This window comes from Mytilus californianus, unplaced genomic scaffold (genome assembly GCF_021869535.1).
Source record: "Mytilus californianus isolate M0D057914Y unplaced genomic scaffold, xbMytCali1.0.p SCAF_11, whole genome shotgun sequence".
Taxonomy (NCBI): Eukaryota; Metazoa; Mollusca; class Bivalvia; order Mytilida; family Mytilidae; genus Mytilus; species Mytilus californianus.
Genome location: NW_026262593.1, coordinates 60,702,180 through 60,774,268, shown reverse-complemented (window position 1 = coordinate 60,774,268; position 72,089 = coordinate 60,702,180). Strand labels below are relative to the sequence as shown.

General features: G+C 35.6%; 1 protein-coding gene and 2 long non-coding RNA genes across 68 annotated transcripts; 2 read left to right on the top strand and 1 right to left on the bottom strand.

The window, feature by feature from the left end:
- Nucleotides 1-27,738: 27,738 nt before the first annotated feature.
- LOC127720454 (uncharacterized) lies at nt 27,739-36,386 on the top strand. Of its 50 annotated transcripts, XR_007990795.1 has the most exons (11): nt 27,739-28,499; nt 28,676-28,713; nt 28,890-28,963; nt 29,140-29,558; nt 29,735-29,948; nt 30,126-30,264; nt 30,441-30,830; nt 31,009-31,146; nt 31,323-31,713; nt 31,890-32,380; nt 33,089-34,889. It is a non-coding gene; the product is annotated as an uncharacterized LOC127720454 (long non-coding RNA). The 50 variants fall into 50 exon arrangements; XR_007990766.1 differs by lacking the exon at nt 28,676-28,713 and adding an exon at nt 34,897-36,386 and having other exon boundaries at nt 27,739-28,359; nt 28,714-29,558; nt 33,089-34,188; XR_007990757.1 differs by lacking the exon at nt 28,676-28,713 and adding an exon at nt 34,897-36,386 and having other exon boundaries at nt 27,739-28,359; nt 28,714-29,558; nt 33,089-34,719.
- A 14,121-nt stretch (nt 36,387-50,507) lies between these two features.
- LOC127720446 (uncharacterized) lies at nt 50,508-57,244 on the bottom strand. Of its 17 annotated transcripts, none has more exons than XR_007990740.1 (5): nt 55,731-57,244; nt 54,809-55,375; nt 54,454-54,631; nt 52,128-52,797; nt 50,508-51,951 (listed from the first exon to the last, which is right to left on the bottom strand). It is a non-coding gene; the product is annotated as an uncharacterized LOC127720446 (long non-coding RNA). The 17 variants fall into 17 exon arrangements; XR_007990742.1 differs by having other exon boundaries at nt 50,508-52,369; nt 52,547-52,797; XR_007990746.1 differs by having other exon boundaries at nt 50,508-52,369; nt 52,722-52,797.
- An 11,648-nt stretch (nt 57,245-68,892) lies between these two features.
- Nucleotides 68,893-71,225, top strand: LOC127719265 (protein yellow-like). The gene is made up of 3 exons (XM_052225280.1): nt 68,893-69,610; nt 69,655-69,783; nt 70,589-71,225. The coding sequence occupies exons 1-3, from the start codon at nt 68,893-68,895 to the stop codon at nt 70,999-71,001; spliced, it is 1,260 nt and encodes a 419-aa protein (XP_052081240.1). The 3' UTR covers nt 71,002-71,225.
- Nucleotides 71,226-72,089: the final 864 nt, after the last annotated feature.

Below are 72,089 nucleotides of genomic sequence, written 5' to 3'. Positions count from 1 at the left end.
AAACTGAAAGTGACAAGCAAAACAAAACTATTTTCTATGTAGTGAAAAGTCTAAAAGTTGGTCATTGTCCTCTTTCATTTTCAGTTTTTAGTTTCAATTTTTGGCTAAAAATGGGAGGGGACATTTTTTGCCCTCCTTTTTGCCCCTGGCTCCTACGTACACGCTAGTAGAAAAACTTTACATAGACAATAGGGTCCAAAGATTATTAACAAAACAAGCCTATCATATTGGAGGAACATTCGCTTGGGGAATGCCCCCTTTTTTATTTTTTTATTTTCAATTCAATTTAAGTAAAATTCTTAATTTCTTCAGTACTTTTGCTTATTTCTCCACTTATTAACGTATTCTTGCTCGTTTGGTTTAACAATAAGAGTATTGTATGACCAATGCCCCTGTATTCCAATTTTAAATATATTTTCAAAAAATGAAATTTCATAAAAAGAGAGTCTAATCCTCTAAGCGCCTGTGATTGGAGATCTTGTAGAATTCGGAAATTATGAGAAAGCACATCAAAGAAGGGAATAACATTGTCTTAAAATGTAATTATTTTTACAATTTCAAAACATTATTTTTTGGTGAAAACATTCTCAAATACGTTTGTCTTATTATATATCACAAGCTGTTCTGGTAATTTTTAACTTTTGACATAGTTTTCATTTTATCAGCTTTATGCGTGAAACAGATTATAACGACATCCACCTTTAACATGTTAAAGATAAGATTTGCCTCCTCAGTAATGGTAATCTGGGTGACTCTTTGAAAACAGGAGAACGATTTTCAACTTTCGAGTGTTCAATAATACCTTGAAATCTTATATGAGGAAATCTATTGTAAATAAAATACATAATCAAATTAAGTATTTTGATACGCACTTGGTTATTGTAATATAGGTGTTTCATGTTTATTTGAAATTTAAATGTGTGGTAGCCCTTTTCTTCGCCCCATAGGTGTTTGTGGATGCAAATGTCCAGTAGGGAGAAATACACACTTTATTACAATCTAGTATTGCTGCTTCTTGGGCATTTTTATTTATATATCATATATTTAGGATATCATATCGATGCACTTGCCATCTTATTGACGACTAAATATTCATATATTTTACATTGTTTATTGTTTGCATAGCTATCTATTTTTAGAAAAGTTTGTACTTGTGACAGTTTTAAAAAACTATTATAAATGAATTGTGTGCTTTGTTTGGACTTTTCTATAATATTCATCCATTCTGGGCGATCCCAAGACTTCATTCGATTTGATATATTTATATATTTATATTCAATTTCAAATATTTTATTGGATAAATCACATTTGATAAATATGACATTGCGTAATACAAGTGTACAACATACATGGGACATATACAACATGAAAATCAATGTATATATATCTTTTCTGAATGCATAAATTGAATTTCATAACTTAATGACAACAGTGTCATCTTTCGTTCAATCATAGACCGTGACTCCAGTCTCCTAAACAACATAAATAAAAATCGTCAAAAACTTGACTCGAATTTTGTTGATATAACAACATAAAATTATCAAAATTTGAAAAAGGATACAAAAAATCTGTCTGTTGTATATACATACCTATTTTAATAACTAGATTTTTCATTTGGAAAACCGGGTTATAATAAGACATTTGGTTGTTTTTTGCTTAACCTCTAGTTGCAAATATTTCATGCATATTTATGACTCGAGATAATTAAAATTAATACAATATGTAGATCCTGTAAAAGGCGGTCGACCAGGATGAAAGGAGACACATTTTGAATGCCACTGGAAATAAGGATATATTGGGTAGGGCAGAAAAATGGCCTTGCCACAAGACCCCTCAAAAGTTGTTGCAAGGTTCTTCGCGTGCAGAGATTGTGCCAATTTCTCTACACGAATCATCGGATTAAACGTTCCCAATATGACCGGGCATGACTGCGAATATATGCATACCGCGCAGCAAAATGGACTTGATTTGACAAGCGTTTTACTGCCGATCGGAAGAAGACCCCAGGGATGACCATATTTCTATGCCTCATTCAAATAGAAAAATAATAAGAGACGTACATGTACCTATATTATTATGAGACAGACTTTAAACAAGAGCTTCTCAATTAAAATGAAAATAACTAGGATTTAATATCTAAACTTTACTTCTGATTCGCTACATCGATGAATAACTCAGCGTTCGTTGACTTAGGTTATTTGAATCTATATTAATGAATCTGAAATAACGATACCACATGTCCAGTGGAGTCAGAACATTCAGAAATTGACCACGAGGGTCGGTTGACATCTAAAACTTTACAAAAACGCGATGATTTCAGTTTTTCCACTGTGAACGGCCCATTTCAGTGAAGCGACATTCCAGCTGTGCCTGCAAATTGAATATACGACACGATACGATAGTATAGGGCTTGGGTTTCCTTTGCTATTTTTTTTGAAAGAGGGTTGCTACTTGCAAAGACGCTGTGTTACCAAGGGTTTTTAAATGGTAAAGTTGGATGCATCCATATGAAGGTTTTACAGACCCCGTTGCCTTGTTTTAATGGGTTCATGTCCTTAAAAAAACCTTATCACATAGCTTTCAGTAGTATATTAAAGTGCGATCTGTGTTGTCTTTCGTATGCGCGGGGAAAAATTATAGATTAATGTAGGACTTTTAAGTTTTGAATTTTAAATTTTGAATTTGAAGTTTGAATTTTGAATTTTGAATGATCCTTCTCGGCTTTCGTAGATTTGAAATTAAATTCAAAATCAGATAATAGCATGTAGAGAGATACAGAAAATTATTAACGGGATTCATGATATGAGACATGGCAATAAACATGTAAGCTTTTTGTCCAGTGAAAATCCGACTCTCATTTATCTCTTAACATTGATATCTGTTTGTTTCCACTTATAAGTTAAGATCGTTTTCAAGTTTGATTTGGTAATACTAGAACAATTTTTATCAAGGTCATTCTAGGGGTTTTGAAATATGAAAATTAAATTCTCAATCTTGCTACATGTAATATGAAATATGATAATTAAATGTGAACATGTCCTGTAATACATAATTAATAATGTTTACACTATTTCTTTCATGTAAATTCAGGGAGATAAAACAAATTGATTTTCTCTAATATTTTAAGGATATGGAAAAAGTCATATTCCTTGCTACTTGTAGATATTTTCACCCTCGAAAAGTCACATTTTCCTCTGGCGATATCCTAGGATAATACTATTTTTATTCGAAGAACAACTAGTCATACCTCTCTGAAGGTAAGTAAAAAATATAAATGAGTTAAATTTAACCCGATCATATTGTTTTTTTACTGGGGAAGTAAAATGGACAGGGAGTACTCGAAAGAAAAAAGTCAAGGCTATATCAATTAAATATATGCTATAATTCATTTACTGGATGATTAAAAAAAGGATATGGTGTATGATTTTCAATGAACCAACGACAACCACTGAACTACAGGCTCCTGACTTGGGACATGCACATAAAGAATATGACGGGGTTAAACATGTTTGTGAGCGCTCTACCCTCCCCTAACTTGGGACAGGGGTGTAACAGCACAACATAAGAACAAAGTATAGCAATCAGTTGCAATTGGCTTAACTCAAAAGATCAGTACATGGAACAAAAACATAAAACATAAAAACAATAGACACAAAACAGATTTGTTTAAAAACGAGGTCTTATTGAGTCGGAAAACTATCAAAAAGAATGTACTCGTTTTGAAGCCTTCAAGTACAATTACGGAAAAGCAATGTGTTATCTACTTGAAATCGAATATTTGAATAAATGATTTCGCAACTGACAGCTAACCTATAAAAAGCGGCGAAATTCGACATTGGACATTCTGGAAGACATTTACCAAATACCGTTGTAGCGTGAATTTTGTACAAAAATCGGTTTTGTAATGATACTTCTGTAAGCATCATGTATCAAAACTAAAAAACTTATCACCGTATATAAAAAAAAAACACATAAATTTTGATAACTTAACATTTTCTGAAATCTGACCATGGTAAAAACTATTCATCTTTGCAAAAATCTGCCAGGTCCGTTGAGTCTGCATAAAATCGATAACAAAATCATAAATAAACTAATCCTACAAATCCGCGAATTCCACCTTCGCCTGAGGAGCGCAAACACGCCTGTAAAGATTATTATGCGTATAGTTTGTTACCTTGATCTCTTCCTCAATATTGACACAGATGGACGACTTCACATTAAAATCTATGACAAACGGGATCATTTCAACTCTCAATTATCAATTTCCCATTTCTCAGCAGTAACATACCTTCTGCTCCGTCGTATGGTGTTTACATATCTCAATTGATACGTTATGCTCGTGCATGTTCACACTATACTGACTCCAAAAGAGTTATGAGGAGGAAAGATTAAAAATGACACTCCGTAAATTTTATGGACACCATCACGAATTGGTTGATCTATACGATGTGTCTGTGTCTGTGTCTAAACTAACCAATGACATTTTTACCACGTCTTAGATTTTGGTTTAACATCTATGTCGTCTGTCTGCTAAGTACCGACCATGACATATTGCCGAATATGACTGTTATACCGAGTGTGAATTTGCATTGCTATACGACGTGTCTCAGTATTTTGTACATCCAACATTCATGTATTTATTTTTTATGTTTCTGTTATGGTTTCGGTTTGATAATGTGTTATGTCTTATCGTTTGTAGTCCAAATAATAATAAAATAGCCTTTCAATACCATCATTGTCATAAAAATTGTTTGGACTGGTATTGTGAAAATAATTGTATAAAGTTCGAGATTGCATGTTAGTTACGTAAGTGCGTCACTGTTTGTGATGTCCTGTGGTGTGTGTCGTTGATGGAAGATGTTCGTTGCGGTTTGCATGTTGTGTCGACTATTATATTTTTTGTTTGTGCGTTTCTCTGTGATGAGTGTTCTTGCGAATGTTTGTGCTATATTTCTGTCACGTAGTGTTGTCATTTTTGAGATTTTTTTTTACATTGTCATATAAGCGGGAGGTTTGGCTAGTCATAAAACCAGGTTCAACACATCATTTTTTCTTAAAATGTCCTATACAAAGTCAGGAATATGGCAGTTGTTATCAAATAGTTCGTTTCTATGTATGTTGGCGTTTGTTTTTGTTGCATTTCAGTGTTCCTGTTGTTCCTTTGTTTTCCTCTTATAGTTGATGTGTTTCCCTCGGTATTAGTTTGTAACCCGGATTTGTTTTCTCTCAATCGATTTATGACTTTAGAACACCGGTATACTACTGTTGCCTTTATTTACGCCAGACACGCAAAAATTTGATGTTTTGATAAAACTTCTGTCGGTATTATAAACCGATTATTAATAAAAAAAAAATGAGATCAAGTTTTATAGATCTTTAGAATTGGTACTACCAAATGAGTCTATAAATATAAAGATTATAAAGATTATAAGTTGTGTATTTTTACACGGTTGCTTATCATTGTGTTGTGTATGATTTTGCCTCAATCACACAATTACCTGGGTAACGTCTGTTGGCTTTTCTGACTTACTTATTTTTTCTTATGACCATGGTGTTCTATGATTTTTTTTCCTCTTCACCTTATGGTTTTTATTGCTTTTTTTTGTTTTTCCGCACTTTTTAAAAACTAAAAACACTTAAAAAGACAGCTGATAACCGAAGTCCGAATTGATCCGTACTTCGTAACAAGTAATAAGATATGTCTCTTTTGTAAGTTCTGTATAAACTATGTAGGATTTATTGACATTGTCATTTCGACAACGACCCAAATCTATAACCTTTTCATACTTGTGAGATATTGAATATCCATTCTTTTAAACCAGATGTTAATAGCTCAATTACAAAGGAATGTGTATTACGTAAAACCACCCTTTAAGATGCAGATTTCTTGAAACACCGTTCATATTTTAAAGAACTATGAAACTATTTTTCAGTTTGCGACTCATATCGTGGACCATATTTTGCTTCAGTATTATAATTCTTTATATGTTGGTTGCATATGGGGACAGCGTTTATCCCATTTTAGTTACAAATTTGGATAAATCAGAAAAGTCATACGTAAATGGATCAAATATTTCTACGAAATATTACACCACTCAGAGGATAACATACATACAAACGACGTCTTTTGTGAGCACGGTATCTGTAAGCACGAAATCTAACAGAAATATTGAAAATGTTCTTTCAAACATAAGTGTTCCGAGCCTTACGGAGGACGAATTGAAACAAATCAAAAGAACCTGGTATAATTCTCCAATTGTAGTAGTGAAATATAAATTGATATTCTTTTGGAACGAAAAATCAGGCTGTAGTTACTGGAAAAGTCTCCTTCAATTCATACAGGGACTGAAACATGACGATATGCATAACCCTTCTGTTAATGGATTGCAGTATCTTATTAACTTTCAAGATAGCGATATTGTATCGATGATGTATAATAATGCCTGGACGAAAGCAGTATTTGTGAGAGAACCTAGAGAGCGGATATTATCATCTTATCTAGAAAAAGGTTTGAACGACGGCTTTATGATGGTCAATTTTAAACGTACTGTGAAAACATTTTCGGAATTTTTAAAACTTGCAAAACAATGATACAATTCACATTGGGAATCACAGGTAAGGGCGCCAAAATATTTCTATAAGAACATGATGATTGGAAAAATGACAAATATATCTACCTTTACAGAAAAGTTGTTAACAAAAATCGGAGCATGGAATGATACCGTGAAATATTGGCTCGATTCTAAAGATAGTGAAAAAAAATCAAGGTCTCATGCTCAAAACGCAGGGGACAAATTGTTACAATATTACAACGATACAAAATTTCAAGATGTGATTTTTGAAATGTTCGAAGATGATTATGATGTGTTTAACTTTGAAAGGAAATACTTTGATTTCAACAAAAATGGCGTAAAACGTTAAACACTGAATACTCCTGATTCTTTCTCATGTCGTGAAAGATACAATGTATATACTACAAATGATGTATAAGTAATAAAATTTTAAAAAAAATGATTTATTACTACCACTGGGTAGATGCCTCTGCTGGTGGACTGTTAGTCCCCGAGGGTATCACCCGCCCAGTAGCTAGTACTTCGGTTATTTGTGTTATTAAAAGATGTCGTTACAAAATTTTGAAAATTATATTAAATTAAGGAATACATCTCCCTCACGCAAAGCTCTGATTCCTTGCCCGCAATTGCTTATACTTTTTTGTCATTTTTGGTTTATAAGCTTTTCATATTTTTAATTAGCTTTGGATTTTCAAATATTTTGGCCCCGAGCATCACTGAAGAGACATTTATTGTCGAAATGCGCATCTCGTGTAGAAAAAATGTACCGTTAATGTTATTACTGGTAGAAAAATCATTCCATTATTTCACCTCTCATTTTGTTTAAGATTACATATGTGTTGGTGAATCTTTTCAAAATCACTAGTATGTCCGAAGACGAAAATATGGAACGCAAAACATTATGATCCAGGGATTTTGAAAAAGAACATTCTTGTCAGATAAGAACTGAAAATAAAATAAATAGTCTTGCCGAGAAAGGAATGCAAATGAATATTTTAGAAAAAAAAATGCAGGATAAAAAAAACTTTATAAAGGCCGTTAGTTTTCTCGTTTGAATTGTTTCACATTTTCGTCAAGGCCTTTTACGGTATGAATTTTTCACATTGTTGCGTACGGTGACCTGTAATTGCTTATATTCACGTCATTTGAACCCTGGTGTATTTTTGCGCGAACACCTAAGGGTTCACGCATATTTATTAGTTAGAAATATAGTCTATGGAGGAATATTCGGAACCCTAATTATTGTTCATTCGGAACATTTATATTTCTTATCTGTATTAGCTTCCTGCAATTAAGAGCACCTCCATACGGATCATTTAAGACATATAAAACTTGGCAATAAAGAACTTTACACGGATCGCTTAACCGCACTTATATGCTATATGGTAATAAAAGATATAGTTGATAATCTATATAGAAAAAAAATAGAAATAGATTCCCATACGTATAATTCTTAAAGAATAATAATGATTCAAAACATGGACACAAGTAACTCAGTTTTTCAAAAAATCATTAAATTAATCTAGAAATAATTAATGAGGCATTGAGTAATGGTCAACTAGTCGGCGACATAAATTAATGTTCCTTACAACTGATCATCAACAAGTGTAACTCTACCACGAGACGCATTGAGAGATTAAATGATCTATACAAACATTTTTGTAGAGGCATAACTTTTATAATGCAAACATTTTGATTTTAATTATTCATTAAGTTTTGAATATTTAATAATAAAAAACTATATATAATATTAAATTTACATTTTATGTTTATTATATAATTTGAAAGCAGTGTTTTGTAAATGTCGGCATTTGCATGTCTGTCTGTCATCAAATTTCGGTTGTGATTTAGTTAAGAGAAGAACCATGAACACAAGGCCAAATCATTATAATAAATATGCATAGAAATAAAGGAATACTTGAAGTGCAATTATACACAAATTAATAAATGATTTATGCATCAGAAGATTATATAAATTTAACAAGTAAATAGATATGTTATAGGCAAATTTTGAATAACAGAAAGTGGTAAATTAGATAAGAGCAAAAATAATGTCATAAAATTGTGAAACTATAAGTCAAATAGACAAAATGATCTTTCTGCTTTAAAATTTATTATTCAGAAAAAAACCATTCTTTTTAAATTTTGTTGTAAGAAATCGTTTGTTGAAATCTCAGAATATGATAAAGATTCTTTAAAAAAAGTCATTGAATTTTAATTTCAATCTAGTGAGGTAGCTATTTAAGATGCTTGGATAGCAATTTGAATGTAGAGAACATAATTATAATAAAATAACATCTTCATCTTATACATTTATGGAAAAAGGGTAGCTTGTTTGAATCTAACCAATCTTACACAATGCTTATTTTCTTCGGTATAACTTCAATTTACTCAATTTTCTTTGTAATATATATATATATATATATACATGTATTATCCTGCTCATTATTATCTCATGATGTGTGCTAAACACTCAAGCATTTTACATTGCAATGAGTACAAAGGGTGATAAATTTTAATATATGCAGCCTCCTCTATTTGTAACAGCTGCTTCCTTTGAAACTTAAATAAGAAATAAAATAAAACAAATGTTTGCGTTATTTTGCAAAGGTTTGCGTTATATCGCAAAGATTTGCGTTAAAACGCAAAAGTTTGCGTTATTTCGCAAAGGTTTGCGTTTTCACGTAAAGGTTTGCGTTATAACGCAAAAGGATAACGCAAACAAAGGAAGAAATATAAAAAAAAACGTGTGGCGCTAATACGCTTCCGTAATATCCTTTAAAGATTCCCAACAAAAAATATTAAACTGCATTTGTTTAATTAATTCTAAGAAACAATAAATTTGAGTTTAATGGAAAGTTATACAAACAAGTTATAGGAGCGCCCCTCCATAGGTGGTATATTTTCACCATCATGCACATATCTGCATCTGTCTGTCCTATTAATAAATATCTTAGATAAGTTCAAATGGAAAGAAAACATCAAATAACACTTTCAATATAGAGATGACGGTTTTATGGTCTTCACATGCAAAATAGAGCAAGTATAGAAGATTTCTTTAACATTGCGAACAAAATTTCCCCTATACTTAAGTTCACAAATGAGGTAGTAGTTGGGAGACTTTCGAAAAGGGACTCATGCTTAAAAAGTTAACTTTAAGCAAAAAATCCCAAAACACTGTTAAATTTATGAATTATAGGCAATAAACATACTAGTTAGCAAAAACAGTGTAAAGTTTTGAGATTTATTACGTATGTTGATTTAAGGAACCGCATTTCATAAAAATCGATTATCCTGCGACTGATATGATTATATAATATTTAGTAAACTATGCTTGCCAATGAGAGACCTTTTCAATAAAAATGGCGTTGAATGTTGAGTCTTAGCAAAGCGAGCTAAATGACATCAAATTGACCAGTGTTGTACAAGATATAAATCAATGGCAATATTTTTCTACAAAAAAAAGGAAAAACAGACACGATAATAAGCAAACAAAAAAACAGGCTCCGGATTTAGACAGGTATATTAAGTATACATGTATAAGCAGCAAATTAAATGTATTAGCTGAATCCAAACCCATTTCTTAGGTGGAACGGGATTTTACGGCACAAAATAAAATGGTAAGCAAGTAGATTTTGTCTTATTTGGTAGGAATAAAACTTTCACATTTTATGAAACAAAATATCGTACTTGCTCTGAAATATGTATTTTAAAAAGAAAAATATATAAAATTACTGAGGGATTCTAGTTGAAATATTACCTCTACCAATAAACACCCTAGAAGTGTCATCCATTGGTAGTAGTTTGACCTTTCACACTGGTAAACATGAAAGCTAACACCATCCAGAAATGAACTATTGAAATTAAAACAATCCTTTATCTCCCTACTTTATATTTACCACCACTCTCAACATGCCATAATTGTCCCGATTTACAATAAAAAGAAAATATTATCCTCCGCACACATGGTAATGAAAATACTGAGATATAATTTACAATTCAGTTGAAATAATTATTACAAATGTAGCATAAGAGTTCTAAGGTTCACGTATTGACTTTTTTTTTTAAAAAAGCAACTTGTTTTCTCATTGGCAATCATACCACTTCTCCATATTTTAATACAATAGTAAAAATAAATTTTAGCAAAAAACATTAGCGGGACTCACAAAAGGTGAAAATTAATATTCCGTCAGAAAACAAATCCTCTTGTGTGAAGATGATATTACGTTAAAGTATTTTAGAGTTCTTTATGGGGGAGATAATAATAATTGGGGAGGGTCACTGCGGCATTCTTTACAATGAGCCAGTTTGTGTCAGTGCTTGTGTTCATCAAAGTGCACAAAGCGGTGTTTTACCATTGTTGGCAATTCATTAGCGACATAACATCTTTCATTTGCGCCATTAAAATATCGAATTTTCACAGATTATATAGGTGAATAGTATAAATAGCATTGACATGTTTATTTCCTTTTATTGATATATTCCGTTCTCCAGGATACTTACAAGGATAAGTTCTTAAAATTAATATTTGAGGTTTAAACACAATATCTAAACAGATCTGGTTTGCACAATAAAACTATATATAAAAATTATGTGTGACCCCTCTGTTGTCATAGTAATTCTTCTTTGCACCTATGCGTCCTGAACATGCATGAAATGTTTGCCATCGGACGTTAAGCTACCAACAATCAGTCAATCGTTGCACCTATAAGACTTGTCTCTATACTTCAAAACACTAGATTATCTGTCATAAAAAAGACAGCTTTATTTTCTTTGTTTTTCTCATATTGAATTATGCCCATCTTGCATGTCACCCGGGAAACACTGTTAACACTATTAATTTTATATCTAAGTGACTTTCACTTATGTATGTAAAATAAGTATGAACTCACTTAAATATTCAGGAATTACTCTACAAAATTTCTTATGTGAGCCTTATATTTGGGATTCAACTTATGCATTGAAACTTTAATCGTCTTTATTTAAGTGACCTGAAAAATAACGCAAAAAAAGTATTTATTTTTTTGGCGTAAATAAAATATAAACTTGTGGCGCAAACAAAATTACAAATTTCAAAATCTCAAATAGAATTGCATATTTTAAAATTAGCGCAAATGCAATGCGCCCGCACTAGTTTCTTTCCCTAAATTGATAATAAGCAAATATCGCAAAATATATTCTAGGAGCCTAAATATGATAAAATTAAGGAGATGTGGTATGATTGCCAATGAGACAACTATCCACCAAAGTTTGAATGAAGTGGATGTAAGCAATTAGAGGCAACCGTATGGCCTTCAACAATGAGAAAACCCATACCGTATCAGGCCACGACATGAAAAATATAATACAATTTAATTGAAAAAAACTAACGGTCTAATTTATAACAAAACAATTTACGAAAAGCAAATATGACAAACATGAACCAACGACAACCACTGAACTACATGCTCCTGACTTAAGACAGGCACATATAGAATGTGGCGGGATGAGCCAGTTATTCCAATATGCTACTGTCGGTTTTCCAAAAAGGACATTATTTCTATTTGACCCAAAAATAGTTAGTATTTGATTTACGTCTTAATTTATCAAAACAAGCAACTTCAAGAGTATGTTTCGATTCCCTGGCTTCTATGCATCGAAACTATAATGGCTAAATTCAACCCTATAGAGCTATTTGGAACTCCTTCGATATTCCAGTTGAAACAAAACAGTTAATTACAATGTATCTCAAATGATGTCCGATATCAGCTTCCTGGCAATGGCGATATATTGCCATCATTGTTTAATGCAGGCATATATAATTAAAAGTAAAACAAGTCCTCTGTAATGCCTATTAGATTGCATATGAAATAAATTTGAAAATATTTCAATCATTTTATATGATGATGGTGATATTGGATTGGTGTTTAACGTCTAGTGGCAAATATTACATGCATATCAGAAAGACATGTTTATGTGATGTCAATCGTCATTATTTATGTTACCTGAAATATAGCGCAAAATATTACATGCAAATCAGGAAAACATGTTAATGTGATATGAATCGTTATTATTTATGTTACCTGAAATGTTGGGCAAAATAAGTATTTATTTTTCGGCGCAAATGAAATACTGTAGTTTTCAAAGTTGGCACTAATGCAATGCGCCTTCACATAGTTCTGAAAATGAACCCTGTTTTTTTCTAGACCGACACACTCAAGTCATTGATTTGAACCGGTTGGGAATCTAACCTAGAACCTCCTGCACTCGAGGCGAGCATGCTTCCACCGAGGCCTTTCAATCATATTGCAAAAACGTATACAATTTATCAGTCTTTAATAACTGATGTTAAAAAATAAGGCCGAGTTAAGTCAATGACCTACTTATTTTTTTGAATTCAGTTTTCAAAACTTGGTACTTTAATTTTTAAATAAGGCATTTACTCTATATATGACAGTTGTTTTTCACTCGTTACGTTGGTTGATACCGTTTGATTTTCTGAGTTTTTATGGACTTCCCCTTTTTTTAATTTATTTTGAAGTTAGGTATTTTTATGATACTTTTTCAATCTTGTATTTATCGTCCAAACGCTCTATCGTCTTTAGCATAGGAAGCCATATTTGATGACCACGGTGGAAATCAATTTAATCCGTAAGCTTAATTACAGAATTTTGTCTATTGTTTTTAGGTTAGTTGTTTTTGTGCCTCGTACCGAACTGATTTTTACAGTTTGGTCTTATGTTGTGCTCTTACACCACTGTTCCGGGTTAAGTGGAGGGTTGAGCGCTCACAAACATGTTTAACCCACACTCTTTATATGACTGTCCCAAGGTTCATGTCGGTCCTATATTTTTTTCTTAAATTATTTTGTCATACATCAGGTCATTGGTTTTGTCGTTTGAATTGTTTCCCATTTTGTCATGACGAGGCGCTTTAGTGGCTGACTAAACGATATCAATATTTATTTATGATTAATATCTGTAAAATATCAATATTACAACCTTCTATGACATTCTTTTTCGATGAATCATTATAAAAAGACAACTGTGTCTTTGCATATATATATTTCGAATACCACAGTTTCACAGATAACAATGAAAACAGACATTATTGTAATTTAAAAATTATGTAATAACAGTATAGTTACCGACGAAAACACGGCAAATAACTTTTAAACCTTAATCTGGACAAGAGTAATTTTTCTATTGTTCTCGACTCACTGGTTATCCCACTGAGGAAGCATATCATGGCAAAATTGGAAACCAACGTTTTATAGTATATATTTTTCATAAGTCGATATAATTTTCAGTCATCAGCGATGAGTACACTGCATAAGCTTTGTTTCATCAAAGAGGATTTTATTTGAATCGTTGTATATAGAACAAAGATTTACCATTTTAGCTTATCTGTCCCCAATGGCTAGTTTGTACTATCCTAATTGTTGAGAGTTCGTCATTGGTCATGCATTGAAATATTATCGTCTGAAACCACTAGGTCAATTAAAACCTAACTTGGTCGCACTGATCCTCGTCGTGTCTAGTTTTCAATTTTGCTCATAGAATTCCTGGTAATGGCCCCCACTACTTAATATTTATAGCAAATAGGGATAAAATGGTTGTATAATTGACCGTTATCTTCAAAACCACAAAACATAGAGATAGAGAAAATATCGCGGGGCAATCGTACTAAAAGAACGTCAGCTTCATACTTGCAATCTCTATCTAATTCATAAAACGACTTCTTATATGAGTTATTACTGTTGAATGACAATTTCTACCCAATTTTAGCGTTGTTTTTCCTTTTATCATGAAAACATTAATAGATAGACAGAAACTGTCAACAGAAAAAAGTATAACAAATAATACAAGATCTACTAACATTCCAAAATGAATGAAACCATCTATTGACTTCCAATATATAGATGTTATTGCCTTTTAATTTTACCACACTAAGCATCTTACCGTTTATCTTGATAGCTATAATAGATAAAAACTGTTAATGCATAAATAGCAAAAATTATCAGTAATACAAGATTTACGAAAATACCAGGTAACTGAAACCATCAATTGACTCCTTGTGGGATTGTTTAACTTAAATGTCGATTTCTGACCAATTTAGCGTTTGAGCCTATTTTAACTTTGAAAACTATATTAAATGGACATTAACTGTTAACAGAAAAAAATTATCAGGTGAAGATATACAGAAATACACATGCATGTATGAGCTATTGCAAAATTTAAGCAATTCTGTTCCTATCTTGATATACGGAACTGCCAACAACATACATGATCAACAATACAAGGCCTACACAAATGACAAATGACGAGAGACCAACTTCGTGGCAGCCATTGCAATTAAATGGCGTTTTTTCCAATTATAGTATTTTTACTATTGCACTTAAATGACCTTGACCAATGTTAGAGTTTGCAAATTGCCATTAAAACTTTAATAACTAGAAAAAAAATTGGAAACAGCTTAAGTAAATGATCATAAAGGCGAGAAAATTAAATCAGACGACGATACTATCAATTGATTACAGATCATTAGCATTTTTCGTTTTAAAGATTTTTACCCTTAAATCTTTCGAATCAATTTATACCGAGCTTTACATAAAAAAATGAATGATCCTTATTTTGCCAAGATTGAAGTTCATGAAATAGAACGTAGGAGTAAACCGCAAATAAACGTGGTGGTAAATAATTCTATATAAATATATAGCAAATAGGGAAAATGCTTATAACGTCAAAAGGGGTTTGGAAGATTTTGCTAATATAAATATAAAATGCAGTTATATCTAGTTGTATCTAGTAGATAAAGTTGGAAAATTCAACACAACTAAAACGTTTAAATGCATCAGACATAGCTCACAATATATTGTAATTAATTTTAGAGACCATTTGTTGATCGTAATTGCTGTATTTCTGGCGATAAAGGTTTCAAAGGTTATTTGCTGTGTTTATGTCAATAATCGTACTGTTAATAAATTATTTTGAAGTTACAAAATATCTGTTTCATAGTTATCTGTGAAACTATGGTATTCAAAAAATATATATATGTGCAAACACACAGATGTCTTTTTATTATGATTTATCAAGAAAAGTATCATAGAAGGTTGAAATAATGATATTTTACGGATATTAATCATTAACAAATATCGGCTACTGAGGTTGGCCGTTAACAGAGGTTAATAACAATACCGAAATATGTCTGAGATTTAATGGGGTGCAATTGGTGCTCATTGGAAGACATCAAACATACAAATAAATTAAATTGCCGAAACGTACATCCATAATGTAAAGGAGAAAGTTGCCAGCTTTAAACAGATTTCAAGGTACCATTGGATGAAATCAAAAAACTTCTGTTCGATAAGATTCTGAGGAAGTGAAGTATAAATAGTCGAAACGTCATAACCGTCAACTGAATTAAAAGTACCACCGAAACTGCACAATTTATCTAATACATGCTTAGATTTATTTGCGATCAAGAAATAATTGATTCCATTATTTTCATATGCTTTATCGTTAAATTTTATAGAAAGGTCTTTAATTTTATCCAGGGAACTAGTTAAAAGGACGGAAAGTACTTAATAGAACTGCAAGCCAAGATGAAACGATATTTAACTCTTTTTTGTATATAGTATAGGTAGTTAATACATTTAATACAGATATGACTATATATTATTTGTATCTGCTATACCACACATTTGAATGGGTAGTTAAATTTTCACCATAACAAGGCACCTAAGAAAGGTTTTTCTCACGCAGAATTATTATTTTTGAAATGCATCCCAACATGCAGACATTGTTTTCAGCTATTTTCAATACTCAAACCAGAATTTATAAGAATGGTCAACTGAATCCTATTACTTACTAAATACACGGAGATATGGAATCCGTCTATCCAAATTGCATGATTGAAACAAGCACTTTACAGTTTATATCAAAATATTCGAATTATATCGTTTTCGGTTCACACGACAAGTATTTTTTAATACACCTAGCATATTAACTTCCGAAAATCGTCCGCTCTCCGAATTTTCCCGGAGTCCTGAGTTTTATTGTCGAGTTTATGAGTATCAAAGATCATCATATACAACACACATGATAAAGAAACATTCATTATGTGATATGCAAAAGAATCGTGTTGAATGTTATTCTCTTCTGACATTCTGCATTTAACACACTTATGTATCCCTCTGAAGTCGCGGTTTAATTCAAGTCTGGGTACATATCTCTGCTTGTAGAGATTTGATACCAAAACCCAATTTACCAGTGCAGAATTTAGTGAATTAAAAATTGTACACAACTGGTATGTACCAATCATTATGGCATAATGTTATTTTCGATTAGATGTACATTAAACAACGAAAATACATGTACCCACAATGTTATGGCGAAATGTTGCTATAATTCTATGTTGAATTGAAGAAATAGAACTAACGGTTAAACAATTCAAATGAAATGTTTATTAGATTTGAAATTAGATAAAAAATCAGATAATAGCATATATGTAGAGAGACACAGAAAAATATTAACGAGATCCATGATATGAACCATGGCAATAAACATGTAAGCTCTTTTTTGGTCAGTGGAAGTCCGACTCTCATTCATCTCTTGACATTGATGTCAGTTTGTTTCCACTTATGAGTACAGATCGTTTTCAATTTAATTTGGTAATACTAGAACCATTTTTATCCAGGTTATTTAGGGGTTTTGAATATGAAAATTAAATTCTCAATTTTGCTACATGTAATATCATAATACTTAGCATATTTTATTGCTATGTAGGAAAGCAATAAATATTTTATTCGTTTACACTATTCTATATTGAATTGAACAAAACATCGGTATACCGGTTGAACACATGACGTAACGGACGATTTATATACATATAACGTTTAAACACAGTGGAACCATACGCAATATAATGTCAACGTTAATGTCAGTAGTATAAAAATAATTAAATATGAACATGTCATGTAATACATAATTAATTGTGTAAGAACGATTTCTCATATAATAATAAATTCAGGGAGACAAAACAAAATACTTTTTCTAATATTTTTTTTCAGGATATATACAAACTCATATTCCTTTTCTCATGTAGATATTTTCACCCTGGAAAAGTCATATTTCCCTCGGGCGATGTCCTGGGATAATACGATTTTTACAAATAGTCATACCTCTCTAAAGGCAAGTGAAATACATAAAACAGTTTATTTTAACTCCTGACTTGGGACATACGCTTAAAGAATGTGACGGGTCTAAACATGTTTGTGAGCTCTCAACCCTCACAAAACCTGAGACAGGGGTGTAACAGCACAACATAAAAACAAACTATCGAAATCAGTTGTAATTGGTTTTACTAAAAGATCAGTAAGAGGAACATAAAAATCAAACATAAAAACAATAGTCACAAAATACCGACATAATAGTACTTGCAGTTACTGAACACTAGTTCAAAGCCAACGAATGTATAAATCATTTTCTACCAGACTAAAGATTGCGTGTTAGTGCAAATCTATTCTAATATCAAGATTTAATATTTTCACACAATAAAATTGTTTTAAAATTGAATACGTAGCAGACAACTATATAGTATATGTACAGACTTATAACAACATAACCAAATTTGTGAAAAATTTATATTATTTATTTTATTCAGTATTGAATGCATTATGGGTGTCTTTCTACTTCAATTTATTGTTTTTTACATGTTGTAAATTATTTTATCTTATTGAAGTATACTTCTGTGCGTTTGTTTTTGTGAAGAACATTCTTTATTTAGAATTATAGAATGGTGCTTTGACATTTTTGTGTTATATTAATGTTTGTATTGTAGATTTTTGAAGCTTTTCAAGATAGAATGCCTGCTTTTTCATGCTTCCCATAAAAAAAACAATTTTCAGGAGGAGCTTAATTGGTATATTGTCGCTGCTTGATTCCTCCTTCCAGTCTGCTTGATTGAACAAAATTTAAGAAGATGGAAGACTTAAAAAACCAAGCCTATTGATATTGGGGTCACTATGTTAAAGTTCAAGGTCCCTTAAAAAAAGAATATTCTGGAAAAAAGCTTTCTGGATAGTTACTTTAGTTTCCTTTGCTTAACGATTAAGTAATTGAATGATTGTATGGTGTTTCATGTTACTTTCATCATTATTGACTATATCATGGCGGTAAGGTCATTTTAATTGATGGCAAACACCAGTGCCTGGAGACTGATGACCGGAAAACTTGCAATCCAAGTCAATTATGATTGGAGTCGAACGCACCTGCAACGTGCAGGTTCGCACTTACACCCTCAGTAAGGACATGATAGTGATACAGTAGATGAACTCAAACCACTCCACCATCGAGTCCCTCACCCCATCAATAACAGTTTGATTCGGTATGTGCCTTCAGCTGACCTGATGGGTAAACCAGGACCATTGGAACTCCTGACTCAAACAAAGAATGGACCCAGAAGGGGTTTCTGAATATCAAGGCTCTGGAGGAAGCTTTTATTTCATAAGAGTGCTATATATAATTACATTTAGTTTGAATCTTGAATTCTAATTTTCAGGAATTTTATTTAAAGTATAACTTTTGTTTCTAGAAATAACTATTAGTCATGTGCCTTTAAACCTGACGGTTTAGCCATGGTCGGGTGAACTCCTCTCCAATTTGTTTTCCGTGGATGCATAAAATGATTTTTCATATCTTAGAGGCTCTACAGAAAGTATTGGCAACAATCTCGGTTTCTAGTCTACGTTCTAATACTATTTTGAATCCTTGAAATACAAGACAGACTACACATTGAGCTCTGGTTTTTTATCTCTCAATTAAATTATTTGGACAGCTCTTCTTTCCATATGTCCTCCTTAAAAAGACAAGTCTAAACAATTTCACAAACATTAATCTTGTTAATTATGTAACGTCTAAAAACAAAGGCGGGTGATATCAAGGGGACATTCAAAACTCATTTAAGTCAAAGAGAAAGTGAAAATTTCATGGTGAGCGACAGATGACAAAAAGACAAACACGTCCACAAAGAAATACATAAAAAAGTAAAGACTTAGCAACACAAACCACACTAACAACTGAGTATAATCTCGGGTGCTCCGCAAGTGTAAGTTGATCCTGCTTCATAAGTGACACCCGTATTGTTACTAATGTTAAGTACAAATCCGGTGATAACTCTCACATTGGGGATGTCCTAATCGAGGAAAAGAGGACCGGATTGTGCAGTTACGACTTAAAGTTAGACAAAAGGTATTTATCGATCCGGTATTATATGATGCCCTATCACCTAATTCTTTACCATTGGATATTAACAGGGGTAACCCAACGGTTGAATAAGCGAGCAGGAACTACTGTCCCTTTAGGAGAACCTCAGTTAACCATAAGTAGTGTTTGTGTTACTCAATTTTAAGATTCTTGAGTAGTCTTTATTTAACTGTGGTTTGCCTAATTATTTTTTTCTTTTGTTGTTCAATAATATTTTTTTTTCTTCAGCTTATGATTTTTATTGCCCTTTTTGTTTTTCCGCACTTTACTAAAAAAATGATAAAAAGGCAGCTGATAGTCAAAGTCCGAATTGATCCGTACCTCGCAACAAGTAATACGATATATGTTTCAATTGATTATGTCACATTTGTAAGTTCTGATATAAGCTATGTAGGCTTTATTGACATTGTCATTTCGACAACGAACCAGTTCTATAAACTGTTCATGCTTGTGAAATATTGAATATCCATTTTTTCAACCAGATGTTAATTGCTCAATTACAAGGGTGTGCATATTACGTAAACCCATCATTTTAGATGATGATTTCTTGAAAGAGCGGTCATATTTTTAAAAAAAATATGAAAGAGTTTTTCAGTTTGCGACTCGTACCGTCGGCCATATTTTGCGTCATTGTTATAATTCTTTACATGTTGGTTGCATATGGGGACAATGTTTATCCCATTTTGGGTGACTTGGATATATCAGAAAAGTCATACGCAAATGGAACAAATATTTCTACAAATTATTCCACAACTCAGAGGATAACATACATACAAACGACGTCTTTTGTGAGCACAGTATCTGTAAGCACGAAATCTAACAGAAATATTGAAAATGTTATTTCAAACAATAGTGTTCCGAGCCTTACAGACGACGAATTGAAACAGATCAAAAGAACCTGGTATAATTCTCCTATTGTAGTAATGAAATATAAATTGATATTCTTTTGGAACGAAAAATCAGGCTGCAGTTACTGGAAAAGTCTCCTTCAATTCATACAGGGACTGAACATGACGATATGCATAACCCCTCTGTAAATGGATTGCAGTATCTTATTAACTTTAAAGATAGCGATATTGTATCGATGATGTATAATAATTTGTGGACGAAAGCAGTATTTGTGAGAGAACCTAGAGAGTGGATATTATCATGTTTTCTAGAAAAAGGTTTGAACGACGGCTTTATGATGATCAATTGTAATCGTACCGTGAAAACATTTTCGGAATTTTTAGAACTTGCAAAACAATGTTACAATTCACATTGGGAATCACAGGTAAGGGCACCCAAATATTTCTATAAGAACATGATGACAGATATATCTACCTTTACAGAAAAGTTGTTAACAAAAATCGGAGCATGGAATGAGACCGTGAAATATTGGCTCGATTCTAAAGATAGTGAAAACAAATCACGGTCACATGCTAAAAATTCAGGGGACAAATTGTTACAATATTACAACGATACAAAATTACAAGATGTGATTTTTGAAATGTTCGAAGATGATTTTGATGTGTTTAACTTTGAAAGAAAATACTTTGATTTCAACAAAAATGGCGAAAAACGTTAAACACTGAATACTCCTGATTCTTTCTCATGTCATGATAGATACAATGTATATACTACAAATGACATATAAGTAATAAAATTTAAAAGATTATTTACTGATAGAAAGATTATTTTTATTATTTCACCCCTCAACTTGTTTAAGGTTAAATATGCATTGGTGTATCTTATAATCAAAGTACTGAAGTACTGAACATCGGATGACCGCAAGTTCTTGTGAATGGTCACGTTGTTTTCAATTTAGACTTGTTTATATTTTTTCGTTTGGGCTTGTATTATATTAGCCTTAGGGTTTATATGATCCGTTCATCCTATTTTGACTCCTCAAAATTCAAGAGTCTATCCTAAATTGATGTAAATTGTTGGGCCTTCCAAATACCGTTTCGATTCCTAACATCACTGAAAAGACATTATTTGTCGAAATCCGGATATGGTGTACAAAAACCTTTGCACCTTTTGTTTGCGGTATATCATCTTTTCCGCAAGTTTATTGTTTTCTGTTTAGTATTAAATTTAAAATTAAGATCCATTTACTACATCGGTGATCCGTTTATTTGGCAATCGCCAATGGCAGTCAGCAGGGTTTAAGAACATTTGTTGTTCGACCTGTTAGTCAAATGCGTTTTGTTAAAATATACTTTTTCACTTTTTTGGTCTTTTGGAAAATGTTGTTTGTGCTGTATTTAGACCCCTCTAACAAGAAATTTGCTTTGCATGCACACGTATAAAAATTGCGGTTTTTATCCAACGCAATCATAGGTTTGAACGTTGTTTTCAATTTAGACTTGTTTATATATATATATATATATATATATATATATATTGAGGTAAATTACATGGCCTTCCAAATACTTTTTCGATTCCTAACATCACTGAAGAGACATTAATTGTCGAAATCCGGATATGGTGTACAAAAATCTTTGCACCTTTGTTTGCGGTATACCATCTTTGCCGCAAGTTTATTGTTTTCTGTTTGGTATTAAATTTTTAATTAAGATCCATTTATTACACCTTGTGATCCGTTTATTTGGCAATCGCCAATGGCAGTCAGCAGGGTTTAAGAACATTTGTTATTCGACCTGTTAGTCAAATGCGTTTTGTTAAAATATACTTTTTAACTTTTTTGGTCTTTTGGAAAATGTTGTTTGTGCTGTATTTAGAACCCTCTAACAAGAAATTTGTTTTGCATGCACACGTATAAAAATTGCGGTTTTTATCCAACGCAATCATAGGTTTGAACGTTGTTTTCAATTTAGACTTGTTGATATATATATATATATATATATATATATATATATGAGGATCTGTTACTTCGTTTGTGCTGTTCTTTGATTTCCCTTTGTTTTATGGATTGGACGCTTTGCTTATTTACGAAGTTGTTATATTAGATTCTGAAACAGTATTACAAGTATCTTCCTCCAACATCTGCCCATATAAACTTGTAATCACCATCAACCAAAGCTAGCATTGACTATGGAGAAGAATCCCTTATAGTTGTGGTATAACGAACCTGAACCAGCCGGTTTCTTTATGGCAATATGCTTTCCATCCAACGCTCCCTAGCAATGTGGAAAATGCCATCTGCGCAATAATTGATCAGCAATTGCTTTCGATTCCTCTGGATCATTTGGAGGAGTGATGACCTCATCTGTATATTCATCAATAATTGCACTGCATACTTCCCTGACAACTACAGACAAGGTGTTACCAGGAACTCTCCGGGAAAATTTCATATCGGCATAGGTCGATCCAGCAGCAAGATGGCGAAGAGTTGCAGCTAGTTTTAACCCAGGCTCTAGCGGTTCTCTTTGAATATACAAAACAGAAAGGTTAAACTTAAAATTATAATTGTTTAAATTCATAGTGTAATACCATTTTATTTTATTTACATCTAGATTCAATATTGTGTACTTAATGTATTACAACTTGCAATTGTTTATTGATACTTTAAGGACGTGACTCGATTATCAGACAGTCGGACGCTACTATTGCGTACTGATTATTTTACTGTATTCGTAATGACAGAAAACGGAAAGTTTTTAAGCCATAACAAAAAAACCTACCGTAACCATGTATATTGTTTGGAAACCCTTTGCTGGATCCTCTGAAGAACTTCATCGTACATTTCTACGGGCATTCTCATAAAATTCCTGAAACTGCTCTGATTTTCTTGTCTAAGTTCAACTAATTGTTCGTCATACAATCCGAACTGCTTTCTCCGTGATACCCACGGCTGCTGCCATAGACGTCTTCGTTGACGTCTTCGACGCCTTCTAATGCCTTGTAAGTATTGGTGCATGTTGAGGTGAATTTGGTCTAAATGTTGTAGAGCCATGGATAGAAGATATGCCCTCCTGATTCTCCCCAGGCAATCCAGTATAGCAAGTGCCAAACTGAACACTGCCCAACCTTTTATACCATTTTATACAAGCACTTGGATATGCAAATTCACGGACATATGCCACTATAAATGTCAGAGCAAGTTTCGTTGAATGTCAAAATACGTTTTTGATACGCCATGGGTGCGTTTTATACGTTCACGGAGCGCTGAAACTACGCCAGGCGTATGTTACAAACACGCCCCGCATACGTCCAAGTAAAAATCGAACGATCTCAGTGGCGGATCCAGAGGGGGGCGTAGAGGGCGTACGCCCCCCCCCCCCCCCCCCCCTTTGCTTGAACTTTTTTTTTTTTTTTTTTTTGTAAAATGATGAATCAGACTAGACTTCGTGAACTTTGCCATTTCCCGGTCGTGTATTTAATTTTTATGCGACAATTCTTTACTTATAAAGATATTTTTCGCTCGTATTTACTGTAATATATTATTGATTATGTCAGTCATATGTTTCGCTACGGTGGAGTTGATCTGTACTTTTGAAACGTCACTCAGTCATTTTGAAATTAAAATAACAGTAACACATTGCTTAGGCGGAGGATGACAAGCATGACGCCTTCAAAGCGACAAAGGATTGAGCAAGAACGTATTGACTTCTATTTCATATTTCCACTCAACAGAAAGTAATACTCTATTACACTCTCGTGAAAAAAAAAAGTTCCACGGCAAAATTATTTACCTACGAAAATATGTTTAACCCCACACGCCCCAGCCAATTAATAACATTGCTGAATAATGATCCCCAGTCAGTAAGCTTTAGATATATTTAAAGTCTAAGGTACGGACCATTTGATTTGATAGGGCAGTCTGAGATATTTTAGAGAAAAAATTCTTACCCTGATTTTTGCCTTAAACAAAAATTCTATCCGTATCTGTAATGAAAACAATTATCGTGTCCCCTTTTTTGCTATAAGAAAAAAAAATCCAACAGAATTATTCAGCATTAAATGAACATGGTGAATAAAAAACGGGCGTAATTTTTTTTTTTTTTTGGGGGGGGGGGGGTTGCATGTAAATCCCATATCTGACCGGAATGTCTGTTTCGCCGAACTGATATACTGAATACTTTTTTCAAGGCCCAACTGCAACCTGCCTGCTGGGTGTGGCCTTTATGTCTCCATTTGTCGACCGTCATTCACAACTTCGTTGTCATTTGATTTTCAGACTCATTCGTAGCCGTTGGTTGATTTGGAACCCCTCACTTCCCTTGTTGAGTGAAACATTTCAACCAAACATTTGGATAAAAATTGCTTGTTTGTCTTTGTTCGTGTCGGTCGTATTATAAACTTCATTGAATAGCCGTATATCATGTTTACAACAAGTAATCTGTGAGGTTATGCTAACTAACCATACAACAAACGAGAATTTTCCATGTCCATTTTTTACTGACAAATCCCACATCAAATATATTAGTACATAGCTTGAGATCCATTCAATCATTTTATAATAGACAACTAATGGGGAGAATGCGGCATCAAAAATGTCCAACCCAAGCTTACCGGCACTTTAACTATAAAATATACATACCCCACGTTAGGAACCGTCACTAAAAATGTGCATTTTACACTTATCTTATGTTTTGTAGCCAAAAAAAAAGGTCCAAAAAAATTTTCGCCTCGCTCCGCTCGGCAAATATTACATGCTACGCCCCCCCTTTCCAAAATCCTGGATCTTGAGGCGTGTACAAAGTGCCGTAAACGTGTCTCAAACTTATCTGTAGCGTTTTTCAACGCGCTTGTAACGTATGTATTACGTACGTGCGTGTAGCGAACAGGTATACGCTTGACAAACGCTAGAGCTAGATGAAAATTTTTTATGCTGCATAAAAATTTCCTGGAGTTATAGCGTTCACCAAGCGTACACCTTTGCATTTCGAGGTACTTCAAACTTATGCAACGCGCGTCTAACGATTGCTTAGCGTTCCTCTTGCGTGCACTTGCGTGCACCTAACGTATACGGACTTAGTCAATTTTCTCTGTACATCTGGTGCACGACGGTCTATCCGCCAATGTGTGACGCCGGCATAACAGGAACAAACTATTAGATTATCTAGGTAACCTGTAATGTAATGTATACGCTTCTTGATTGTTGGGTACTGGCATGTTTCTTTTATTCACAAAAAAAAGATCTAGGTACTGTCAAATGCCAATTTTGCTATTTAATTAAGGAATGACTGTAATTTTTTTTTCTGTCTATGAAGAAATAACATCAAAAATGTGGTGCACACTGAATAACCCGCGTAGCGGGTTATTTTAAAGTGTGCACCATATTTTTTATGTTATTTCGAATAGACAGAAAAATTTTTACAGTCATTCCTTATAATTTAATTCTAAATTCCATTTTAAACCGGAGTTAACCATGAAAAAACGTTAATGACGTCACGGTCACATGACAAAATTATGTCTATGAGCTGATAAACAAAACAACGTCGGCCAATCAGAAGACGCGTTACATCCATAATTAAATTATAAACACGTAATTTAAAGCATACCATTGATACCGTTGCATTTTTACTTTCGTATGCTGTAAGTCGAGGAAATAAATACAAGGATTAAAATTGTGTACGCCAGACGCGCGCGTCTTCTTCAAAAGATACATCAGTGACGCTCGAACCAAAAAAGTTAGAAAGGGCAAACTTACTGTTGAAAGTGACGGAATCGAATATTTAAATGTTTAAATATTTGAATGTTTAAATAAAACCGTTGTGGAGTTTTGGTTTTAGTTCTGTTGGGTCTTATATTCATATTCCAAAAACACTACACACTATTTGGCACGTGGTGGACAAGAAGCGAGTCGAGTGCACAAAAGCCATAAAACATTTGTGTATTACCTTTTGAAAAAATTATACGTGATAATACATTTACCATATTACGATAACATGTTGTGTTTTTATAACTTGAAATTGTATAGCTTTATATATTAGATAACTTCTACTGATTATGTAGTCTGTTGTTATGTATAATTGATGCTCATGTAGCGGAGTTACAGCGTCTTAGTGCATTTAATAAAGTCAAAAACTCCTACATGACATGACATTGTATGAAATTTTTACGAAAATAAAAATAATATTGTGACAGTAATATGGTCAATTTTGCCTGCTGCAATTAATCGAAACTACATGTTCCACGTACGGAATCTTGTCATTTTTTATCAGAATTTGTTTGCCCATTTAGAAAATTGGCGTTGATAACAGATCTTTTACATGAACATGTAATCTCTATCAATATACAAAAGGACTTGTGGGGTGGTTGCCAATGAGACATTTATCTAATAGAGTAAAAATGACGTGGGTTTAAGCAATAAAAAGTCGTACGGCATTCAACAATGAGCAAAGCCCAAACCGTTTAGTAAGCTACAAAAACGTACTAACATGACAAAATGGGAAATATTTCAAACAAAAAAACCAACGGTCTGATATATGACAAAATAATAAACTAATATAGCAGACAGCAACCACCGCCAACCAATGAATTACACGCCCCTGCCTTGTGACAGGCATTCTTGATTTGCTCTATTTTAACACAACTGATAAGACACAATAAAAATACACTTATGAAGACCAGGCTGAAGCTAGCGAACAATAACTAGCGAACAATAAGCCAGCGAACAATAAGGCGATATATCTAAAAACCGAAAAAATGAATAAGACAGCAACGACCGTCAAATGAAAAATATTTAAAAAGGCAGACATTCCGTCCAAATATTGCAATTTCAACTCTATCGTGAAATGGTATTTATCCCATCCATTGATAAAACAAGTCACATCTCTTTATAGGCTAATATTCAGTACCACAGTAAATCTGCATCAGTCAAGGGATTATTTGTAGGTGTAAGACCACTAATGCATCCACTTCAATTTAGAACGTATGTAAAAGTAGTCCTTCCCTGTAAAATATAGCACCTTTGATGTCATTGTTTAATTGAACTAAAATACACATTTGCAGAAATGAGGGTTAGACTATTCCATGGCTTCTAGAGAAAAATAATGAGGGGTGTCACGGGGTATGACTATATAGGTCTTGTAGAAGAGAAACAGGCGCATCTTTTGCGCAAGGTATCGAAGAGCGCTATGTTCAAAAATCTGAAACTAGAGCTCTAAATTTAAAAAAAAAAATGGTAAAAACAGGGGGGTTGGCCTATTCCATGGCTTCTAGATAAAAATAATGAGGGGTGTCACGGGGTATGACTATATAGGTCTTGTAGAGGAGAAACAGGCGCATCTTTTGTGCAAGGTATCGAAGGGCGCTATGTTCAAAAATCTGAAACTAGAGCTCAAAATAAAAAAAAAAATGTAAAAAACAGGGGGGTTGGTCTATTCCATGGCTTCTAGAGAAAAATAATGAGGGGTGTCACGGGATATGACTATATAGGTCTTGTAGAGGAGAAAGAGGCGCATCTTTTGCGCAAGGTATCGAAGGGCGCTATGTTCAAAAATCTGAAACAAGAGCTCAAAATTAAAAAAAAAAATGTTAAAAACAGGGGGGTTGGCCTATTCCATGGCTTCTAGAGAAAAATAATGAGGGGTGTCACGGGGTATGACTATATAGGTCTTGAAGAGGAGAAACAGGCGCATCTTTTGCGCAAGGTATCAAAGGGCGCTATGTTCAAAAATCTGACACTAGAGCTCAAAATTAAAAAAAAAAAATGTTAAAAACAGGGAGGTTGGCCTATTCCATGGCTTCTAGAGAAAAATAATGAGGGGTGTCACGGGGTATGACTATATAAGTCTTGTAGAGGAGAAACAGGCGCATCTTTTGCGCAAAGTATCGAAGGGCGCTATGTTCAAAAATCTGACACTAGAGCTCTAAATTTAAAAAAAAAATGTTAAAAAATGGGGGTTGGCCTATTCCATGGCTTCTAGAGAAAAATAATGAGGGGTGTCATGGGGTATGACTATATAGGTCTTGTAGAAGAGAAACAGGCGCATCTTTTGTGCAAGGTATCGAAGGGCGCTATATTCAAAAATCTGAAACTAGAGCTCAAAATTTAAAAAAAAAATGTTAAAAACAGGGGGTTGGCCTATTCCATGGCTTCTAGAGAAAAATAATGAGTGGTGTCACGGGGTATGACTATATAGGTCTTGTAGAGGAGAAACAGGCGCATCTTTTGCGCTAGGTATCGAAGGGCGCTATGTTCAAAAATCTGAAACTAGAGCTCAAAATTAAAAAAAAAAATGTTAAAAACAGGGGGTTGGCCTATTCCATGGCTTCTAGAGAAAAAAAATGAGGGGTGTCACGGGGTATGACTATATAGGTCTTGAAGAGGAGAAACAGGCGCATCTTTTGCGCAAGGTATCGAAGGGCGCTATGTTCAAAAATCTGAAACTAGAGCTCAAAATTAAAAAAAAAATGTTAAAAACAGGGAGGTTGGCCTATTCCATGGCTTCTAGAGAAAAATAATGAGGGGTGTCACGGGGTATGACTATATAAGTCTTGTAGAGGAGAAACAGGCGCATCTTTTGCGCAAGGTATCGAAGGGCGCTATGTTCAAAAATCTGAAACTAGAGCTCAAAATTAAAACAAAAAAATGTTAAAAACAGGGAGGTTGGCCTATTCCATGGCTTCTAGAGAAAAAAAATGAGGGGTGTCACGGGATATGATTATATAGGACTTGTAGAGGAGAAACAGGCGCATCTTTTGCGCAAGGTATCGAAGGGCGCTATGTTCAAAAATCTTAAACTAGAGCTCAAAATTAAAAAAAAAAATGTTAAAAACAGGGGGGTTGGCCTATTCCATGGCTTCTAGAGAAAAATAATGAGGGGTGTCACGGGGTATGACTATATAGGTCTTGTAGAGGAGAAACAGGCGCATCTTTTGCGCAAAGTATCGAACGGCGCTATGTTAAAAAATCTGACACTAGAGCTCTAAATTTAAAAAAAAATGTTAAAAACAGGGGGGTTGGCCTATTCCATGGCTTCTAGAGAAAAATAATGAGGGGTGTCATGGGGTATGACTATATAGGTCTTGTAGAAGAGAAACAGGCGCATCTTTTGTGCAAGGTATCGAAGGGCGCTATATTCAAAAATCTGAAACTAGAGCTCAAAGTTTAAAAAAAAATGTTAAAAACAGGGGGGTTGGCCTATTCCATGGCTTCTAGAGAAAAATAATGAGGGGTGTCACGGGGTATGACTATATAGGTCTTGTCGAGGAGAAACAGGCGCATCTTTTGCGCAAGGTATCGAAGGGCGCTATGTTCAAAAATCTGAAACTAGAGCTCAAAATTAAAAAAAAAAAATGTTAAAAACAGGGGGGTTGGCCTATTCCATGGCTTCTAGAGAAAAATAATAGGGGTGTCACGGGACATGACTATATAGGTCTTGTAGAGGAGAAACAGGCGCATTTTGTGCGCAAGGTATCGAAGGGTGCTATGTTCAAAAATCTGAAACTAGAACTCAAAATTTAAAAAAAAATTGTTAAAAACAGGGGGGTTGGCCTATTCCATGGCTTCTAGAGAAAAATAATGAGGGGTGTCACGGGGTATGACTATATAGGTCTTGTAAAGGAGAAACAGGCGCATCTTTTGCGCAAAGTATCGAAGGGCGCTATGTTCAAAAATCTGACACTAGAGCTCTAAATTTAAAAAAAAAATGTTAAAAAATGGGGGTTGGCCTATTCCATGGCTTCTAGAGAAAAATAATGAGGGGTGTCATGGGGTATGACTATATAGGTCTTGTAGAAGAGAAACAGGCGCATCTTTTGTGCAAGGTATCGAAGGGCGCTATATTCAAAAATCTGAAACTAGAGCTCAAAATTTAAAAAAAAAATGTTAAAAACAGGGGGTTGGCCTATTCCATGGCTTCTAGAGAAAAATAATGAGGGGTGTCACGGGGTATGACTATATAGGTCTTGTAGAGGAGAAACAGGCGCATCTTTTGCGCTAGGTATCGAAGGGCGCTATGTTCAAAAATCTGAAACTAGAGCTCAAAATTAAAAAAAAAATGTTAAAAACAGGGAGGTTGGCCTATTCCATGGCTTCTAGAGAAAAATAATGAGGGGTGTCACGGGGTATGACTATATAAGTCTTGTAGAGGAGAAACAGGCGCATCTTTTGCGCAAGGTATTGAAGGGCGCTATGTTCAAAAATCTGAAACTAGAGCTCAAAATTAAAACAAAAAAATGTTAAAAACAGGGAGGTTGGCCTATTCCATGGCTTCTAGAGAAAAATAATGAGGGGTGTCACGGGATATGATTATATATGACTTGTAGAGGAGAAACAGGCGCATCTTTTGTGCAAGGTATCGAAGGGCGCTATGTTCAAAAATCTGAAACTAGAGCTCAAAATTAAAAAAAAAATGTTAAAAACAGGGGGGTTGGCCTAATCCATGGCTTCTAGAGAAAAATAATGAGGGGTGTCACGGGGTATGACTATATAGGTCTTGTAGAGGAGAAACAGGCGCATCTTTTGCGCAAAGTATCGAACGGCGCTATGTTCAAAAATCTGACACTAGAGCTCTAAATTTAAAAAAAAATGTTAAAAAATGGGGGGTTGGCCTATTCCATGGCTTCTAGAGAAAAATAATGAGGGGTGTGATGGGGTATGACTATATAGGTCTTGTAGAAGAGAAACAGGCGCATCTTTTGTGCAAGGTATCGAAGGGCGCTATATTCAAAAATCTGAAACTAGAGCTCAAAATTTAAAAAAAAAATGTTAAAAACAGGGGGGTTGGCCTATTCCATGGCTTCTAGAGAAAAATAATGAGGGGTGTCACGGGGTATGACTATAAAGGTCTTGTAGAGGAGAAACAGGCGCATCTTTTGCGCAAGGTATCGAAGGGTGCTATGTTCAAAAATCTGAAACTAGAGCTCAAAATTAAAAAAAAAAATGTTAAAAACAGGGGGTTGGCCTATTCCATGGCTTCTAGAGAAAAAAAATGAGGGGTGTCACGGGGTATGACTATATAGGTCTTGAAGAAGAGAAACAGGCGCATCTTTTGCGCAAGGTATCGAAGGGCGCTATTTCAAAAATCTGAAACTAGAGCTCAAAATTAAAAAAAAAAATGTTAAAAACAGGGAGGTTGGCCTATTCCATGGCTTCTAGAGAAAAATAATGAGGGGTGTCACGGGGAATGACTATATAAGTCTTGTAGAGGAGAAACAGGCGCATCTTTTGTGCAAGGTATCGAAGGGCGCTATGTTCAAAAATCTGAAACTAGAGCTCAAAATTAAAAAAAAACTGTTAAAAACAGGGGGGTTGGCCTATTCCATGGCTTCTAGAGAAAAATAATGAGGGGTGTCACGGGGTATGACTATATAGGTCTTGTCGAGGAGAAACAGGCGCATCTTTTGTGCAAGGTATCGAAGGGCGCTATGTTCAAAAATCTGAAACTAGAGCTCAAAATTAAAAAAAAAAATGTTAAAAACAGGGGGGTTGGCCTATTCCATGGCTTCTACAGAAAAATAATGAGGGGTGTCACGGGGTATGATTATATAGGACTTGTAGAGGAGAAACAGGCGCATCTTTTGCGCAAGGTATCGAAGGGCGCTATGTTCAAAAATCTGAAACTAGAGCTCAAAATTAAAAAAAAAATGTTAAAAACAGGGGGGTTGGCCTATTCCATGGCTTCTAGAGAAAAATAATGAGGAGTGTCACGGGGTATGACTATATAGGTCTTGTCGAGGAGAAACAGGCGCATCTTTTGCGCAAGATATCGAAGGGCGCTATGTTCAAAAATCTGAAACTAGAGCTCAAAATTTAAAAAAAAAATGTTAAAAACAGGGGGGTTGGCCTATTCCATGGCTTCTAGAGAAAAATAATGAGGGGTGTCACGGGACATGACTATATAGGTCTTGTAGAGGAGAAACAGGCGCATCTTGTGCGCAAAGTATCGAAGGGTGCTATGTTCAAAAATCTGAAACTAGAACTCAAAATTAAAAAAAAAAATGTTAAAAACAGGGGGGTTGGCCTATTCCATGGCTTCTAGAGAAAAATAATGAGGAGTGTCACGGGGTATGACTATATAGGTCTTGTAGAGGAGAAACAGGCGCATCTTTTGTGCAAAGTATCGAAGGGCGCTATGTTCAAAAATCTGAAACTAGAGCTCAAAATTTAAAAAAAAATGTTAAAAACAGGGGGGTTGGCCTTATTCTATGGCTTCTAGAGAAAAATAATGAGGGGTGTCACGGGATATGACTATAAAGGTCGTGTAGAGTAGAAACAGGCGCATCTTTTGCGGAAAGTATCGAAGAGCGCTGTGTTCAAAAATCTGAAACTAGAGCTCAAAATTAAAAAAAAAATGTTAAAAACAGGGGGGGTTGGCCTATTCCATGGCTTCTAGAGAAAAATAATGAGGGGTGTCACGGGACATGACTATATAGGTCTTGTAGAGGAGAAACAGGCGCATCTTGTGCGCAAAGTATCGAAGGGTGCTATGTTCAAAAATCTGAAACTAGAACTCAAAATTAAAAAAAAAAATGTTAAAAACAGGGGGGTTGGCCTATTCCATGGCTTCTAGAGAAAAATAATGAGGGGTGTCACGGGGTATGACTATATAGGTCTTGTAGAGGAGAAACAGGCGCATCTTTTGTGCAAAGTATCGAAGGGCGCTATGTTCAAAAATCTGAAACTAGAGCTCAAAATTTAAAAAAAAAATGTTAAAAACAGGGGGGTTGGCCTATTCCATGGCTTCTAGAGAAAAATAATGAGGGGTGTCACGGGGTATGACTATATAGGTCTTGAAGAGGAGAAACAGGCGCATCTTTTGCGCAAGGTATCGAAGGGCGCTATGTTCAAAAATCTGAAACTAGAGCTCAAAATTTAAAAAAAAAATGTTAAAAACAGGGAGGTTGGCCTATTCCATGGCTTCTAGAGAAAAATAATGAGGGGTGTCACGGGGTATGATTATATAGGTCTTGTAGAGGAGAAACAGGCGCATCTTTTGCGCAAGGTATCGAAGGGCGCTATGTTCAAAAATCTGAAACTAGAGCTCAAAATTAAAAAAAAAAAATGTTAAAAACAGGGGGGTTGGCCTATTCCAGGGATTCTAGAGAAAAATAATGAGGGGTGTCACGGGATATGACTATATAGGTCGTGTAGAGGAGAAACAGGCGCATCTTTTGCGCAAAGTATCGAAGGGTGCTGTGTTCAAAAATCTGAAACTAGAGCTCAAAATTAAAAAAAAAATGTTAAAAACAGGGGGGTTGGCATATTCCATGGCTTCTAGAGAAAAATAATGAGGGGTGTCACGGGGTATGACTATATAGGTCTTGAAGAGGAGAAACAGGCGCATCTTTTGCGCAAGGTATCGAAGGGCGTTATGTTCAAAAATCTGAAACTAGAGCTCAAAATTAAAAAAAGAAATGTTAAAAACAGGGAGGTTGGCCTATTCCATGGCTTCTAGAGAAAAATAATGAGGGGTGTCACGGAGTATGACTATATAAGTCTTGTAGAGGAGAAACAGGCGCATCTTTTGCGCAAGGTATCGAAGGGCGGTATGTTCAAAAATCTGAAACTAGAGCTCAAAATTAAAACAAAAAAATGTTAAAAACAGGGGGGTTGGCCTATTCCATGGCTTCTAGAGAAAAATAATGAGGGGTGTCACGGGGTATGACTATATAGGTCTTGTAGAGAGGAAACAGGCGCATCTTTTGCGCAAGGTATCGAAGGACGCTATGTTCAAAAATCTGAAACTAGAGCTCAAATTTTAAAAAAAAAATGTTAAAAACAGGGGGGTTGGCCTATTCCATGGCTTCTAGTGAAAAATAATGAGGGGTGTCACGGGGTATGACTATATAGGTCTTGTAGAAGAGAAACAGGCGCATCTTTTGCGCAAGGTATCGAAGGGCGCTATGTTCAAAAATCTGAAACTAGAGCTCAAAATTAAAAAAAAAAATGTTAAAAACAGGGGGTAAGCCTATTCCATGGCTTCTAGAGAAAAATAATGAGGGGTGTCACGGGGTATGACTATATAAGTCTTGTAGAGGAGAAACAGGCGCATCTTTTGCGCAAGGTATTGAAGGGCGCTATGTTCAAAAATTTGAAACTATAGCTCAAAAATTAAAAAAAAAAATGTTAAAAACAGGGGGTTGGCCTATTCCATGGCTTCTAGAGAAAAATAATGAGGGGTGTCACGGGGTTTGACTATATAGGTCTTGTAGAGGAGAAATAAGCGCATCTTTTGCGCTAGGTATCGAAGGGCGCTATGTTCAAAAATCTGAAACTAGTGCTCAAAATTTAAAAAAAAAATGTTAAAAACAGGGGGGTTGGCCTATTCCATGGCTTCTAGAGAAAAATAATGAGGGTGTCACGGGGTATGACTATATAGGTCTTGTAGTTGAGAAACAGGCGCATCTTTTGCGCATGGTATCGAAGGGCGCTATTTTCCAAAAAATTAAACTAGAGCTCAAAATTAAAAAAACAAAATTGTTAAAAACAGGGGGGTTGGCCTATACCATGGCTTCTACAGAAAAATAATGGTGGGTAGTAGTGTAAAAAGGGGGATTCTGTCGCACTTGCCATTTTTAAGCACAAATCCTGCATAGGGACCCCAACCTCAAACATAAAATGCAAATTCATTGTGTTTCAACTAGTCTAAGGGTAGAAACAAGAATATGGCTTTTTGTAAACAATGGTAGAGACACCTTAAAGGGATGTAATCCTAGGGGTAGATACAAAAATATGGCTTTCGTACAGAAGATGGAGGAACTCAGAAGTTAAAAAATCGTAGACGACGATTTTATTAATGATAATGTTTTCAAGGGTAAAGGCAAAGGACCAGAGCCTGGAAATTCTAAAATGGAAGGAACTCCCAACCTGGGTAAAATATAAAATCCTAGAAGTGGTAGAAGTAGATGGGAAGTTTGGGAGGAGTAAGATCTTCACCTTGAAAAAACAGAGAAGGAGAAACGACAAGGGTATGGGCCTGCAGTAGTCTGAACAGAGAGAAGGAACCCTTGGAAGGAGCCTTCGTGAGAAGTACAGGCTTAAAAGTTAGTAAAATGACTAAACAGGAGTACTTTTCTTGCGATCTTGTAAGAAATTAATTAAAAAAAAAAAAAAAATGGGTTGGATGGGGTACAAAAAATATTTCCATCCGATATTTCTGCCGGATCGGAAAGTTTTGTTTTCTTTTTTGTGTTTTTTTATGCTTGAAACGGAGCACATCGTGAAGTGAAGCAGAACGGAACACATCGTGAAACGATGTGTGTAGTGAAGCGTAATGGAATGATGTGTGACGTTTTTACGGCGCATGCGCATTAAGGTCCTCACTAAAAGTGGTGGAAGGTTGTCGCAGCTGATCTTTCTCATCATAGTAGTTCTTGAGGCAGCTTGTGATCTTACCAAACTCAGCATCATCAATTTGTTCATCATCAGCCAAAGCAGTACTAATACATTGTTCAACCAAGGATTTTGTGGACTGTGCCAATCGCAAGGTGTCACGGTGTTTTTTCTTCTTTTTCATGATACGCCTTGAGATCAGTGTGAGTACCATCACGCCAGTGGCACTCAAGCAAGCAAGGGATCCTAGGGGAAGGGAGGCTATAATACCTATACCGGTCAAAGCTGAACCCATGGTGCAGCTGTCAACATCAAACTGGCTACGGAACACACACCCTGTGCTATAGACACTACTTTATCGAGTCGTTTGTAGATCTTCAAGGTACGTTGACACTTTAGAATATCCGCGTTGAGTTGGTATTCCATACATTCGACTCTGGTCTGCCGGTAACCAGATTCTAAATCATCCATTTATTTATAGGAGCATACCGAGGAGGGGAATGTTTTTGAAGGGGCTGATAGCACCTAAGATCAGACCGGCTCCGTCGTGGAATTGCTGACCACGCTTTAAGTAGAGTCCATCACCATAGGTGATCTGGGCGTTTGATGGTTTGAGGTAGAGACTGTTGCCACTAGGTTTCACGGTACAAACACACCCACTACGTTTCAGGTACAATCCACACAATAAGGCCTTGTTGATGGCTACACCACCCAGACCGCTCAAGGCTCCAACACCCAAGGCAGGTAGAATGGTCTTAGCTACCATGGGAAGTGCCCTCATTACCAGCCCTGCCAACATGGGTAGGAATCCACCTACTTTTTGCACGTTTTCCTTCATTAGGGCGGCACTCAGCTACAGATTCATACCACCAGTACCTTTCTGGAGAAGCTTAATAATCTTTTGAATCTGCCGAGAGGTGAGCCACATCTTGTGTTCACCTTGCAGGTTTGCGTGGGACAAACGAATGGAGACCGGACAACCTTGCTTGACAGCCCGTTGTAGTTTATCAGCTTGACCTTTTGTCAAGTTCAAACCATGTTCGTGATAAGTCATTTATTTATACCTCACGAAGATAAAAGCGGATGGTGAGATGTTCACCCCTGAAATCGATGGGCCTACCATCTTGATCGGTGAGATACGTTTGCATGCGATTGATGGTTCGCAAGGTCACCGGCAAGTATACTAGATTCTTGGGGGTTTGAATGATCTTCATACCAGGACCGTCTGCGGGAAAGAAGCTGTAGATGGTAGACTGCTGTGTACCATTCACATAACTTCTATCTCTATGGATGATATTACTATTCACCAGAATGCTGTTGATGCTGATGATATTTACAATGTGTTCCCCTTCTGTATAGCCGTCTGTGATCATATCGAATGTGTAAATCTGCCGCTTGAATCCCAAGACGGTGTTGATGCTATTGACAACGTTGAAGTCTACTCGATAGTGTCTTGTGAGGGTTAGCGTTGCTCTTAAGGTCGCCCGGTTGGTATCGATGATGATTTTTGTTTTGTGTTTGTTGAGCCGTAGCCGCCGCTGGATCTCATTGTTGATGTCTTCGATGTCACATGAACCTGTGCTCAATGCGATGGGAAACCAGTTGGCACCATCGTCGGGGGAGTAGCGGAAGGAATTGTTACCTGAATGAATGTTGGGGATGGAGTTATAGGTTTCCAGGTTCACTAATGCCATCTCATAGGTCTTGGATTCCTTGAGTTCCAGTGGGGGGGGGGGGGGGGTGGGGGTGGGGGGGTTGAACCAGGTAAGGATTTGACTATCGTTTCCAGAGACGATGAACGAGAACCCCTGTTTGGGGTCAGTGTTGTTTGCAATTCGTCGCAAAAATGTGTTATCCATTTATTTATGGTACACCATTGTCACATATTTTTGCTTCCACTCTTCGATACCGTCATACTGCTCCTTGAGTTGTCTACCAGTCTTCACCACGATCGCAAAGACTTCTGCAGGGCGGCTGGAAAAGAGGATTTGTAGGTAAATTTTTTCCATTTTTACTTTTAGAACACAACGTTCATCTTCTGATCATCGGATTCAAACTGTAGGATTCTGTCGGAAATGATAAGTGCAAATGCTCTGGTGTTGGCCTCCACGTTACGCTCGAACTGGGCCCGGATCTGAATGTCCACCGTGGATTCTTTCAGCCGCTCGGACTGGTGACTCACGTCAATGACAAACAAGGAGTACAGATCGATGAAGTCAGAGGGGTTGATGCCACCGTTGCTGAGGAGGGTGTCCATGTTGTGGAATTTCTTCATGAAGTCAGCAGCCTCTTTGAACACTCTGGCTACCCTGTTTTCGGTGAAAACGGCATTGTAGTCGACGGCCGGGTAGCGTTCAGCGTTGAGAGTGACATGGGTGTTTTGCAATCGACAGTTATCGAACACGGCAGCATTGCGCTCCTGGTTCCCACTTCTCTCGGTTTGGAAGGCAACGATGATGTACCTGGGCTTCTCGCGACCGCTCTTGGCAGATAAACGCCAGCTGAACTGTGAGGCTTTTGGGACGGCTATGGAATCGCACTGCCTCATTCGAAATCCACAGTTGATCTTCGCTTTACTCTGAATGGTTTTGTATAGCTGCATCTTGTTTTCGTCTGAAGGAGTGACGTGGGGGACGAACCATGAGATCTTACGCAGGACAACTTTTCCCACGTCGACGGCGTGGTCCCTCAGGATGGCATTTGTATCTGAATCGCGCACGAGTGTGATTTCATGCCTTAACCCGTACACGATCTTGTCGTAGTCATCAGCGAAATAAAAAATGTGCTTCAGGGGGATGGCGAATGAAAACGACCCTTTGTTCGCCGGCTTGGCAATGATATAGCCACGGCGCGCTACAAAGCCAGTGTTGTTTGCATGGGCGTCGGTGGAGGAATCCTTGAACCACAGTTGGTTGAGACCATGTGATTTGGAAAAGTCGTCGGGGTAGGTCAACATTCCCATCATGGTGGTGGCGACGCCGGGGTCGTTGATGTGCTCGATTTGCTGGCCGGAGATCTAGAGTCGATAGCTGATGGTTCTGAAGAGATACATGATACCATTATGGACGAGGGACACGAGATCAGCGTCGGCATATGCAGTGCCGTCGTTCATTATGAGCCGTCCTTCGAAATTCTACCAAGAGATAACTCTCGGCGGAGTGTAGGAACAAATCCTGGGTTTCGATGTTGATTCGGATTTCAGAACCGGCACTGTTCAGCTGGGCACTGGCTTGTGGTTCGTATTCTCGATCCTGATATTCCTAGAGACTTTCGTCGAAGGTCAACCCTTCGGTGATTGTAAGGATGTCAGACATAATGTATTTATTTATAGCGTTTGACGAATTCGTGGATGGTTTTGATACCAGAGCCAAAGATAAGATTGTTCAACCGAACTTTCTCTGGCTTCTTGCGTTGAACACTTGACTGTTGGGGGGTTTTATTGTGTTTCCTGGGGCGGGTCACATTATCAACCACATGGTCGACGGCTTTGGAGGCCCCTTTCAATACCTTTCCAGGCTGCATTGGTGGCAGCACTCACGGCCTTACTTCCTAGGGTTTTGGCGGCAGAGGAAGTAAACATGTGTCCAGCCGAACTGGCGATTGTGTCAAACAGTCCTCTTCTACCGTAGGCGTACTTTCGAGCGTAACCTTTTAACACTTATTTATAGGATGCTACGATGAAGCGCCTTATATTCCTCGATGCTGATATGTCTACCCTTTTTCATAGCATCGATAATCGACACAATTTCGTTGCGCACACCATTAGTTCCTGCTAGGTATGCTGCGGCACACAGTTCCAAGCGATTGAGAAGCTGCTTGAAGTTGGAAGGTAAAAACACGGTTTGCAGCCCACTGCCAAACTTATTCTTTTAGTAGATGTGGGACACGATTTCCTTCCACTTGTAACCCTTATTTGCCTTCGGGGTTCTCGAGAGGGTGGAATTGCCTTGATACATGGCACCGGAACATTTTAGAATCTGTGCATAGTCCTCTAGGTCTTCGTGCTCGAACGATTCTGGATTCTTTTTCACCATGAGTTCCCAGAGGCCAAGGGTTCCTTTGTACCTCACACCATCCACGAAAATATCATCACCGTCAAAAGTAACTGGTGAGATTCCGATAAAGATACTATCGTTTTCAGATCGCAATCCAAAGGTGTGGTCGGCGGAAGGAGTCATACTGAGCTGCAAATACTGCCGTGCTCGGGGTCCAAGGGCGGTGTCTGTAGGTGGTGCGATGGGTAGTGGGTCGGTTAACTCGGGCGGTGGAGGAGGAAGGGCTGGCACTGCTGCAGGAAGGTCTACGATCGTTTTGGTGATCTGTGAAGCTACCTCTCGCTGAGCCTCAACCACAGGCTTATACACCTTGGAAAGGTCTCGGCTAAGTCCAATCTTGTCGAGGCGATGCTGCATGTTACTGGCTTGAATTTTCCGCTTGGTGTCTTGCAACTATCTGGCAAGTGCCTCACGCTGCTTAGGGTCGATAATCTTGATAAACGTCATTTATTTATAGGATCGAACGCCGTTAAACGCCCCATAGCGTTGGTGTGAACGCCCCTAAGCGTTGGTGTGAACGCCCCATAGCGTTTATAGACGTTTTTCCAAACACCTTATAGCGTTTGAAAAAATATCTCTAATTTAGCGTTTAAAAAGTTGTTGAAACAATGGGGGTAACGAGTATGGTTGTATTCTCTACGAAAACTTCAAGTGTCTTAGGCATAGGTCTATACGCGGTTGGCATGGGTGTGTACACTGGTGGCCTCGAATCGTCTTGGTAGGGCATTGGGGTTGAGGAAAGCGCTCCACCTTACCATACTGGCAGCCAGAGTTTCATGCGTCGAAATCACCTACACCGCTATCGATCGAGCGGGGGATCGCGCGACCACACTTCCAACACATACTCCTCATATCGACTGGGTCCCACTCGAACTTACATTTGCAGGGCCACTCAAACTTGTAGGGCTGGGGTTCCTCTGTGTCTTCATACTCCAGTTCCAGGAAGAAATCTTCAAACTGATCCATTCTTTATCTTATACATCATAGAACTCACCTAATTTGTATCGGTATTTACCTGCTGACTTGTGGCTCGTGAGATCGATGGTTACAAATCCATAGGGTTGGGACCAGCAATGCTTACAAAGAGCGTCAAATTGTTACTTGGTAAGATCGTTGCAGTGGTCACGCCGGATATGATCGAGAGTCTTAGCATCTTGCTAAAAGAGACAGATAAAGTTTGCATGTTCTCGGATCGATTGTCTTGGCAGTTTGAAGTAGTTCTGTCACAGGTATAAACGATCGACGTTGTTGTGGCGATCGCGCACGTAGTAGTCTTCACACGTGTTCTGTTTGCTCAGCATCAAGTCGTCGAACACATGAGGTTCTTGTGGCTAGGGTCAAGTTCCCGGGGTCTGGTACATCGCTCCCTTGCTCGAAGAAAAAAGTGTCGATATCATTTGGGTGTCGTGGTGGAGGTAAGGCGTTGACCACATCGATCAACGAGTAGGGTGACTTGCCCTTGCACTGTAGGAGGTCTCGGAATATCTTCCTTAGGGAAGCCTTTTCCCAGCGCTTGCTGCAACCGCTGGTAGATAGGCTGGTGAAGCGATTTTCCGAAAACGTACAATCGATCGTAGTCGAGCCATCCATCGCGCAGGAGTAGGTTGTTCAACAGCGTTGTCTTACCACAGTCCGACTTCCCAATGATCAACCCTCTGATCGACCGCTGCGGTAGGAGGTAGTGATTGCTCCTTTTGGGATCGTTGGCACTGTAGGAAATGTCTTAGACGTTCATTTATTTAGATAAAATAGCGATGATCTTCTGCGAGAAATGTCGTAGGAAGACGGACACAGTTAACCCTGGCGAGACAATTACCACCAACGGGCGATGGAGGAAGTTTGGCAACAGCAAGGTGTGCGGTGCCAAGAAGTCTCAGTTTGTTGCTACAACCGGTGCAGGGTTCATGAACAAACTAATCAACCGATTACCCATGGACATGCATCTGCCCGGACACAACTTCGACGTAACAGGGACTTAACTTAGCAAGCGGCTACTCCCCGATGGCACCCCGAAGGCTTGGTAAAAACCCATTAATCGAGTTGACCAGGCTGTATATCACCACGATCTCTGTTATGCCCAGCACAAGGATACAGCCGCACGCAACTCCATCTGTGACAAAGCTATGCTAGACTCGCTTAACACCATTCCCAACCCTACCACACGCGAACGCATGGACCGCAGCATCGTCGGACCCATCATCGGTACCAAAGCTCGATTTGGTCTGGGTATTAAAAAAAACTAAGTTCGCTGGACCGATGATTTAGCTGAGGAGTTGCACAAACCTGTTCGACGCAAGTTTCAGAAACACCGTGTGGTAGTGGGTGGTGTGGATGAGACCTTGTTGATATGAGTGCCTTTTCCAGGGACAACAAGGGAAATAAGTTCATCCTGAGCATCATCGATGTCTTCTCCAAATATGGCTGGTTGATACCACTCAAAAACAAGAAGGGGGTGACGGTGCGGGATGCCTTTCAAGCGGTGTTCAAGGAGCGCGTTCCTGAGAAATTGTGGACAGACAAAGGTACTGAGTTTTACAACAATGATGTAAAGCAGCTGCTCCAAAAGCATGATATTGAGCTTTACTCCACTGAGAATGAGGAGAAGTCGAGTGTTGTCGAGCGCTGGAATCGTACCATGAAAGAGAAGATGTTCAAATATTTCTCAGCCAACTCTACACGCACCTACATCAATCTGTTGGATGATCTTGTTCACAAGTACAATACCGCCAAACATAGATCCATTAAAATGACTCCTTTGATTGCAAGCCTCAAGAAACATGAAAACAAGGTGTATTGGAATTTGTATGGAGACCTCCCTCCCATGCAGCAGGCACGGTTTCGTATAGGTGATAAGGTTCGAATTACAAAGAAAAAAGGAACATTTGAGAAGGGTTACACAACGCGCTGGACCAAGGAAGTTTTCGAGGTGTCTCAAGTTCTTTTCACCCAGTCACCCACTTATCATCTCAAGGATTTAAATGGGGAGGAAATTCAGGGATCCTTCTATGAGCCCGAACTTCAGAAGACTGATCAGGACGTCTACCGCAAAGAAAAGATCCTACGCAGGCGAACCAAGTACAGGATTAATGAGGTTTTTGTGAAGTGTAAGGGTTATCCTGCAGAGTTTAACTCTTGGATGAAAAAGTCAGATGTACAATAATGTCAAGCTTTCAAGCTTTCCCATCCTTTCAATCAGGACGGGAAAGGTTGTTGAGGTTACACCAAGAGTTCCTTAATCCTATCAATGTGTTTATCCTCTTCAGATGCAACATCTAGCTCGCGCCGTTCGCCCATTCGCCAAAGGGATGCGCGCTTTCTTGCATGAGATCCAAACTTATCGATTTATTTATAGAGTGAGAAGATTGTATCTTCCATCGATTTTCCAGTCGCCAACACTTTCAACACGAATAGGCAAAAGTTACCACACACCACCGAGCCTCGCTGCTGTAATTCATCGGTGCTATATCGAATTTCAGGCTGTAAATAGTTCACCATCTCTGCAGAATCCATAAGAGTCAAAGTAATACTTTACCGGTCCACGTTTATACCAGCAAGTCCAATGCGTTCCAGGACCCTCCCAGCTATCATGATACAAGATTCCACATTCGATGCGGCGCCGACTGGGTGGTAGGGTATCTCGCATAAACACCCCACTAAAACTGGCGTATATCCAAACACAGCCATAGTCTTGAATCATTGAATTTAAACGACTAGAATGATTGTCATATAATTATATTAAATTGTACTGACACTTGTGTTCTTTGGACATTTTATTAGCGTATCGCGTATCTTTATTTGACCATTTCTTCGTACTTTAACTTTGGTAAAATTTCTCATACGCGTGTATGACGATTTATACGAAAATGCAGAAAAATATAAGAATGATATAGATAATGAATTTGAACTACTAAAATAACTTACAAATTTAAATCTTATTAAAGAATGCGAGGAATTGATACTTTTTATTTTTTTTCGAAAGTTTGCTGATCACCGATATGACATTATATAAATAGCACATAGCTGAGAGGGTGATAGAGCAGATTGTTACCCCGAGAAAACATTGTCAACTGAGGCGAAGGGGTAATAATCTGCTCTATCACCCTCTCAGATATGTGTTATTTAATTTATTATACTGAATGTTCTGTTATTCACTGTGTCTAAACTACCCCGGCAAAAAATGTTTGGACTCGATAGTATCTAATATCCGGCACAGTGACGGAACATTAATAGAAAGAGAAAAGGTAGTTTTCTGTTTATTCATTTGTTATTTTTATGATATCGGAGAATATATATACATATATAACTATTTTCTATTGTGAGATGTAATATTTTCTACAACCGTTCTAGATTAACGGAGAAATAAGTAAAAATGCACGTCAAAATAACGAATTGAGTGAACCTTGCCTTGAATTTGTTTAATTTCTCCTTAAATTATTCACATGGTACGGACAGAAAGGTACGGAAAGAAAGATATTGACATGGAGATTGCAAAACTAGTCACTTTGAGCACCTCAATCCTTGTATTTCTTGGTATGGAACGAAAGAAATAGGTCATGTCAAAATGGAAGCACCCGGTTTTGTCAATGTTGTTTACTACACAATGACCCGGTTTTGTCTATGTATAGAACCCGGTTTTGTTTATTTTATAAAAAACAACGTTTTTCTATGTTGTGATGTTATACTATTGTTTCAGAAAAGGGAGAAGGTTTTGTACCATTAAAACGTTTAATCCCGCTGCAAATGTTTGCACCTGTCCTAAGTCAGGAATTTGATTACAGTAGTTGTCGTCTGTTTATATAGTTAATACGTGTTTCTCGTTTCTCGGTTTTATATAGATTAGACCATTGTTTTTTCGGTTTGAATGGTTTTACACTAGTAATTTTTTGGGGCCCTTTATAGCTTGCTGTTCGGTGTGAGCCAATGCTCCGTGTTGAAGGCCGTACCTTGACCTATAATGGTTTACTTTTATAAATTGTAACTTGGATGGAGAGCTGTCTCATTGGCACTCATACCACATCTTCCTATATCTATTAACACTGGTACCCTGAAACAAAAAAAAAATAAATTAACAAATGGCTGATCATGTGGGTTTTCAAACCAGATACCTCAATAAAGCGTGTGGCCAAGTTTAATAAATTGTTAAAGAGGAGAAGATTATTGTAAGATAATTGGTAAAAACGCAAAGAAATGGTAAAAATCGTAATTAAAGGTCAATAATTCTTACAAGGATATCGACCAAGTCGACTTATTCGTAAATATTGTCTTGCTGGTCATTTTTGCTATATAACTTTTATATATTTCAAGATAATAGACAGAAATGGAAAAAAAAAGGAGAAATTTGTCATTCAAGGACATTAACTTCTATAAGAATTCGTGTGAGAATTTTGATGTGTATGGACAAAAGGTAGAGCTCAACATTATGAACGTATCAGCCCCCGTTAAATTTGTTCTATCTATAGCTGTTTTCAAATAATAGACAAAACTTGCATCCCCCTATGTTCTTTTTTAAGCCATGTCGGCCATGTCTTTGTTGACAAGCGGGGGTCATCAAAATCTTTTTAAACTAGGTACCCCAATGATGATGAAAAACTGTTAAACATAAGTTCGTTAGGCCTTTTAAAACCGACATAAGATTGTGGATAAGGTTTGTTAAATGTATTGTAGCCCAGTAATTTCAGAGGAGAAGATTATATAAAAAATTAACGGAAGACGACGGACGACGGGGGCCAAATGATGAAAAAAGCTCACTTTTCCCTTGGGGTCAGGTGAGCTAAAACCAACCAAGAATTCCAAACAAGATTGCACCGTTCTTGAATTAAAAAAAAACTAACATTTCATAATTAAGGCTTACACGAACGAGATAAACTAATCAGACATGGCAAAACAACTTCAAATACGTTTTTTTTTACAAAAATTAATACTACTTATTATTTATACAGGAGTGACTGTACGCACTGACATGTCGCGACTGCTGGAATGATCGTTATCGAAATTATTTTGAAGGTCTGTAAGATAAATAATTTAATAAAAGTATCTCATAAAATTAACATTGTTTATGGAACAATTTCGCGGGTGTCCCTGCTTTCTTATTTCTTATAAAATTTTAAGTTGGTATACGATTTAGTTATATAACATCAGTGGCGAATCCAGGCGGCGTATAGGTCACACGCCCCCACCCCACCTTTGATGGCCCGAAAAAATTTTTAAAAAATTTTACGATTTTTTTTAGCATAATTCGTCCAAAACATTGTTCGCTTCGCTACGCTCTGCGGTATGAAAGCGGTTTGAATTACGCCCACTTTGAAAAAAGCTGAATCCGTCCCTATATATTGTCAATAATATATTGACCAACGTCAATGTACGATAATCATAACACAATGGAGAGATAACAGAACCGTTTATTTATACAACTATTAATAAACTAATCATTATTGCATTTTCTCGATGGCCTGAGACTATTAGAATACTAATTTATACTAAGTATTATAGTTACAATTAAGGATAGATCATAGATTTGATTTTTAATGCATGATTATTGTAATCCTTTTCTCACCATAAACATTCATTTTCTGTTTTCGATTCTGCAAGCATATACACATTTGTTTGATTATCATGCCTTACAATGAACATTTAGCCTTAAGAAGATTTAGTTTAAACGGTCTTAGGAAATAGTACACCCCTAGGTAGATTGGATTACTTATAAAGATAACCATCCTGTTGTGCAAGAAAATCACATATCAAATGTGCGTCCTTCAATTTTTAAGACCATAAACTCGAATTTTAAGTTTAAACACTAAAATTTACATAATTCATATAAAAAAAAAACGTATAGAGAGCTTAAAACTCAATTTGCGGTTTAACCTTCATTTCTATCTATTTCGCAGTTAGAGTATTTTTTTTAATGCAAAGCAAAATTATAGATTCAAAGAAATAACAGGTTGTCCTCTGTAAGAAATCGTTTTCCAACCAGCCACCAAACTCCTTTTAATTGCTGAAATTCAATTATGTTATGCGATTATGCATTTTTTTTCTTTGACAAAACCGGGTTCTGCCTTGTGAAATCTAGGACAAAACCGGGTTGTACACAATGACAAAACCGGGTGCTTCCATTTTGACATGACCCATTTCTTTCGTTCTATACGCAGAAATACAAATATTGAGGTGCTCAAAGTGACTAGTTTTGCAATCTTCATGTCAATATCTTTCTTTCTGTACCTTTCTTTCCGTACCATGTGAACAATTCAAGGAGAAATTAAACAAAGTCGAGGCAAGGTTCACTCAATTCGTCATTTTGACGTGCATTTTTACTTATTTCTCTGTTAATCTAGAACGGTTGTAGAAAATATTACATCTCACAATAGAAAACAGTTATATATGTATAAATATTCTTCGATATCATAACAATAACAAATAAATAAACAGAAAACTACCTTTTCTCTGTCTATTGATGTTCCGTCACCGTGCCGGATATTAGATACCATCGAGTCCAAACATTTTTTGCCGGGGTAGTTTAGACACAGTGTTATTACTGTCTATTAAGGCTGTGTTTGGATATACGCCTAAGGCAGCCTATGGTTACCCATAGGTATCTTTGGGTACCAATGGTTTGATATTTTGATATATAGAATATCAAACCAAAGGTACCTATGGATAACCATAGGCCACCTCTGGCGTATATACAAACACAGCCTAAATTTCAAATCCAAAGTAATGAATTATGTCTTGTACATAACAATCTTCCGTATTTATTAAATCGCACATTTGAGCAAGCGTCTCCGTGAAGGGTAATAGAGCATTTGCCATGGGATAGAGTAAATTGTCTCCATCGTATTAAACAATCAAAATCTGGCATTTTGACATGAAGTATAATAAAAGTTATTGTATATACCTAAAGACTTGCTCAGTTGGGTTAACATTTATAAATTTTACGTTGACTTGCACACGAGGTTTTTTTGAAGAAGGAAGTAAAACTTTTTGAACAGGTTTTGTATTTATCTTCATCATTAGTACATTTTCAATGAGGTCAATTTTGTATGTTAAAATAGGTCTTATTCTATCATGCTTTCTAAAAGCCTACCCCAAAAAATGCTAACGTATTCATTATATACTATTATATCAATATAACAGGCGAACATTAGATAAAATATGAATATGCTTTATATTTAGCTTTGTTTAGCCTGTGCAATTTCAGGGGAAATAAATCTTAATTATAAACCGTTTGTGCAACGTTTACAATCAACGGTTGGTTGAAAGCATAATCGAGTACACACAATATCGTTTGTTATGAATAGGGAACATATCCACATGAAATTTATACCAAGATGTAGCTAAAAATCCTCCAAATACTTTTGGTAATGATTCATAAAACATACGTTGACATTAAGGGCATATATGAATTATTTTCAAAAGTTCAATGACGGCTCCCAGTTCGTACTACGGTTGGTACTGTAGCAAATCGAGAAACCTCTATTATGACGTAGACGTGGCATTGACTTACGTGTAACTTTTTCAATTTTTTAATGCGACCTTTTGTTAACAATAGTGCTCGACACATCTAATGAACAAAAGGACAACTCAATTCCATCTCTATACAGGTAAATGTTTGAAAAAATGCTTATTTGTTTAAAATCAGAAAATGACGTAACGTCGTCTTCGAATTTTTAACAAATTAGTAAATGATAGATAAATCATTCAGGTCACTAGTTTTAATCTGGAAAATATTATAAATTAATACATGAAATTTCTTTTAATTAAAAACCAGGGTAACGTTTCTTTTTTTGCCTATATAGCTAGTAAACATTTATTTATATCAGACAATGCACGCACGTGGACGAGGGTACTTATACCGTATTTAAGAATGTGGCGCTTGGACTGTCAATGATAAAGTTAACTGGTCTGTATGTAGTTTTACTATCATATCTTTAACAACTCAGTACTGTTTGCCGATTTTGTTTTATTCTGGTACAAAACCTCTGATATAAATAGACTTTTGAAAATAATACAAAGTAGACTGTCTATTAAGTCTGTCATAGTATATAGAACTTTAGGTTGTATACCAGCTGGCCTTCGCACTAAAGTTCCTTCATCTTCGTCGTTTTCTTTTTCGAAATTCCCTTGAAAAAAATTCAGCCAGTGTTCAGCCTTGTCTTTATCAGTACTTACATAACACATTTTACAATCTCTTTCATCATGTAATTCGGATGGGGGGATTTGGATTTTCATTTCGACTTCATATGACAAGAAATTCTTCTTTCCTGACTCTGATATGTCTTTTTCACGGTTTTCACGTTCTTGTCTGACATTTGAGTTGGCTTTGTTCCTCACTAAATTTTAGTTCCTTTCGACATAGCACCTCTTGAAGCTTTGCGCAAACTATGCGCCTGTGTTCCCTCTACAAGACCTTTATAGTCTTACCCCGCGACATCCCTCATTATTTTTTCCAGAGGCTATGGAATAGGCAAATTCCTGTTGTTTTTCCCAAATTTTTTTGAAATTCCGAGCCCTAGTTTCAGTTTTTGGACAAAGCGCAACTCGAAACCTTGCGCAAACCATGCGCCTGTTTCTCCTCTACAAGACCTATATAGCTATACCCCGTGAAACTCCACATTATTTTTTTCTCTAGAAGCCATTGAATAGGTGTAATACCACCAATGCTTGGTACGTCACATCCGGTTGCATACGAAAATAGGTCGAAAAAAAATATTCCCTTGAATTTGACAGTTATAGGTAATTAATTCATCATTTTATTGCAGTAAAACATTTCTGGGTCATAAACATATACATGTATCTTGGGTATTTCAAAGCATCATTTTTTTTAAATTTGGGTTTGTATAGAATATTTTGGAAACTTGAGGTTGCATGGTAACTAAAGCTTGTATACAGGTTATATAAGGGGGGAAATTTGATTGGTTAACTGACAGTTATGGTTATTTTCTTATATGCAATGAAATTTTATGTGAATTCTTTTCTATAGTACTGGACAGGATAAAACTTTACTCATGCCAAGTATTTTTTTAATTTGAAACAAAGATAAATTCTGCACAATTTTTTGAAAAGTGCAAATTCTAAAAAGACTAATAGGGGAAAATCAATGGTGGTATTACACCTAATATGGGGTGCTGTACATGCACCTTTGACCTTGTGAGTACTCTCGTGTGTTAAAACTTCTTGCTATTCAAGTGAAATATTACAAACAATGAAATATTCTGAGTGGATTGAGTCTCCAAAACATATTTTATGAGAACATTTCCTTGAAATTTGACTCTACCATGAATATTAGCTAACAGAACAAGCCATACTTCACGGTGTTTTGGGGAGCTTTTTATCCTTTTTTCTTATATTCTGCTATAATAGAAAGTTTTCTCTCAGAAATATTTTAATAAATATATAGTTATAAGTAAATGTGATTATTTTGTAAAGCAGTACCAACAAATTATTCACTTATAGAGAAGCTTGTTATGTCCCTCTCTGGAACGCAGCGTAAATTTAAGTTTTACGTAAGGACTTATTAAAACCTCCAGTAAACTTTTATATGGATTGTTCATTCTGCTTGAATACTTCAATTACTAAATGTAATTTATTATAACATTTCTATCATAAATGAGTGAAAGTTACTTCATTATTTTTATTTATTGGCCTGAAAAGTTGAAATTTTGAGGAAATGACATGTATAAATGGACCAAAAGAGACCTTATAAAGAAGACAAAGGGGTCCAGTAGTGGTATTTATCATCCTTAAGTCATCTTTTGTATCATATTCAACTGTTTGTAGGCAGATGACATAAATATTTAATCATTATTGGTCCACACTACATTCTATCATGATGCGGCTTGGTTTGGATTTTTCGAAAAAAATTCTGCACGAATCGCTGAAGATGTCGTCGTACATTATACTAGATTTTTCTCCAACTATTGAACTGATTATGACAAAACATGACAGGAATGCTTGAAAAAAACAGTATTACAAAGGAAAAAATCTTTCAGTTTATTAAATAAAAATGTCTTCTTCAGGTGTAATACCACCAAATCATGGCATGTCACATCCGGTTGCATACAAAAATAGGTCGAAAAAAATATTCCCTTAAATTTGACAGTTGTAGGTAATTAATCCATCATTTTATTGCAGTCAAACATTTCTGGGTCATAAACATATACATGTATCTTGGGTATTTCAAAGAATCATTATTGTTTTATTTGGGGTTTCTATAGAATATTTTGGAAACTTGAGGTTGCATGGTTACTAAAGCTTATACACAGGTTAAATAAGGGGCAAATTTGATTGGTTAACTGACAGTGAAAGTTATTTTCTTATATGCAATGAAATGTTATGTTAATTTTTTAATTTGAAACAAAGATAAATTCTCCACATTTTTTTGGAAAACTGCAAATTTAAAAAAAAATAATAAATGAAAATCAATGGAGGTATTACACCAATAGGCCAACCCCCTCTGTTTTTTTCCATTTTTTTTCAAATTTTGAGCTCTAGTTTCAGATTTTTTAACATAGCGCCCTTCGATACCTTGCGCAAAAGATGCGCCTGTTTCTCCTCTACAAGACCTATATAGTCATACCCCGTGACACCCCTCATTATTTTTCTCTAGAAGCCATGAAATAGACCAACTCCCCTGTTTTTAACCACTTTTTTTTCAAATTTTGAGCTCTAGTTTCAGATTTTTGAACATAGCGCCATTCGATACCTTGCACAAAAGATGCGCCTGTGTCTCCTCTACAAGACCTATATAGTCATACCCCATGACACCCCTCATTATTTTTCTCTAGAAGCCATGGAATAGGCCAACCCCCCTGTTTTTAACATTTTTTTTTAAATTTTGAGCTCTAGTTTCAGATTTTTGAACATAGCGCCCTTCGATACCTTGCGCAAAAGATGCGCCTGTTTCTCCTCTACAAGACCTATATAGTCATATCCCGTGACACCCCTCATTATTTTTCTCTAGAAGCCATGGAATAGACCAACCCCCTTGTTTTTAACATTTTTTTTTTAAATTTTGGCTCTAGTTTCAGATTTTTGAACATAGCGCCCTTCGATACCTTGCACAAAAGATGCGCCTGTTTCTCCTCAACAAGACCTATATAGTCATACCCCGTGACACCCCTCATTATTTTTCTCTAGAAGCCATGGAATAGGCCAACCCCCCTGTTTTTAACAATTTTTTGTTTTAATTTTGAGCTCTAGTTTCAGATTTTTGAACATAGCGCCCTTCGATACCTTGCGCAAAAGATGCGCCTGTTTCTCCTCTACAAGACTTATATAGTCATACCCCGTGACACCCCTCATTATTTTTCTCTAGAAGCCATGGAATAGGCCAACCTCCCTGTTTTTGACATTTTTTTTTTTAATTTTGAGCTCTAGTGTCAGATTTTTGAACATAGCGCCCTTCGATACCTTGCGCAAAAGATGCGCCTGTTTCTCCTCTTCAAGACCTATATAGTCATACCCCGTGACACCCCTCATTATTTTTCTCTAGAAGCCATGGGATAGGCCAACCCCCTGTTTTTAACATTTTTTTTAAGATTTTGAGCTCTAGTTTCAGATTTTTGAACATAGCGCCATTCGATACCTTGCGCAAAAGATGCGCCTGTTTCTCCTCTACAAGTCCTATATAATCATACCCCGTGACACCCTTCATTATTTTTCTCTAGAAGCCATGGAATAGGCCAACCTCCCTGTTTTTAACATTTTTTTGTTTTAATTTTGAGCTCTAGTTTCAGATTTTTGAACATAGCGCCCTTCGATACCTTGCGCAAAAGATGCGCCTGTTTCTCCTCATCAAGACCTATATAGTCATACCCCGTGACACCCCTCATTATTTTTCTCTAGAAGCCATGGACTAGGCCAACCCCCCTGTTTTTAACATTTTTAAGTCTCCCAAACGAAGTTTGGGAAGACTTATTGTTTTTGCTCAGTTCTTATTATTATTATTATTCTTCTTCTTCTTCTTCTTCTTCTTCTTCTTCCGCCACTTTTAAATTTGAACTTGTCCGCACCCGTTCTCCAAAACCGCTTGTCAGATTAACTTAGGGTTTCACAATATGTTAGACTAGCATGTCTAGTGGTGCAATCAGGGTTTTGTTTGTGCAATGGGGTTTATAAAGGGGTACTTTGAGGGGCAAAAAGAAAAGAGGGTTTTACTATAGAACCCTATGGGATTTTATTTTTTAAAATTTTCAAATGATTATTAATTGAAAACCGTTTGTGATAGACACAATCTTTTAAATTGAAAATGTTCTAAATGATAAAGCCCATTAAATGAAATACAGGGTTAGTCCCCAGGGGTCAGCCCCACCCCCTGCCATTTAAGAAAGTTCTAATACCTTGTAAGTGGTCAAGATCCCCACCCCTAAACCATATATATTCTGGTTTGTCATGCTAAGATGGTTTGAATGATATACAGGGTTAGTCCCCAGGGGTCATCCCAACCCCCTGCCATTTGAGAAAGTTCTAATATCTTGTAAATGGTCGAGATCCCCACCCCTAAACCATTTATATTCTGGTTTGTCATGATAAAGCACATCAAATGAAATACAGGGTTAGTTCCCAGGGGTCACCCCCACCCCTTGCCATTTAAGAAAGTTCTAATATCTTGTAAATGGTTGAGATCCCCACCCCTAAACCATATATATTCTGGTTTGTCATGCTAAGATGGTTTGAATGATATACAGGGTTAGTCCCCAGGGGTCATCCCGACCTCCTGCCATTTGAGAAAGTTCCAATATCTTTGTAAATGGTTGAGATCCCCACCCCTAAACCATTTATATTCTGGTTTGTCATGATAAAGCACATCAAATGAAATACAGGGTTAGTCCCCAGGGGTCGCCCCCACCCATTTAAGAAAGTTCTAATATCTTGTAAATGGTTGAGATCCCCACCCCTAAACCATATATATTCTGGTTTGTCATGCAAAGATGGTTTGAATGATATACAGGGTTAGTCCCCAGGGGTCATCCCAACCCCCTGCCATTTGAGAAAGTTCTAATATCTTGTAAATGGTTGAGATCCCCACCCCTAAACCATATATATTCCTATTTGTCATGTCTGGAACATTTGAATGAGGTATACGGTCAGTCCCCAGGGGTTCCCCCCACCCCCAATGTTCTAGTATCTTGTAAATAGTCGAGATCCCCACCCCTAAACCATATATATTCTGGTTTGTCATGCCAAGATGATTTGAATGATATACAAGGTTAGTCCCCAGGCATTACTAATGCATATAACTTTACTGGACCGAACCAATTTTCACTGGACGTTGCCCAACATCAGGCGACCCTGGGAATTACGAATTATGGGAGCTTCGTTTGGGAGACTTCGTAACAGCATCCTGTTACAATCATTTCTTGTTTTTTTTCAATTTTGAGCTCTAGTTTCAAATTTTTGAACATAGCGCCCTTCGATACCTTGCGCAAAAGATGCGCCTGTTTCTCCTCTACAAGACCTATATAGTCATACCCCGTGACACCCCTCATTATTTTTCTCTAGAAGCCATGGAATAGGCCAACCCCCCCTGTTTTTAACATTTTTTTTTTTAATTTTGAGCTCTATTTTCAGATTTTTGAACATAGCGCCCTTCGATACCTTGCGCAAAAGATGCGCCTGTTTCTCCTCTACAAGACCTATATAGTCATATGCCGTGACACCCCTCATTATTTTTCTCTAGAAGCCATGGAATAGACCAACCCTCCTGTTTTTAACATTTTTTTTTTAAATTTTGAGCTCTAGTTTCAGATTTTTGAACATAACGCCCTTCGATACCTTGCACAAAAGATGCGCCTGTTTCTCCTCGACAAGACCTATATAGTCATACCCCGTGACACCCCTCATTATTTTTCTCTAGAAGCCATGGAATAGGCCAACCCCCCTGTTTTTAACATTTTTTTTTTAATTTTGAGCTCTAGTTTCAGATTTTTGAACATAGCGCCCTTCGATACCTTGCACAAAAGATGCGCCTGTTTCTCCTCTACAAGACTTATATAGTCATACCCCGTGATAACCCTCATTATTTTTCTCTAGAAGCCATGGAATAGGCCAACCTCCCTGTTTTTAACATTTTTTTTTTTAATTTTGAGCTCTAGTGTCAGATTTTTGAATATAGCGCCCTTCGATACCTTGCGCAAAAGATGCGCCTGTTTCTCCTCTTCAAGACCTATATAGTCATACCCCGTGACACCCCTCATTTTTTTTCTCTAGAAGCCATGGAATAGGCCAACCCCCTGTTTTTAACATATTTTTTTTTAATTTTGAGCTCTAGTTTCAAATTTTTGAACATAGCGCCCTTCGATACCTTGCGCAAAAGATGCGCCTGTTTCTCCTCTACAAGACCTATATAGTCATACCCCGTGACACCCCTCATTATTTTTCTCTAGAAGCCATGGAATAGGCCAACCCCCCTGTTTTTAACATTTTTTTTTTTAATTTTGAGGTCTAGTTTCAGATTTTTGAACATAGCGCCCTTCGATACCTGCACAAAAGATGCGCCTGTTTCTCCTCTACAAGACCTATATAGTCATACCCCATGACACCCCTCATTATTTTTCTCTAGAAGCCATGGAATAGGCCAACCCCCCTGTTTTTAACATTTTTTTTTTTTAAATTTAGAGCTCTAGTTTCAGATTTTTGAACATAGCGCCCTTCGATACCTTGCACAAAAGATGCGCCTGTTTCTCCTCGACAAGACCTATATAGTCATACCCCGTGACACCCCTCATTATTTTTCTCTAGAAGCCATGGAATAGGCCAACCCCCCTGTTTTTAACATTTTTTTTTTAATTTTGAGCTCTAGTTTCAGATTTTTGAACATAGCGCCCTTCGATACCTTGCACAAAAGATGCGCCTGTTTCTCCTCTACAAGACTTATATAGTCATACCCCGTGATACCCCTCATTATTTTTCTCTAGAAGCCATGGAATAGGCCAACCTCCCTGTTTTTAACATTTTTTTTTTAATTTTGAGCTCTAGTGTCAGATTTTTGAACATAGCGCCCTTCGATACCTTGCGCAAAAGATGCGCCTGTTTCTCCTCTACAAGACCTATATAGTCATACCCCGTGACACCCCTCATTATTTTTCTCTAGAAGCCATGGAATAGGCCAACCTCCCTGTTTTTAACATTTTTTTGTTTTAATTTTGAGCTCTAGTTTCAGATTTTTGAATATAGCGCCCTTCGATACCTTGCGCAAAAGATGCGCCTGTTTCTCCTCTACAAGACTTATATAGTCATACCCCGTGACACCCCTCATTATTTTTCTCTAGAAGCCATGGAATAGGCCAACCTCCCTGTTTTTAACATTTTTTTTTTAATTTTGAGCTCTAGTGTCAGATTTTTGAACATAGCGCCCTTCAATACCTTGCGCAAAAGATGCGCCTGTTTCTCCTCTTCAAGACCTATATAGTCATACCCCGTGACACCCCTCATTATTTTTCTCTAGAAGCCATGGAATAGGCCAACCCCCCTGTTTTTAACATTTTTTTTTTTTAATTTTGAGCTCTAGTTTCAGATTTTTGAACATAGCGCCCTTGGATACCTTGCGCAAAAGATGCGCCTGTTTCTCCTCTACAAGACCTATATAGTCATACCCCGTGACACCCCTCATTATTTTTCTCTAGAAGCCATGGAATAGGCCAACCCCCCTGTTTTTAACATTTTTTTTTTTAATTTAGAGCTCTAGTTTCAGATTTTTGAACATAGCGCTCTTCGATACCTTGCGCAAAAGATGCGCCTGTTTCTCTTCTACAAGACCTATATAGTCATACCCCGTGACACCCCTCATTATTTTTCTCTAGAAGCCATGGAATAGTCCAACCCTCATTTCTGCAAATGTGTATTTTAGTTCAATTAAACAATGACATCAAAGGTGCTATATTTTACAGGGAAGGACTACTTTTACATACGTTCTAAATTGAAGTGGATGCATTAGTGGTCTTACACCTACACATAATCCCTTGACAGATGCAGATTTACTGTGGTACTGAATATTAGCCTAAAAAGAGATGTGACTTGTTTTATCAATGGATGGGATAAATACCATTTCACGATAGAGTTGAAATTGCAATATTTGGACGGAATGTCTGCCTTTTTAAATATTTTTCATTTGACGGCCGTTGCTGTCTTATTCATTTTTTCGGTTTTTAGATATATCGCCTTATTGTTCGCTGGCTTATTGTTCGCTAGTTATTGTTCGCTAGCTTCAGCCTGGTCTTATGAAGTATAATTGTCCATAATACAATTTGAAAATATAACAATATTAGCATAAAGACAACAAAAACATTTCATCAAATATAATACGAACTACGAATAACGAAAAAAAAAGAAAGAAATGAAAGATAATTTTTGTAATGCTGACGATTATTTTGTTGATGATGCTTGCCTAGTCTTAGGTCGACTTTAATGAAATGGAAAAGGAGTGATATGGTACATTGATTCAGGATAAAAATAATTACTACGCGCACTTAACAAAACCAAAGGCAAAGATACTGGATTTTATTGCTCTTTTTTATCTGGAAGTCAAATCGAAGCCTTTAGTTTGCAGCGAAAAGTTCAGGTCGGCACTTATCGGTTTGCGCTGGACTCTTTGCTAGATGTCAATATCGCTAAATATGTGCATTGAAGAACACATTTACGAGGGTCTAGATAGGGGGGTCCTTCATTTTTGTATTCTTTTATTTTTTAAGGCCATTTTACTCTATTCTTTATACTTTTTGTCCATTATTCTCCATTCTTTATATTCTAGCACCTCATTATTCTCTATCCTTTATTTTTTGGTCGATTTCCTCCATTCTTTATATTTTTCGCCCATTATTTTCAATTCTGTAAACCCCCATCCACACCCTCATTTAAGGGGTTATATCAACCGATAAAGGACTATAACGAAATCTTACAAATACTATTATGATTTAAGGTTTGACCTTGTGCTATATATCATTGACATTTTTAGAGTTGTTTGATTGCTGTCTCATCGACATATGCTCCACTTCTTCTTTGTTGTTGAAGAAAAAATAAAAGTTGGTCCATAAAATTATTTATATAAATATATAAAATAATAAAACAGAAGAACTTTACAATAATGTATATGTTTTATGTTAAATTATACTCCAATAGCATTACATTTTCTTGATGATTTTTTTTAAGACAGCACATTATTGAAATGAAATCACATCTTGTTTTATTTAGATTAATGGCAGCCGATACAATGTGTATGATACCGATACATGCAGGTCCTTGGGTCTGGTTCAGCTTTCTATAATTTTCCTTTTAGCAAAATGATTTTAACATCTATTCATTCCAAAATGCTGCATCCAATATGACGTGTTTACGAATCGTTAGTAAAATTGTTTGAGTTATCTCGCTTTGCACACCCATCGGCATCTGGTTCAACTAAGTCGATGTTTGTTATATCAAGTACATGTATATAGTTCGATCGCAGTCTGTCTTGTACATGGAGGTTGGAACGTCAACGTTTTAGATTTTAATTTTCTGCTGTATAAACCGATAACTTAATACTTCAATTGAAAACGCTGCCTTTTTCGTGGTGTTCCTGACAGGAAGGATAAACAAAGAGGAAGAAGTAAGACAAAGGCATACGAACTTTATCTACGTCATTTTGTCTCATGTGAATAGTTGTCTCGTTTGCAATCATACCACATTTTCTATTTTCATAAGCTTTTTTAATTCTTTAACAACCACTGTAAACACTTTGTAACTTGTACAAATGAATTTCCCATTCAAACTTTATCATACTAATAAATAACAAAGTACAATAGAAAAGAGGGATGGGTGTGATTATTAATTTCTAATCAGAAGAGTATATAATTTGTGAATTTTTACACCTAGTTAAAGTGCAGATATTCTCAAGTTAAGCGGATTTTTTTTTTCTTTTCTTTTTTGTAGTTAAACAAGAATATGTCCATAGTACACGGATGCCCCACTCGCACTATCATTTTCTATGTTCAGTGGACCGTGAAATTGGGATCAAAACTATAATTAGGCATTACAATTTGAAAGAGATCATATCATAGGGAACATTTGTACTAAGTTTCAAGTTGATTGGACTTCAACTTCATCAAAAACTACCTTGACCAAAAACTTTAACCTAAAGCGGGACAGACGGACAGACGGACGAACGGACGAACGGACGAACAGATGAACGGACGCACTGACCGAAAAACATAATGCCCCTAGGTGGGGCATAAAAATGTCAAATCTTTGGTAAATAGGGAAACAAATGTCTTTGCTGGCTTCTTTCATATATATATAATTGAGAGTAATTGTAAATTGTAAATTTCAAACATTTATTGAAAACATAAAATTTTTACTAAGTTACATACATGGTAAAGCAACAAATGTATTTTGTTGTAATTTTGAGAGTTTGGTTGCTCATCTGTAAGCAGATTAAATGTTAAAATCGAGAATGGAAACGGGGAATGTGTCAAAGAGGTAACAACCCGACCAAAGAGCAGAAAACAGCGCAAGGCCACCAATGGGTCTTCAACATAGCGAGAAAATCCCGCACCCGGAGGAGGGCCTCAGCTGGCCCCTAAACAATATTGTATACTAGTTCAGCGAAAATGTACGTCACACTAAACTCCGAAACATATAGATGAACCAAAATCTAAAAAAAAAACTAAAGGCCAGAAGTTCCTGACTTTGGACAGGCGCAAAAATGTGGCGGGATTAAACATGTTTTGTGAGATCTCAACCCTCCCCCTATATCTCTAGCCAATGTGGAGTAAACAAACACGCAGCAATCTAGCCAATGTGAAGTACACAAACACACAGCAGCAATGTTACTCATTTGTGTATTAATGTATCTACATGTTGAATTCACAACAAACCTATAGTACTTGTATCATAATTGTAGCTTGATGTTTAATGGATAATATTCAACACGTCAGAATAACATATTCAGGACCATTGTTAGACAACAGAAGACATTTTAGAAATCTAAAAATAAAAGGTAGATAACTGGTCATAAATTTGGTATTTTAACACATTTCTAATTACCTCGCTTTGCATATACTATCAACACTAACTGCAAGTGTTGTTTTACATCAAGCCATATAATTTAGTTTATTCTAATTATGATATTAAAACTATGAAAAGCATAAATATTATTGTTTATCTGGATTATGTGAAACTTCCATACTTATTTTAATGTTATATATTGTAAACCTGCACTTTCAATTTTTTTTTTAAAAAACACCGGTTGACCAATTTTATAATACTGGTTTTATTATTGAAAAAAATAGAAAACTATGTCTGCATGTTTTGGGTGCATTTTAGCCTGGCATCCTGGGCCAATCTTTATACTTCGTCGATACTGTAAGCGTTAGCAATCAGTGAGCCAGGACCCCAGGCTAGGGTGCATTTCTGCGTGAGAAAAACATTACTTGAGTATCTCGTTAATGAACAAAAACAGCGGGGATATGAAGACCAGGCATGGCACTCTGTATGCTATTAATATAATAATATAATGGTTTATTTTTGTCAAAAAATTTCAGATATGTCTTCATGTGTCCTCATTTTAGCGAAATATAGTGTTTAAGATTGACTTCAAAATTGCAATAGGCCGTTATTAGATAAATTGTGTGCTTTTTTCATGAAGTTTTTTTTATTTATTGTCGTCTGAAACCACTTGGTAAGTTAAAACCAAACTTGGTCACACTCATCCTCGTCGTGTCTAGTTTGAACTTTTATTGCTAGAGTTCATGGCCGCAATTACTAAACACACATATATATATAGCAAATAGGGATAGAATGCAAGTATAAAATTTAGCCAGAACCTGTAAATATCAATACATAACCAGTAATACAAGCTCTACAAAAATTCGCAAATGTCTGAAACCATCTGTACTTGACTTCCAGTAGATGTCATTGCCTTTTAAAAAGGATTGTTTTACCATATGAAGCGTGTTTACTTTTATCTTGATACCTATAATAGATATAGACTAAAACTACACAGATAGCATAAATGACCAGCAATACAAGAACTACGAAAATACCAAGATAGAGGGTCTGAATGGGGGTCCTTCATTTCTGTATTCTTTAATTATTTTTTCTCCATTTTTCTCTATTCCTTATACTTTTTGCCCATTTATATTTTAGCACCTAATTATTCTCTATTCTTTTTTTTTTTTTGGTCCATTTTTCTCTATTCTCTATATTTTTTGCCCATTATTCTCTATTCTGTAAACCTCCATCCACACCCTCATCAAAAGACTCATTATTGGCTTTGTTTAACCATAGATGTATAAACCCATAGATATATGGGTTTATACATCTATGGTTTAACCTAGGTGTTGATGTCTGTCTAATTTTAAAGTTTGATCATATTTTATCTTGGAAAACTATGTTAAATGGACTTTCACTGTTAACAGAAAAAAAATATCAGTTAAAGATATACAAAAATACACATACAGGTATGACTCTCTGTGTATGAGCTATTGCCAAATTTTAGCGATTCTGTCAACTATCTTGAAAACATTAAAACATATACTAGTATACAGAACTGCCTAAACATAAATGGTCAGCATTACAAGACCTACATCTACACAAATAACAAATGACAAGAGAACACCAATCGACTTTTCGTGGTAGTCATTGCCATTAAACGGCGGTTTTTTTTTCCAATTTAAGAATTTTTGCTATTGCACTTTAATGACATTGACCAATTTTAGTGTTTGAAAATTATAATTAAAACTTTAATACTACAAAAAGAATTGGAAACAGCTGAGATAAATGATGATAAAAGGCGAGAAAAAACAAATCAGACGACGTTACTACCATCGAGGGTCTGGATGGGGTTTAAAGGATAGAGAATAATGGGCAAAAAGTGCAGAACAAATGTCAAAATAAATAAAGAATCAAGAAAAAAAGGCACACATAATAATGAATAGAGAATAATAGGGTGCAAAAATATAAAGAATAGAGAATAATGGACAAAAAATATAAAGAATTATAGAGAAAAAATGGTCTAAAAAATTTAAGACTGAAGAGATAAAGGACCTCCCATTCAGACCCTCATCAATTGATTTCAGATCATTTTTATTATTTGTTTTAAAGATTTTTTTCCTTAAATATATCAATTTATATCGAGCTTCACACAAATAATCCTTTTTTTTTTGTCAAGATTGAAGTTCATGAAATAGAACGTATATGAGCAAAATGCAAATAAACGTGGTGGTTGATATATACATATACATATATCGTAGAAGATAAGGAAAATCTACATATGCTTATTACGTCAGAGGGGGTTTGGAAGATTTTTCTAATATCATATTACAATGTAGTAATATCCTGAATTTACGTAAATGAATAATGTGATCCTAGTACTGAAGAAAAAGATATACTCATTGTCCTTGATAATGTGAAAATAACTATCGTTACGAAATAATGTTATCAGTTCATACTTCTAGGAGCCTATATTTTTGTACGCCCGTTTACGGGAAGTATTATGGTATACCGTTGTCTGTCTGTCCGTCCGTCCGTCGTCAACACTTCGGACAATAACTCGAATAGGCTTTCACCAATTTTCATGAAACTTTAGGGAATTGTTTATATCTATTAACGTAAGCTCCCTTTTGATTTTTGTTAATTTTAGATTTACTTTTCCGATTTATTGGATTTTATTCATAAAAAAATGGGTGATTTTCTAGATTTCTGACTATAACTTAAAAATGCTTTGAACAATTTTCATGAATCTTCGGTGAATCGTTTATATTTATTGAAATAAGTTTCCTTTCGATTTTTAAAAATTTCTGATTTTACGTTTTTGAGTATTTGGACTTTATTCATAAAAAAGGGGGATTTCCCAGTTTTCGGACAATAACTCAAAAATGCTTTGAGCAGTATTAATGAAACTTTGGTGGCTTGTTTATATCTATTGAAATAAGCTCCCTTTTGTTTTTTATAAATTTCTGATATGACATCGCAGAGTTATGGAACTTTCAAGCTAAAAGGGTGATTGGCGTATCAAACTATCATGCACTCATGGCGCAACTCTTTAATTATTTTCATGTTTGCATAAAAAAAGTAGTTATTATTAGTAGTAGTCTTATCTTAAATGTATTTTCTTTGCTATTATTTTCATTAGTATTCATTATTAATGGGACATAATAAAATACTAGTCCCAGATTATTATTGATATTATTATTATTATTATTATTATCATTCTATTTTTTATTATCATCATAATTGAATATTATAATTATTATCATAAGTAAATATCATTATTATTAATATCAATATTATTAATATATTATTGATATCAATATTATTATTATTTTTATTATTATTATTATTATCACCATCTTTATTCCTTATTATAATTATCATTATTATTATTATTATTATTATTATTATTATTATTATTATTACAGTTCATCATTACTACTGCATTCCCTTCTCATAAAATAATTTTGAAACTTTCGTCTATAAATATATATATATATATCGTATTGTCGTTAAGCTGCACGAATTCATGGCTACAACATTTGATACGTTTTTTGTTTTTTTTTTCAAATTTGAGGCGTGATGATAGGATAAGCCATCAGATACAGTGTTAGCCGACAGACGACTAGTTTCTGAAAAAAAATACGTGCAATGCAACCACGGGCGGTATTACATATACAGCAATTTTTCCCACGATTTTTGTCTAATCATTGCTGTGACGTCACAACAGGTTCTTGCCAAAAACTTATCAAGATGTCGCCAGAACATAGCTTCAATCAATAAAACGATATTTTTAATGATATGATAGATAATACAGAATACATATCACATTAAATCATACACCCAGGCGCGTGTCTTGTCAAATAACTGTAGTCATACTGACAAAGTGGTCGTAATCCAACGGATCATTAAAATATGACTATCATGTGGGTGACTTGTCAAGTGTCTTGCTTTTAATATCAAACCTATTACTTACTGTGTATATTAAATAGCAAGCGTGGGAATCGGGCTGTGCTCGAAAATATAGTGAAAATTGTCTGGATTATTGTTAAAGGTCTGGCGACCAGTTTGGGAGGATGCGGTAATACTACATGAATTAATATTAACGAGCAAAACATACAGATACACATGTATGAACTATAACGAGCAAAACATACAGATACACATGTATGAACTATAACGAGCAAAACAATAACGAGCAAAACATACAGATACACATGTATGAACTATAATGAGCAAAACATTTTTTAAGTTACATTGTTTGCTACTGACCCCCTATGGATTTTACTAACCCTTTATGGATCCGTAAGGGGTCAGTAGTAAACCGTATAACGAATTTATCACACACGGGACTTTTCCTGCTAAGTAATGTATAAAAATAAGCCATGAAATACAAAAGCATTAATCGATGACGTCACCATTAATAGTAAACGTGACGTCATGAAAACCATATGAAATCTACTGACCCCAAACGGATCCATAGGGGTCACCACGTTACGGCGTTAAACCAATCATAACGTCATAATTTATTCGAGGTGCGATAAACATGTTTATTATATGACTATAGATTTTCTGTTTTCTAATTGGCTAAAAGCATAGGGAATCCTCTTTGATAAAACATATTCACCGCGGCAAAAATCAGGAGAGGTTAATATAAGACTTGTCCGTGTACCTTAATATAGATATTCCAAGGCAACATCAATGACGTAGGTTTATGACGTCAAGTCAATTCCCGTTTTTTTTTTTTCTTTTTCTTCTTGTTTTAGGTTTATTTTTTCTCTTCTTCTTGTTATTGGTGTTTTTATTTTTTTTAGTAAACTTCATTGAATATTTCAGTTTATGAAAATAGCAACTGCAAAAGCAGATGATGTATTTAGTATAAAAATAGGAAGCAGTTTTTAAAGTATCTTGAGCAAATATTATAAAATTGGAGAAGGATAAAAAGTCATATAATAAAACAATTATTGACTTTTGATTTCAGTTGATAGAATGATTTATCAACACCAGAGATATGACATTCACCACCGGCCGTTGGCCTCAGTGAATATCATATCTCTTGGATTGATAAATCATTGTATCAACTTCATCAAAAGTCAATAATTGTATAATAACAATATATTCCGAAATGATTAATGTCTCAGTGGAATTGCTGCACTTGTCGGAAAAAGTGTTATATCTAAGACTTATTCATTTAATGTATGTGACGTGAAATTTCCTTTTAAACCCGTTTGTATCTTCAACAGCAATCTTTTTCAGTATTGAAATATACAAAACCACCTGTAAACATTCAGAAAGCTGACCCTGACATTCTGAGATGGCACAAGGTCAAGGCAAAGGTGGAGGTTTATGCGCATGTAAAATTGTTTTAACCACACCAGCACAATTAGTACCTGTAGGAATTCCGACTATCTAGACCATGTGTTGTTAATTGTTGTTGATCTTTGATAATGATTGTAAGTCTATTTTCTCAGAGGTGTCATGTTGGTGCATGGTTGGTGAGGTCGATTGAAGAGTCGTATACATTTGAGTGTTCCTGGTATCCTTACTTATATAAAAATATGAACATATGGTATGATTTATTATTAGACAACTATCCAACAAAGACAAAATGACGTTGATGTAAGCAACTCTAGGTCATTGTAGGGCCTTCAACAATGAGAAAACATATAAGCTATAAACGGCCCCGATTTTTCAGGTTTGCTTCTGTCTTCTTATTGCGAAGAACAGTAAACCTTTTTTTTTTCTTTGGGGGGGGGGGGGGGGGGGGGGGGTGTATATTCGTTTAAAGGTAAGTTTCGCCTGAGGGTTCAATATTTTAAAGTAATTTAAAAAAATTGCAAAAAACTCTAGCATAAACTCAGAAAATAATGCAATGTAAACGACTACCTAATGGATGATCAAGCATACTAGCAATAGTATCCGCCTAGTATACACGAAGGATATTCTGATATAAAAATAAAGAGATCCGGTATGGTTACCAGTATTAATGAAACCACTATCTAAAAGAGTCCAAATGACGTATATATGAAAGAAGCTATATTTGGCAACGTACAGCCTTTAGCCATTTTTCTTTCTTTTCTAAAAGTTGAACCAATTAAACATGAAAATGTTGCTTCTTGAAGAAACTGTATACAAGGAAATAATTGAAGAGGTTTGTTACAAACACCATTATAATGTTTTCTCGAGTATACGATCAATTATCGGCTAAATGTTATATGTCAACAAGGGGCACGCGTGTCTGTATGTATTTACTTATATAAAAAACAGAAGTCTTTCCCACGATATTCTGTCTAACACATCTGATAATGGTTTAACAAGATCTGGTGTGCTTATTATCAAAAGATAAGTTCAGCCTTTAACAATATACAAACAAAGGATTCTTTCTGATAGAAATTGAATATGATCACTTGATCTTTCAACCTGAATATATTTTGTTCTATTTCAAATTTATCTGATGTTTTTGATAGAATGACAAATTGTATTCGATGTTTTATGCTCTTCTGTACCTGCCTTAAATCTTCTTATCATTTAGTATGAAAACTATATCTCAGGTTTTGGTAGAACGAATGAAGATCTGTTTATTTCACAAAAATATAGTCCACGCTCGTTTGCTATCCAAATTGAGAGATATTATAAGTCAACGATTTCAGTGATTGGTATAACAAAAGAAGACCTATTTCTTTAACATACATACCGTCCACGCACGCTTGCTATCAATACTATAAGCCAACGATTTCAGCAGTTGGTAAAAAAGAAGACCTATTTATTTTACAAAACACACTCCACGCACGCTTGCTATCGATAATGTAAGCCAACGATTTCAGCAGTTGGTATATCAAAAGAAGACCTATTTATTTAACAAAAATACAGTCCACGCACGCTTGCTATCAATACTGTAAGCCAGCGATTTCAGCAGTTGGTCAAAAGAAGACCTATTTATTTTACAAAATACACTCCACGCACGCTTGCTATCAATACTGTAAGCCAACGATTTCAGCAGTTGGTCAAAAGAAGACCTATTTATTTTACAAAATACAGTCAATATTAAAATTGAAAGGAACTGTAAGCCAAAGATTTCAGCAGCAGAAAATCAGGGAAAACATGTTCATAGTAATTAAAGAGATTGAAAGCAAATAGCAAGTCTTTTTTTTTTTGCTATATTTTCTTGTATAACGTAGCGATGTCCAGTAAACAGTTGACAGTGTGTTGGCCTCTGGATGACTTGTTGGTTGTCTGTCTCATTGACCGTATACACAAACACATCCTTTCAAGTCAATTCATCAAGTGCTTCTGATGTTTTAATCAGTATAACATATATGATAAGTCCTAGTCGAAATAATGGTGAATATCAGATTAAGAGAGAGAGGCGAAGGATACCAAAGGGACATTCAAACTCATAAAACGAAAATAAACTGACAACGCCATGTCTAAAAAAGAAAAAGATCAGCAAACAAACTACAGTTCCCAAAACACAACATAGAAAACAAAAGACTGAGCAACACGAACCCCACAAAAACTGTACCTGCAGGCTATTTGTTTTCCTTCTTCGCGTAGGAATTATTCTTTAAATATAGTATGTTGTTATGCACTCAACTTTGAATAGGCTAGTGGTAGTTAAGCTTGTGAACTGTTACTGTTTACCCTGTCAAATTTCATTGTATCTGTATACACACATCCAGGAAAAAGTGTGTGATTGTCATCTTCTGCTTGTTTGTTTCTTCATTGTAAAATAGACAATATACAATACTTATTGGAAGAAACACATCTACGGTTACACCTCTACATTAAATGGTTATGGCATGAAATCCAAACAATAAACTTACAATTGTATAATTAAATGACCATGCCTTTCATCTAGAAAAAAAATATATATCTACAAATACTTGTGTACTCTTATATAAGTAATAAATATTATACATAAAATTAATATAGATTTTCTTAATGAGAGAAAATAATTTATATACTTTTCAGTGATTATAACTATATATACCGCAACATCTAATTGAATTTTTTTATATACGTCTTAACCTGTGTCTACTTTAGGACAGACGTTCCCAATCGGATAACCCGTGGTTTTACAGGGATAATATCATACATAGTTCATATATACCTCGTCTCAATATATAGGTTTCTCTCAATAAGGCATAGCATGAACAAACTGAGACAAAATAGTATTCATCCTCAATTTCTTCCCTATTAAATTTGCTACAGTCGGGAACCAAATCTGTATTTTATATTCTTACCGCTCAATTTCTCAAAAGGATGAAAATTAAAACGACAGGTACTCTTATTCCATTTGTTCATAATCATTTGAATTATTGTGTTTGGTAAAATATAATATGCAGCAAGTATACATTCATATATTTCAATTGATATTTTATAGTGTGTCTTTCTATGTTGTGATGTTACACTATTGTTTCAGGTAGGGTGAAGATTGGCGCCTATTAAAACGTTTAAACCCGCTGCATTTGTTTGCACCTGTCCTAAGTCAGGAACCTGTTGTTCAGTGGTTGTCCTTTGTTGATGTGGTTCATAAGTGTTTCTCGTTTTTTATATAGATTAGACCGTTGGTTTTCCTGTTTGAATGGTTTTACACTAGTCATTTTTGGGGCCCTTAATAGCTTGCTGTGTGAGCCAAGGCTCCGTGTTGAAGGCCGTACTTTGACCCATAATGGTTTACTTTCACAAGTTGTGACTTGGATGGAGAGCTGTCTTATTGGCATTCATACCACATCTTCTTATGTCTATACCTACAAAGTTAAAATATTTATTAAGTGTACTACATGGTTACATAGTTATTTTCCTGTCAAGATACTAACATTGTTAAAATTTAGGACATGTTGTCCATCTAATTATACGTGAATTGTTGGTTCATGTGAACTGAATGAGAAAAGATGACACTACATAAATTACTTATATACCTATTTGTACTTAAATCGTCATGTTTACTTATTTCTGCAAAAGTGTTCAAACAAGGAATAGACGCTGATGTTGTTTATAAATGGACAAAACTTGATTTCAAATGGCTTCACACTGGTGATAAACAAAATGCAATCCGCAATGGCTCCTTCATTGTTGAAAACAATATTATAACTGGTATCAAAGTTTATTCAGGAAGAATTTTTGTCACAGTTCCAAGATGGAGGCCTGGTGTGCCATCAACCTTGAACGAAGTAATGAATTCAAGCCACGATCGTGCAATTCTTAATCCTTTCCCTAGCTGGGACATGCAAAAGATTGGGGACTGTGACGCTTTCCAATATGTTCAAAGTATGGAAATTGACCCAAATACAGGACAGATGTGGATAATCGATACCGGAAGTGCCCGTGGTGGGACGACACAATGCAATGCGAAAATTGTAATTTATGACCTCAAATCGAATTACTTTATACGGAAACATTTATTTCCTGATAGTGTTGTCTCAAAGGGCACAAATTTCCTTAATGATATAGTAATCGATTATGTTCATGGTAAGCCCAAATTTGCATATATTTCCGACACTGGAAAAGTTCCGAAGATAGTTGTGTATGATTATGAAAATGACGAATCCTACTTTTTCAACCATAAATCAATGTATCCAGAAAACGGTCACATGACTATTATTTCTAATGGTAAACAAAGACAGTTTTTTTAAGGAATTTTACAACACCTATAGATGGAATAGCCATGTCCCCTGACTTTCAATATGTATATTATTGTGCATTAGCAGATCTAAATCTTTACAGAATCCCAACAAAAGTACTCCGAGAACGAGGCAACTTTTCTCAATCTTATCAGTATGTTGGTAAGTCTATAATTAAAAATTCTCTCAACTACAAATTATATTTGCGTCCATATCTGTGTTATGCCCACTTTAAAGTTGATGGCTCTCTCTGAAAGTCTTAAAGCATACCTTGTGACAGGGAAACTTTTTTCTTGCACACCGGCTAGATCACCATCTTGAAATAGTAACATTCTTAAGAGTCGAGATTTGAACGAATTCATAACCTCTCAAAAAGTGATCTTTAGATTGTATTAAATTAAATGTATTACTAACCACATACATATACGCACAAGACAGGACAGTTTGTGTTGGTATTTTTGTTGTTGTTTTCTTTTGCTTTAAGTTGTGTGGCTTTATCTTTATTTTGTTTTGTTTTGTTTTGTTTTGTTTTGTTTTGGGTTTGTTTCTGTTTTAGTGTTTATGGTTGCTTTTTTGTTTGGCTAAAAAATGCTTTCAATCTCTGCATATCGATTTTGATCGAAATTTAAAAATTATTGTTTTTATAGGATTTTCACAAATATATGCTTTGAATTCGGAATTTATTCTAGTTCATTTACTATTGTGATTTTTGAATTCTTGACAAAAATACGACTTTAATTATAGCGATCTCAGTAAGTGCTACAGACAGTAATAATGCAAAAATGTAAAATGAAATTTAAAAGTTTTTATTTTTGCGACACTTATCCAGACGCATTTTTTCGCAAGGATTTCTGAAATTAAATTATTCATTTTTTGTGTGCGTTCCGTCAATTTAAAATTAACCTTAATTCATGTATGTAAGACGACGAAAACTTAAGATACATATATATATAAAGTTGTTTTGTAGGACGAAAGAGTTCGCCGTCAGACGGAATGACATTCAGTCAGATAGGATTGTACGTAGGTGCATTGACCGCAGATATGGTTTATAAAGAAAGCCTCGAAAGTTTACAAGGCGGAAGTATAAACTTAACCGAGGTTCCACTGTTTTCTCAGCCAATGGAAACGTTAGAATGGGTAGATACTTTTTGCATTGACGAAGATGGCAATTTATGGTTCGTCGCCAACAGTCTAGTGCGTTTTTTTACATACACCATGAGGTTCAAAAATACTGAAAATGCAAACATGCGTATTTGGAAAGTTAATATTGGAGAACAAGGTTATCTGTGGAGGAACACAAATATGGCATCAAAACATCAAATCTATTATCATATCCTAATTTTTATGATTTTTATGATTAAATTTTCAATTGTTTCATAACACTGATAATGCAAAAATTGATTTTTTTCGACGCACCTATAGTCTTTTTTGAGTTCATTCGATACCCGGCAACTTTTTTCTTTATGTTTATACTGTGAACTTAGATGTCGAACGACTGACATCTTTACCTTCATTCGTGTTATCTCGATTGAATGGGAATTTGTATTTCATTTCACATATAAATATGAACAACGGTTTTCTCTCATTCTTTACCGATTTATACTTTCCCTGAACAGTTGATAATTGTTTTCATAATACATGTTTGGTTCTCTTAATCTCAGATCTTCATTACTCAAAATTCCACCATGACGTTAAATTGTCTTGTTTGTTTCAGCGACTATTTTCAGAAAAAATCTACGATTAAAATTGATCGTAAGTTATACTGAAATGTGTATGACTTACGAGTATTTTTACTCTTAAGATTTGTTTGTGAAAAGAGTCGCTGGTTTCGCTAATGTAACGTCAATAAATAAAAGCCGATATTGCCTGATGTTCAATTGTTTTGCAAATTATTTACAAAAAGAAAGTTTGCCTCAATATCGTCTAAAAATCATAGGAGCAACAGATTCCTCCACCGTTTCTCGTGCGATACGATATTTTTCCACAGTGTCGACTGTTCAATTTCGAATATTTAAAACGCTCAGCAAGCCTTGTATTTGAAATTTAAAATGTATTTGTCACGACTGGAGGAATATCGTATTACATTCGATATATTATATCTTTATCATTTTATTTCTATAAAGTCTAAAAGTATGTTACATATGGCCATGAAACAAAAGATGTTTTTTTTAAATTATCTTCCTTAAAAAAATAATAATGCGTGGATATTCCAGGATATAGTATCGCGTTTTTTTTTCTCGACAATTCCGCTGAATTAATTGCGTCCAGTTTTTACGGAGAGAAAAATTTCGTGGGACTTTTTAAAGACTTTCTCGAAGATGCAATCAAGATCTGGTGATCTGTATCATGTTGATAGTTTCAATAACACAAAAAACATCAATATATGACATTAAAAAAAACATCAAGATATATGACATTAGACAACTCCTGGCGAGGTTCCTAACGAGGTTTCTGGAAAAGGACAGGCA

Excerpts from the sequence above, each read along its gene's own strand:
- LOC127719265 (XM_052225280.1), top strand. The coding sequence starts at position 68,893 with ATGACACTACATAAATTACTTATATACCTATTTGTACTTAAATCGTCA. Across the intron at positions 69,611-69,654 it reads CATGACTATTATTTCTAATG|ATGGAATAGCCATGTCCCCT; the intron begins GTAAACAAAGAC and ends CAACACCTATAG. Across the intron at positions 69,784-70,588 it reads TCAATCTTATCAGTATGTTG|GACGAAAGAGTTCGCCGTCA; the intron begins GTAAGTCTATAA and ends GTTGTTTTGTAG.